The sequence below is a fragment of the Hyaena hyaena genome, unplaced genomic scaffold, assembly GCF_003009895.1.
Source record: "Hyaena hyaena isolate Hyena2069 unplaced genomic scaffold, ASM300989v1 scaffold_316, whole genome shotgun sequence".
NCBI classification, from domain to species: Eukaryota; Metazoa; Chordata; class Mammalia; order Carnivora; family Hyaenidae; genus Hyaena; species Hyaena hyaena.
The window spans coordinates 1,624,254-1,686,260 of NW_024080946.1; the positions used below are offsets into that span (position 1 = coordinate 1,624,254).

The 62,007-nt window shown below is 53.9% G+C and overlaps 2 protein-coding genes across 3 annotated transcripts; both read left to right on the plus strand.

The window, feature by feature from the left end:
• Positions 1 to 5,527: 5,527 nt before the first annotated feature.
• On the plus strand, positions 5,528 to 25,716 carry ISY1 (ISY1 splicing factor homolog). Of its 2 annotated transcripts, none has more exons than XM_039248606.1 (11): positions 5,528 to 5,610; positions 7,618 to 7,640; positions 8,455 to 8,506; positions 9,407 to 9,472; positions 10,513 to 10,555; positions 14,321 to 14,433; positions 19,437 to 19,554; positions 21,718 to 21,840; positions 22,643 to 22,764; positions 25,044 to 25,130; positions 25,278 to 25,716. In XM_039248606.1, the coding sequence occupies exons 1-11, from the start codon at positions 5,608 to 5,610 to the stop codon at positions 25,383 to 25,385; spliced, it is 858 nt and encodes a 285-aa protein (XP_039104537.1). In that variant the 5' UTR covers positions 5,528 to 5,607; the 3' UTR covers positions 25,386 to 25,716. The 2 variants fall into 2 exon arrangements, with proteins under 2 accessions (XP_039104537.1, XP_039104536.1); XM_039248605.1 differs by lacking the exon at positions 5,528 to 5,610 and adding an exon at positions 7,207 to 7,269.
• Positions 25,717 to 30,401: 4,685 nt separating this feature from the next.
• RAB43 (RAB43, member RAS oncogene family) lies at positions 30,402 to 60,667 on the plus strand. Its single transcript, XM_039248607.1, has 3 exons — positions 30,402 to 30,714; positions 56,744 to 56,927; positions 60,271 to 60,667. Exons 1-3 carry the CDS (start codon positions 30,511 to 30,513, stop codon positions 60,519 to 60,521), a joined length of 639 nt encoding a protein of 212 aa, XP_039104538.1. The 5' UTR covers positions 30,402 to 30,510; the 3' UTR covers positions 60,522 to 60,667.
• Positions 60,668 to 62,007: the final 1,340 nt, after the last annotated feature.

Here is a 62,007-nt window from a genome sequence, read left to right on the forward strand (position 1 = left end):
ATCTACCCTGGGGCAAAATTCCTCTCCATCTGTGGTTTTACAACGGGTTAAGTTATCTGCTCCTAAACGTCAGTGGTAAGATAGGTCTCGGACATCAGTGATAGACATGGTCCTTCAGAGTGGGAAGAAATGGAAGGGAAAACAGACTCACCGGTGTCTACCCGTTTATAAATCTAGCCGGGCAAACAGTGTCCAGTTTAGGGCCTGAGGGCGTTCTCTGGGCTCAAGCTGCCTTCCTGAGAGCCCCCCCTTCTTCTTCATGAAGGGAGGCCCTTCTTCATAGCGGAGTTTTGTCAGCTTGTTTCCCGCTCACAGAATTTGGGGAATTTCACAGGCTTCTCTAATTCTGTCCTTTGTCCCTCAGAGGCCAGGCTGGCAGAGATTCTGCTGGTATAAAACTCTCAACCTGGTGGATCATCTGTGGGTGTCGTGGGAATTCGCTCCATTAGACCAGAGGCGCCTCCACAGAACTTTCCTGGATAATCCCGTCTCTATTCCTGGGTTCTGCCAGATGGGGAGAGAATTCACGAGTCATACCCCTAACCTCCGACCGATCTGTGTGGACGAATATTATGGCTTTCTGATCATTCCGCGGCACTAGAAAAAGGCGGCTCAACCTCCCCTTGGGTTTTTCTCCAGAGCGCGCTTCCCAGTGAGTCGCCTAATGTCAGCGTCTTTCGCAGCGTGGCTAGGCTGAGACTTTCTCAAATCATCAGGTTCAGGCTCTGTTTTAACCGCCCTTCCCTAGATTGCTCTCTTTGCCCTTGTGTTGCATTTTACTACAAGCCTCAAAAGAAATGAGAAAATCCCTTCAGCTAAATACCCAAGTTTGCGGTATACGAGTTCTGCCTTCCACGGAGCTGTTGGCTACAACTCAGCTGTGCATCTACCCTATAAGGGTTCCCCTCTCTTCCGGTTTCCGACAACATTAGCCGGTTCCTTCTGAGCCCTCAGCAGCAGAGCTGTTAACATCGCGTTTGTCCTAACCGTCTGGAGAAAGCGCTCTGTCGTGCCCATAATCTTCCAGCCTCCGGCCGTTCTTCAGGTCCCCGACCACCTCTCCATTTCAAGGTGTTTGTCACGGGAGCACTCGGCTCCAGGTCCCGCCATCTGCCTGAGGCGCCTCTTGCCGTGGTCACGCATCACCACAAACGCAGTGGCTTAAAGCAGGACGAGGTATTACAGTTCGGGAAGGCAAGCGTTTGGACGGGGGTTTTACAGGACTAAAAGGAAAAAACAGGGCCGCTCTCCTTCCAGAAGCTGTAGGGAGAGCGCTTCCTTGCCTTTTCAAGCTTCCAGAGGTCGTCTGCTTTCCTTGGCTCGTGGCCGCTCACTCCAGCCCCTGCTTCCGTCGTCATGCCTCCCTGGGCTCTGATCCTTGGTCTCCTTATAAAGATCCTTGCGAAGACACGGGGGCTATCGGGGAATCCAGGATAACCTTCCCCTTCCCCGAGACCCTTCATTTAGTTACAGCTGCAATGTCCCATTTGCCACGGAGGGTTTTGGGACTGGAATGTGGGCATCGTGGGGGAGGGGCTGTCTTTTCGCCGGCCACGCATGCTCTCCAGTACAGTACTGAGGTCCTTAAGACAGGTGCCCGGGGACACATAGATGAGTGGTGCTAGGTAAAAGTACTGCCTCTGTTGCTTGTTGGGCCAGGAAGAACTAGAAAATGTCCTTTTAATGGGAAGAGGGTTTTCCCCCACCCAATCAGGTACTAACGTTAAATGTATTACACGCTCACAACATGGATTCCTCTAACATTAGGATGTCTCACTCGCACTGACCGTTACTGTGCACGCATGTGGGTTCAGTGTTGCCTCCTATCAGGATGTCCATGTGAGATTTTCCACTTCTTACAACACGATAGCGGGCAAAGCAACCCCGCGGGCCAAATTCAGCCTGCTGGCCAGTTTACAGCCGTTCTCTCACGGACTAGTGAGGTGACCCGATGATGGATCGCGATGGTGGACGCGTCCGTAGATGAGAGATATATGGCTGATCCCGGGATAGGAGTCTAGAGAGTCTGAGCCCACAGAAATGCTGTTCAAATTTCAGGGTGGCTAAGAAACAGCCGAAGTTGAGGCTGTTGGCATAAAAACAAGGCAGGGCAGTATAGGGCCATTTTCTTTGTTCCTTTACTCATGTAGCCATGATGTCTCCCAAGCCAGAACTATGGGGTGGAGATCAAACAAACAAACAAACAAACAAGCACAAAAAAAACCAAGATAGGATTCCAGTAGGAGAAGACCTATGAATCTTAGAGGCGAACAGAGCCGGGGTGCCCGGCTGGCTCAGTCAGAAGGGCATACGACTGTTGATCTCAGGATTGTGAGTTGGAGCCCCAGGTGGAGTGTAGAGATTAAATAAAATTAAAAAAAAAAATATATATATATATATATATATATGTATATATATATATATAAAACAAAGGCTAACAGGGCTCTTACAAAGGCTCTGAGCCTGGTCCAGCCATATACGGAGTTGGGTGAGGCCACATAATAGATTTCACTGCAGGTCATGGGGTTTTGGGTTTTGAAATCGCTACCGGGAACTTTACATAGATCTGTTCTGAGCACCTTACATGCTGTTGCCTCTTTTTAACAACAGCTCTGTAAGGCAAGTGGCCCAATTTCATGAATAGTGAAAAATGAGAACAGAAAGGTAAATACTGTTACGTCAGTTTCATGGAACAGAAATTAAACAGGTCGTGGAAGTCATCCAAGGCCACAGAACCACCCGGTGGGACTGGTAGAAATCCGGGGTGTGTACATTGTCTCAGATGATAAGTAGCATAAACATGGGGATAGTCGCAGGACGGAGGCAGGATCAGTCAGGACCCAGAGATCAGCAAGGACAGTAGTGGATGTGGCAAGATAAATCGTAGGGTCAGGATGCTCTTAGTTTTAAGTGCTGGTCCGCCTGACTCCTACTTGTTTCAACACTACAGAGAGTTTACTGGCCTGTATACTGCAGACTGAGCAGAGCGTCTGAGTGGCTGAAGCAGCTTCTGGTGATTACGTTGTTCTGCATCCAGCGGGATGTATTCTACCCAAAATTGCGAGCCAAGTCCTGAGGCTCTGGATCGGCTTGGGTTTTTGGTTTTGGTTTTGACAGAGAGAGCACGGGAGGGGCAGAGAGAGAGGGAGAGAGGATCCCAAGCAGGCTCCACCCTGTCAGTGCAGAGCCCGGTATGGGGCTCGATCTCACGGTTCTTGAGACCTGAGCTGAAATCAAGAGTCAGACGCTTAACCAACTGAGCCAGCCAGGCGCCCCCGAGGGTCGGCTTGGGTCTTCAGCCCACCAACCAATATTCATAGGGAGACGGCATGGATTGTTTGGCTTAACCTAGCTCTTTTATTCTGTTCCTAAGGCTGGACATGCAATCTCTTCCCCTGAACCGTCAGATTCCCGGGGCGCCTGGGTGGCTCAGTCAGTGAAGCATCCGCCTTCGGCTCAGGTCATGACCTCACGGTTCGTGGGTTCGAGCCCCACATCGGGCTCTATGCTGGCAGCTCAGAGCCTGGAGCGTATTTCAGTTTCTGTATCTCCCTCTCTCTCTGACCCTCCCCTGCTCATGCTGTCTCTCTCTCTCTCTCTCTCAAAAGTAAATAAAATATTAAAAAAAAAAAAAAAGATTCCCAAAGAGAACTCAGGAAAGTGGGTGGGGAGGATGGATGCTGGAAGGAGAATCGATACAGGTAATGCCCCTTGAATCCTGGCACAAGTGACCTCTGTATCCTAGAGTCAGGGACTTAACGGACAAAGATACAGAAATGTGAGAAACTTGTGTCTCAAAAAAAAACCTCACTGAGGAATGACCTTGCTTGTTTGGGAAAGGTGTCATTTATGGGAAAGGTTAACAAAGGCAACAAGAGACTCCCAAAAGCAGCAGCTTAAACAAGACTACGTTTATTTCTCGGGGCACCTGGGGGGCTCAGTCGGTTGAGTAGCCAATTCTTGATTTCGGCTCAGGTCATGATCTTGTGTCCGGCTCTGTGCTGACAGCGAGGAGCCTGCTTGGGATTCTCTCCTCCCCCCGCCTCCCCCATCAAAATAAACATTAAAAAAGAAAAAGTTTGAGAGGCGAAACTACTCCCCTCAATCTTTTCACTAGCAAAACAAAACGAAACAGACTTTGTTTACCTCTCTCATGTCACAGCTCTCGAGGTTCCAGAGCTGGGAGTGTGGCATCCTCACAAGTCAGTTCTCTTTCTGAGTTCGAGGTGGCTGTTCGCCTCTCAGCGGTGAAGGGAAAGGGGCAAGGAAGGGCACGTCCATACTTCCCGTGGCACTGCCCGCGTGGCATTCTTTCCACTCATTTCCCATGGGCTACTGCATGATCACACACCCACCGCCGGCTGTGGGAGACGTGGGGGATGGGAGTCTGGGTGGCCACGGGCCCACCTGAAACCTTGACGGAGGACTCGTCCGTACCGCGGTCGGGGCAGGCGACCCTGGTGTCTATTCTGAGCACACGCCTGTTGCGTCTGATCCTGAAGCACATGTCGGCTGGGCCTCCTGGCCGAGGCTGCTGCGCCCGCCACTGGCTGGTCCCCCGGTAGCGGAGGCCACCATGGCCGAAGCACCACGCCCGAAACGGGGCGGCTGCTGCAAGCGGCTTCGCTGGCTACTGTCCTTCCCCTCGCGTCCACACAACTCGACACCATACGGGAACAGCCTCCAGAACCGCCCCTATCAAGTGGCCTCTCCCGTGTCCCTGGGTCCCTGTCTAAGGGCCCCCTGAGCCCAGCGACGCGCCATCACCACACTCATGGCCGCCTCTCTCTGGGTAACGACGCATAACCACCTCTCGGACCAGGCTCCCCCTCCAGGTGAGGAGGCTTTGCTCCCTTGGCCTCAGATTTCTTATCTTAAAAGAGGGTGACTCCAAGCACTGCTCCAGCTCTGACAGACCCGGCGACTCCAGAAGAGCTCGGAAAGAGGAGGCCCCCACGACCAGACAGGGGAGCGCGGAGAACTCACGGAGCCCCGCCGGCTCGGACCGGCCCAGGGGCCGTTTCAGCGCCCGCTTCTGGGGCTGCGGTCGGCGCCCCCCGGCCGCTGTGAGGGCTCCGCTCGCTCGGAGGCATGACGACGAGCGAGCTCCTAAGGGCACGTCTGCTCTCACCGAAAGGACTAGAAAGGGGGCCGGCGGGATGCGATCCAGAACGGCAGCCGTGACCCCGAGCAGCTGACAGTCAGGGGCAGCTGGGCTCCTCCGCTTCCGCGGTGGCGAGAGTTAACGCAAGCTACGTGGCTCCCGTTATCGCGAGAGCAAAGCCAGCCGTCGCGAGCGGGCTGAGACGCTTCTCACTGCGCAGGCGCGTTTGGCCAACGCCCCCATTCTTCGCACGCGCGTCGCTGCGACGCCCGACGCCCGGGAAAGGCCGCCCTACGGGAGCGCGTCTGCGTTTCCTCTTCCTCCTCCAGTCCGGGCTCGTTTTCACTTCCGGCCTGCCACTTCCGGTCCATCGCGTTTGTCCTTCCGACGGAAGCATCGGCGGTGCGGTCGGCTAGAGTGTTTCAGTTCCCGCCGGGGTCGGCCTCGCCGGAGTCGGCGAAGCCTCGGGGGCTGGGCCCGCGGGCGGCGCCCTCGCTGCCACCATGGTGAGTTGGCGGGCGCGGGGTGGAGGGGCGAGCGGGCGCGCAGTGGTGCAGGGGCGCAGTTACTGCGGGCCGGCTTCAGGCTCCTTGGCCACCTGGAACTTGGGTTCCCCTCCTCCTCTCTGCAACTGTCACAGTTTGGGGCCAGAAATGGGAACCTCGCGGAGCGGAGTTACCGCCCCCGACAGCGTTTTCGTCTCGGAGAAGCGTCTCGGTTATCGGCCGGGGAAACTGAGGCACGGAGAGGCGCAAGGACCGGCCCCGAGTCACGGTGCCTGGCGCCGCCCCCTCGTTTGTCCCCAGGCCGCCTGCGGGCGATGAAGAGCGGCTGTGACCACAGTTTCTGGGCTGTTTGATTTTTGTCTCTTCTCATCTCCCCGCAAGACGTAAACTTCCCGGGGGTGGGGTCTTTTCCACATCGTTTTCTCAATGCCTTCCACGGGGTCTGGCGCGCTGCGGCGGCTCCGTCACTGTCGAATGGATGGCGGCGTGTCACCGCCTGAGGGTATGACCTGTGTCCGGAGTGGCTTGCTGGCTTCTCATTGGTTCGAGAAGCGCTCGCGACACGTGAACTTGAGCCTGTACGTAGCGCTGGTACACGGGAGACGCTCATACCTGTTAGTCCCCGTGATAGTTTCGTTAAGTGAAACCCGCCTAAGAAGCACAGGACACAGTAACAAGGTTATAGACGGTGTATTGCAAGCGCTTGTAGATTAATGAGCCCAAGATCCCAAGAAGGAAAGAAGCCTTCTTGGGGTAGAAGCAGCCCTTTCTGTGGGAGAATACACCCAAATTAACTGCTTCAGACTGCCCTGCTCAGCCCGGAGGCTCTGGTTTCTGAACTCTAACAAACATAGCGAGTCATTCTGTCCATTCCCTAGCAAGGGGAGAAGAATCCGTGGGCCTGGGTATTTTGGGGTACAGGAGTCGTTGGGTGTTTTACATCACTGTCACCGTCACACATTCATATTTGTGGGCTTACAGTACACTGGGTACCTGCCCACACCCCATTGGTTCATTGTTTGATGGGCAAGTTCCAACCAGCACCTAACGCGGTGTTTTAGGCATGGAGTAAGCATCGCGAAACACAAAAGTAAATCTCTAGAATTTAGTGAAGTAGGTAGGACACTGCCTCTGCCTCCAGGACGATGGCTTGCCCTGGGAGAGCTACTTTGTTTTATTCCTTAGTTGGTGATGTGTTCATGTACCCGCCAGGCTTTTGCCAAGTTCGTTGCTGCGTCCGTTGAGACAGAAGGCCAGACAGGAGACTTGCATTGAACTTACTTTTGCTGAGTATCTGAGAGCTGCCTACCGGATGTTTTTAAGTGTTTATGCCTCTCGAGGAGAGAAGAAGTATGATCCCCGATGTAAAGATGGGGAGCCTGAGCGACTACTTCTCAGGGATGGCAGGCGGAAGAGTTGAGAGTAAAGTTCAAGTCCCTGGCTTAGCAAGTGCTCTTTCTACTGAGGCTACAACCAAGAAAACATGTTCTGTGCTTGACGCTGCCTCAGGGACCGTTGACTTGACACTCATGTGACTAGAGTTACGTAAAATTCACGTTGGAAAAGCCAGTCCTTTCTTCCTCAAATTCTGCTGGCTGGAAACAGACAGTAGGGATGCTGAGCGGAAAGGACCATGGTCGTTATAAACCCAGACGAAAGGTAGCAGCCCAGTTGGGAAGAAGGGGCCACACATGACCTTTCTGGAATGGTGATGACACGGGTGATACATTTGGAAGGATGGATAGGAGTTAGCCAGACCCAGGGGTGGGGACAGTGCAGGAGTGAAGATTTTAGCTGGAGGGAGCAGCATAGGAAGAGTCACAGGATTTTGACATCTTTTGATTTTTTTTTCTTTTGGTTTTCTTTCCTTTTCTTTTTTTCTTTTGGTATATTAGTTCAACCTTTATGCTTGTGACTATCCTTGTGATACTTTTCTCTAAAACGCACATGGAAAAAAAAAGGGTATTTTAAACATGGGCATTTTTCTCCCCTTCTCTCTCCTTTTAGGCCCGAAATGCGGAAAAGGCCATGTAAGTATCAACTCGATTTTGTCTGTAAATTTGAAGCGGCTTCATTATCACCATGGATAATGGTGATAATTATCTGAAATTAGTGTTAAAATAGTATTCCTCTGTCTGATGTTTGTTTTCCCTAGGAGTGTTTTCTGACAACTCCCCAGAACTTACGCTGGATAAACTTGAGTCCCGTTGGGGGTGGGCCAGGGGCCAGGAGAGTGACCACGAGGCACCACGTGATACTAGTCTTTTAGCATCCGGATGCGTCGTTCACCAAGTGGTCTGATCAGTAGCGTTCCCCACAGTCCTTCCACACAGTATAAGTAAAATGGACACTTGGGTATTCACGGACACCAGGGGCTTTTTAAGCTCCACTTTGGGGACCCGGAAACCCATAACTTCTCTATGGTGCCTTAATCTCTTGGCGCATACTCACAGATGCTCTCTTTTTACAAAGAATAATTTTTTTTTTATTTTTATTTATTTTTTTAATTTCTAGGAGAGAGAGACAGCGTGAGCAGGGGAGGGTCAGAGAGAGAGGGAGTCACAGACTGAAACAGGCTCCGGGCTCTGAGCTGGCAGTCAGCACAGAGCCCGACGCGGGGCTCGAACCCACGAACCGCGAGATCATGACCTAAGCGAAAGTCGGACGCTTAACCGACTAAGCCACCCAGGCGCCCCAAAGAATAATTATTATAATCTGTACGTAAATGGTCTTCCCGAATGGCTGATGTTAAATACGGTCATGAGCAGATCTACCCCATCTAGGAACGTGGGTGGTGAGAACTCTGTGATCAGTATCTGATGGAGTCTTCTCTCTTCCTGACAGGACGGCCTTGGCCAGATTTCGCCAAGCTCAACTGGAAGAGGGAAAAGTGAAGGTTGGTGTAAATCCTCCTCGTGAATTGTAAAGTGTCAAGAACAAAGCGGCAAAGCTCTCTCCTGAGCAGACGAGACTTCCACTTTCTTGCCTATACCTGCCGGCGCTCCCACGAGTCCCTCCCCTGAATTCTAGGCGTATCTCTCCGTAGCTGGGGCGGTGTGATGAGCTGGCTGTTTCTGTCTCCTCTGTGTTATGATGATTGGCTTATTGCCCCTGCTCTGTCTACTAGTTGGGGGGGGGGGGGGCGGGGGGGGGGGGAACGTGCTGTGGAGACGAGCTCCAAGCCGAAACCAGCGTACGGTCTCAACTCATGGAGACTCACCCCGGTCGAGGATAACAGGTCCCATCTCAGTGGTTTTGTTTTCGTTTTATAAAAATTATACACACGTGCTCTCACACACACGTCTGTTCTAAATATTGTAGATATTATTTTTTTAAGTTTCTTTATTTTGGGAGAGAGAGAGCAAGTAGGGGAGGGACAGAGAGAGAATGAATCCCAAGCAGGCTGTGCACCATGAGCGCAGAGCCTGATGCGGGGCTCAAAAGCACGAACCATGAGATCATGACCTGAGCTGAAGTCGGACGCTTAACCGACTGAGCCACCCAGGTGCCCAATAGACATTATGTCTTAAGAATATGAATAGGGGCGCCTGGGTAGCTCAGTCGGTTAAGCATCTGACTTCAGCTCAGGTCATGATCTCATGGTTCGTGGGTTTGAGCCCTGTGTCGGGCTCTGTGCTGACAGCTAGCTACAGGGCTTGATGAAGATCATCTGGAACTGAAACGTCAAATGTATTTAGACCATTAGACCATTAGTCTTCAGGGCTGAATCCATTGTGAATACTGCATAAAGCTCGTAACTAGTCCAGTGGCAATATGTGTATTTTCTTCTTCATAGGAAAGAAGACCCTTCCTTGCCTCAGAATGTACTGAGCTGCCCAAAGCTGAGAAGTGGAGGCGACAAGTATGTTCTGGGTGAATCTGGTCTTAGTAGAAGTAACAAGTCTCTGATTGTTTCTTTTTCTATTGAAGCGTAGTTGACACAGAATGTTACATTAGTTTCAGGTGTCCAGCACGGTGAACCCGCAGTGTAGCTACCATCTGTTACGATAAATGCTGTTCTAAAACCATTGACTATATTTCCTATGCCGAGCTTTCCCCCGTGACTTATTCCCTAACTGGAAGCCTGTATCTCCCACACCCCTTCACCCATTATTAGGCCCATCCCCCACCTCCCTCCCCTTTGGCCGTCATCATTGTTTCAATCAGTTGTTTCATCATTGTTTGAACAATCAGTCATTGTTCTCTGTCTTTATGGGTCTGTTTCTGCTTTTTTGTTTGTTTATTGATTTGATTTGCTTTTTAGATTCCACATGTAAGTGAAATCACATGGTATTTGGCTTTCTCTGTCCAGCGTATTTCACTTAGCATAATACCCTCTAGGTCCATCCATGGTGTTGGAAATGGCAAGATCTCATTCTTTTTTATAGTTGAGTAGTGTTCCGTTGTATATAACACGTCTTTCTTATCCATTCAACTGTCCACGGACACTTGGGTTGCTGACATTTCTTGGGTATTGTGAATAATACTACAATTAGCATGTATCTTTCAAATTAGTGTTTTCATTTTCTTTGGGTAAATACCCAGGAGTGGAATTCCTGGATCATATAGTATTTCTATTTTTCTTTCTTTTTTTTTTTTGGAACCTCCATCCTGTTTTCCGTGGTGGCTGTGCCAAATTACCTGCCCACCTGCAGTGCACAAGCGGTCTCTTCCTTCCACATTCTCACCAACACTTATTTCTTGTCTTTTTAATTCTAGCCATTCTGACAGGTGTAAGGTGATACCTCATTGTGGTTTTGATTTATATTCGGGTTTTTCTTATTATCTAAGTGATTCTTTACCAGAATTCTAAGTATTTTTAATTACTAATTTTGAATTATATTTTTCTGTGCTTTCAGACATAATCAAACATCATGAGAATTTATTTTTTTTTTTTCACAGATCATTGGAGAGATTTCTAAAAAAGTGGCTCAGATTCAGAATGGTAAGCTAGCTTGTCTTTTACAGTTGTTGTTTTTTTTTTTAAGTTTTTTTTATTTTGAGAGAGAGTGCATGCATGCTCGAGTGGGTGAGGGGCCGAGAGAGAGAGAGAGTCCCCTGCAGGCTCCATGCTGACAGCATGGGAGTCAACCTCACCGGACCACGAGATCATGACCTGAGCCAAAGACAAGAGTCGGACCTTCAACCAGCTGAGCCCCCAGGCACCCCGCAGCGTTGGTTCTCAAATCCACAGAAAGACTTGGTGCCGTCAGCTTTTCTCTCTCAGAAATCAGTAGAACAAGTAGATAGAAAATCGGTAAGGACAATAGTGTTAACCCGCTTGACATTTACAGAACAAAAAAAAGAATACTTTTTTTTTAAGTTTTATTATTTTTATCTATCTATCTATCTATCTATCTATCTATTTACTTTGAGAAAGAGTGTGCCAGATGGGAGGAGCAGAGAGGGAGAGAGAATCCCAAGCAGGCTCTGCACCATCAGCCTGGAGCCCAACTCGGGGCTTAAACTTAACCAACCATGAGATCGTGACCTGAGCCAAAAGCACGAGTTGGACGCTTAACCAACTGAGCCTCCCAGGGGCCCCAGAATACTTCCTCTTTGTAAGAGCACCTAGAATACTTACGAAAGTAGAACATGTTCTGGGTTGTAAAACAGATGTTAGCACATCTAGAATAATTGAAATCTTACAAAATGTGTTCTCTGACAATAACAGAATTAATGTCGAAATCAGTAACGGAAACATGTCTAGAAAATTCCTAAATATTTGGAAATTAAGCAGCATGTATCTAAGCAGCCCACGTGTCTAAGAGGAAACTCCGAGGATGTTCAAAAATACTGTGAAGTAAATGCAAATGAAAACGTAGTTAAGGGACAGAAACAATCTTGGGGGCATGTATTAAATCAGTGCTTTTTTTTGTATTAAAATAATAGAAAATAAGAAAGGTCTCAAATCAGTGATCTAAACTTATACCCCAAGAAACTAGAAAAGAAGAGTAAATCAAACCCTAAGTAAGCAGAAGGAAGAAAACAGTAAAGAGAAGATAGCAATGAAACTGAAAATGGAAGATGAAGAGAGAAAAGCAATCAAAAGCTGATTCTTTAAAAAGATCAATAAGGGGTTCCTGGGGGGGCTCAGTTGGTTAAGTGTCTGACTCTTGGTTTCAGCTCAGGTCCTGACCTCACAGTTCGTGAGTTTGAGCCCCGTGTCGAACCGTCAGTGCGCACTATCAGTGCGGAGCCTGCTTGGGATCCTCTCCCGCCACCCCTTTGTCTGCCCCTCCCACACTTACTCTTTCTGACTCTTAAACAAACCTCAAAAAAAATTAAAAATAAAAAAATATTCATAAAAGGGTCAATAAAAATCAAGAAACTTCTAGTCAGACTGACTAAGAAAAAAAGAAGATACAAATTGGGAACATCTAGGAGCGCCTGGCTTGTTTAGTCAGTAGAGCATGTGACTCTTGAGCTCAGGGTCAGAAGTTTGAGTCCCACGTTGGGTATAGAGATTCCATAATCAACCAACCAACCAACCAACAAGCAAACTTAAAAAAACGACAAGCATGGGGAGTGATGTTGGGACTATTATTACAGACAAGAGAAGGTTAATAAGGGACTATTACAGTGCTCTGCCCATAATTCAACAACTTAGATGAAGCCGGCCACTCCCTGAAAGACAGAAACTTGAGAATTAGTTCTTAAGAAAATAAGATTTTTTTTTAAAATAAACTCTATGCCCAGTATGGAGCTCAAACACATGACCCCAAGATTGAGAGTCACATGCTCTACTGACTGAGCCAGTCAGATGCCCCTATATCTATTAAAGAAATTGAATACATAGTTAAAGCCTTCCAGCGAAGAAAACTCCAGGCCCAGATGGCCTCACGGGTCAGTTCTACCAAACATTTAAGGAAGAAATAATAACACTTCAACACAGTTTCTTCCAGAAAATTGAAGGGGAACGAACACTTCCTCATTCATTTTATAAATTTTACTATTAACTTTACCACGATACTAAAATCAGAAAAAGACATTGCACGAATAGAAAAAATTTGCCTGCCGGTATTCCTCATAGTGTAGGAACCCTCAACAGAATATTAGCAAACCAAATCCAGTAATTTCTAAAAAGGGTAATACATCACAACCAAGTGGGAGTTCTCGTTGGAATACATGTCTGATTCAGCATTCGAAAATGAATATCATTCACTGTATCATCATTCTAAAGTAGAGAAACCTCTCTAGATAATCTTTAGGAGAGACATCTCAGTAGATACCAGAACAGAAAAGTATTTGGCAAAATTTAACATCCACTCATGGTAAAAACTCTCTGCTAACTGGGAATGAGAGGTAGCTTTTTTCACCCCGATAAAACACTTCTACCAGAAAACCTATAGCCAGCATCGTACTTACTGTGCAAGGCTGAATGCTCTCCTCCTGAGAGCAAGGACCAGACAGAGATCCCTGTTCCTACCACTTGTATTCAAGGTCGCACTGGAATTCCTAGTCTTGTGCAGTAAAGCAAGGAAATGAAAGGTGCACAGGTGGGAAAGTAAGAAATATAATTCTCTTCCTCAAAACTACGTAAATTTCCACGTAGAAGGCCCCAAGAAATCTTCTGGGAAGCTTTCTAAAATGAAGGTTACAGAATAGAAAGTCAATACACAAAAATCAATTCTGTTGTTATAAACCAGCGCTGAAAAATTGGTAATGGAATTTATAGAAAGGGCGGTTTACAAAAGCACCAAAGCAGAAGAAAATATTTAGGTTTAAATCTAACAGAACATAGGTGCGATCTGTATGCTTCAAGCTCTGCAACCCTGATGAAGGAAATCAGAGAAGACCCAAGTAGATGGAGAGAAACAGTATTCGTGGATGGGGAGACTCGACCTAGTAATGACGTCAGTTCTTTCTCTTTTCAAATATTGTCACAATCAAAATCCCAGCGGGATTTACTTTAATAGGTTGCCAGATTTTTTCCACATTTTAAATGAAGAGTCAAAGGAGCTAGAATAGCCAGAATAATTTCAGAAAAGAACAAGACTGTAGCATTCATAACCACCTGACTTTAAGATTTAATGTAAAGCTACTGTATTCCAGATAACGCAGTAGTGGTGAAAGATGGGCCAATGGAAGACAATAAAAAACGGCCAGACATGCGGTCAGTTGACTTTTGACAGTGGTACAAAAGCCATTCAGTGGAGAAAGTTGGGGGGGGGGATGCTTCCTTGCAATAGCGAGGTGATTCTTTATTTCAGCGTATCAGGGTTCATTAGCCATTTCCCTTTGTGGTGGGGTGCCGCAAACCCCTTTGTGCCATTCCTTCAAATAAGTCCCTTAGGCTTTATTCTCACAAGACAGTCTTTGCCGAAGGATGTTCCCGTATAATAAAACTTTGCTTTGCTGAAAGGGAGAACCCAGCATAATTCTCCAGTCCCTGGTGCTTATGCCGGCCTCGCTGCACCTTTGCTGGGTCGGATGCTAGGTGCCCCCACCACTAAGGTATTTTTAGAGTTGTATAAATGGAACCGTAGGATTGCTTCCGTTTATATTTCTTCAGTCGCTAACGAGGACAGATTTCTTCCCCCGTGCTGGTGGGAACTCTGCTCATCATCCTTGCCTTTTCTTTCATGTGGGTGTGGATGGTTTTTCTTATAAATTTACACGAGTGTTTTCGTAGGTATTGACCTTTGTTTTGGAGGGGTAACCCCGAGTGCTGTCTTGAAGACACAATGTGAATGTTCTTGTTTTCCAGCTGGTTTAGGGGAATTCCGAATTCGGGACCTGAATGATGAGATTAACAAGCTGCTACGGGAGAAGGGACACTGGGAAGTCCGGATAAAGGAGCTGGGTGGTCCTGACTATGGAGTAAGTAAGGCGGGGTCTGTGGGTGTTGGGGGTAAGCTAGCGAGCGTTTCGGCAGCCTGGGTAGCTTTGCACCCCTGAAGCTCCCCGCCCATGCCGGCCGCGGAGCGGAGTGGGTACCTGCAGGGGGACGGGAAGCATGGAAAAGATGGGATAATTCTTCCAGCCCGTAGCACGGCCCTCCGAGCAGACAGGGCACCTGAGTTTACTGCCCAGGTGTGCTTGAGTAAGCCACTTAATCTCTCCGGGCCTCTTGTTTGTTTGTTTCTTTTTAAATGTTTATTAATTTGTTGAGAGCGAGAGAGAGTGAGAGTAGGGGAGGGGCAGAGAGAAAGGGAGACAGAGGATCCGAAGCAGGTTCTGTGCTGACAGCAGAGAGCCCGACATGGGGCTCGAACTCACAAACCGTGAGATCGTGACCTGAGTGGAAGTCTTAGGCTCAACCAACAGAGCCAGCCAAGTGCCCCTGGCCTCTTGTTTAAAATGACCATGGCCCTGGAGCACCTGGCTGCCTCAGTCGGAGGGGCGTGCAACTCTTGATCGTGGGGTCCCACAATGGGTGTATAGATTACTTAAAAGAATAAAAATACTTATAAAATGTTTATTATTTAGTTTGAGACAGCGATAGAGCAGGGGAGGGGGCAGAGAGAGAGGGATAGAGAGAATCCTAAGCAGGCTCTGCGCTGTCAGTGCAGAGCCTGATGTGGGTCTTGATCTCACGAACTGTGAGATCATGACCTGAGTCGAAATCAAGAGTCAGATGCTTGGGGCGCCTGGGTGGCTTAGTCGGTTAAGCGTCCGACTTTCGCTTAGGTCATGATCTCACGGTTCGTGGGTTCGAGCCCCGCATCGGGCTCTGTGCTGACTGCCAGCTCAGAGCCTGGAGCCTATTTCAGAGTCTATATCTCCCTCTCTCTCTGACCCTCCCCTGCTCACTCTGTCTCTCTCTCTCCTAGAAATAAAAAAAAAAAAAAAGAGTCAGATGCTTAACCAACTGAGCCACCCAGGCGCCCCAAGCTCATTCTTTTTCATGGCTGAGTATTCCATTTTACACACACGCGCGCGCGCACACACACATACACGAACACACACCTTCTTTATTCATCAATCAGTTCATGAACAGTTGGGTTGCTTCCATATCCTGGCTATTGTGAATAATGCTACGATATTAGGAGTGCGTATTATCTTTTTGACTCAGTGTTTTCATTTTTCTTTAGGCGGATTCCCAGTAGTGGAATTACTGGATCATAGGGTAGTTCTGTTTTTAAGTTTGAGGAACCTCCACACTGGTTTCCACAGCGGCTGCACCAGTTTGCATTCCCACCAGCCGTGCAAGAGGTTCCTTTTTCCCCACATCCTCGCCAGCACCTGTTGTCCCTTGTGTTTTTGACACTAGCCGTGCTGAGAGGTGCCCAGGGTGTATCATTGTAGGTCGGATTTGCAGATATATTCTCCCAATTAGTAGCTTGTCTTTTTGTTTTACTGTTTCCTTTGTTCTGCAGAGGCTTTTTATTTTGATGTAGTCACAATAGCTTATTTTTGCTTTTGTTTCCCTTGCCTCAGGACACATATCTAGGACAATGTTGCTGTGGCCGATGTCAGAGAATTCCGTGCCTGCGCCCTCTTCTAGGATATTTGTGGTGTCAGGTCTCACATTTAGGTCTTTCATCCATGTGGGGTGTATTTTCGTGTACGGTGTCAAAAAGTGGCCGTTTCGTTCCTCTGCATGTAGCTGTCCAATTTCCCCAACGCTGTTTATCGAGGAGGCTGTCTTCCCATTTTGCCTATTCCAGCCTCCTGTGTCATGCGTCAGCTGACCGTGGAAACCTAGGTTGGTTTGTGGGCTCTGTGTGTGTCCCGTTGACCTGTGTGTCTGTGTCTGTGCCACTGCCATTCTGTTTGGATTATTAAGTTTTGTTGGATATCTTGAAATCTGGAATTCAACTTTGTTTTTGTCAAGATCGCTTTGGCTATTCAGGGTCTTTGTTCTACACAAGTTGTAGCATTATTCGTCCTAGGTTTTCGAAAAGTGCTGCTGGTATTTCGGTAGGGATTGCATTAAATCTGCAGGCTGCACTGGGGCACATGGACATCTTCACAGCATTAATCCTTCCGGTACCTGAGCGTGGGATATCTTCCCGTTTCGTTTGTCGTCCTTAATTTTTTCCATCAGCGTTTTATAGTTTTCAGAGTCCAGGTCTTTCACTCCTTGGGCAAGTTTATTTTATAAATTTTTGGTGCAATTCAACATAAATGTTTTAACATATTTCTTTCTAGAGTTCTTTTTTTTAATGCTTAACAATTTTATTTCCATTCTCTATGTGTAAAAGTGATACATTTAGGCTTTTAGTTTCACAAGATGAGAAGAGTTCCGGAGATTTTTGGTGGTGAGGGTTACATGCTATTATTATGAATGTACTTAATATCACTGAACTTGTCCCTAAAAAGTATTAAGAGGGGTGGCGCCTGGGCGGCTCAGTTGGTTAAGTTAACTCTGGATTTTGCCTCGGGTCACGATCTCACCGTCTGTGGGTTCAAGCCCCGCCTCGGGCTCTGCGCTGGCGGTGCAGAACTGCTCGGGATCCTCTCTGTCTCCCTCTCTGTCTGCCCCTCCCCAACTTGTGCGCACGCGCAAAGTAAACAAACTTTAAAAAAAAGGTTAAGATGGTAAATTTTGTTACATGCATTTTGCCACGTTAAAAGCACACAGAAGAATAGTACATTTAACACTAAGTTCAGAAAAGTGTAAAGAACCATGACAGCACTCAGTCCCGATGCTGCCACTTGAGTAGCTGCTGCTGTTGTTTGTCCCATGAGTGCCACGACTGAGCTCACACTCCCTGCGTGTGCCGCTTTGGTTGTAGGATTTGCGTTTCTTAGATTGAATCTACACAGGATTGCCTGTGTAGATACTACAGAGTTTTATGCAAAAAAAAAAAAAAAAGGAAAGAAAAGAAAAAATAATAAAAATTGTAAAATACTTAAATATTTGTTATATTCTATGCATGATATAGAATATGTTGCATAGTTTTCTACTACACAGAAATCACTACGACTGACCTTCTCCATTTATCTTTCTAGCATTTCTTTTCTATGCACATATATGTTTATTTCTACAGAAAGTCTTTCTTATTCTCACTATATGCTTCGTTCACTTAACAGTATATCAGGAACATACTTTCATGTCAATAATCATTTACATCATCATTTTATTTTTATTTATTTTTAAGTTGGCTCTATGCCCAACGTGGGGCTTGAACTCACCACCCTGATCTCAAGGGTCACATGCTCCATTGACTCACCAGCCAGGCTCCCCCATCATCGTTTAAAAAACGTTTTTGGGGGCGCCTGGGTGGCTTAGTCGGTTAAGCGTCCGACTTTCGCTTAGGTCATGATCTCGCGGTTCGTGGGTTCGGGCCCCGCGTCGGGCTCTGTGCTGACTGCCAGCTCAGAGCCTGGAGCCTGCTTTAGTCTGTGACTCCCTCTTTCTCTGACCCTCCCCTGCTCACGCTGTCTCTCTCTCTCCTAGAAATAAATAAAAATATTTAAAAAAAAAAAATTTTTTTTGAAGGGCGCCTGGGTGGGTGGCTCAGTCGGCTTAGCGTCCAACTCTTGTACTCGGCTCAGGTCATGATCTCGCGATTTGTGGGTTCAAGCCCCGCATTAGGATTCTCTGTCTCCCTCTCTCTGCCCCTTTCCCATTCTCTCTCACTCTCAAAAGAGTGGATTCTCTGTCTCCCTCTCTCTGCCCCTTTCCCATTCTCTCTCACTCTCAAAAGAGTAAATAAACATTTTTTAAAAAAGGATTTTTGAGAAAGTTGTAAAATTAGTACAGAGAATTCTTATATACCCTTCATACATTTTCCAGATTTGGGCCTTTTTCCTGTATTTACTTTGTCATTTTCTGTGTGTACGTTGAGATTTAACACATCATCCTTCGTAACCCCTTATACTTAATATCTCTTGTATGTATTTGCTCTCTTTCTTGTTTTTATTTTTTTCTTATTAGAGCATGTGAGCAGGGGAAAGGGGGGAGAGAGAGAGAGAAAGAACCTCGAGCAGGCTCCATGCTCAGCATGCAGCCCAGTGCAGGGCTGGATCCCATGACCCTTCGGTTGTGACCTGAGCTGAAATCAAGAGAGAAACGCTCAGCTGACGGGCCCCTGGTGCCCCCTCTGTGCGTGTTTTCTAAGAGGAATGTTCTCTTCCGTAACCGTGATAGAGCTATCAAGTGTAAGGCAGCTAACTCTGATGCAGGTGTTTTGTGTGACCTACTTGGCTATTCCACAGATCTCCCCAGGAATATCCTTCTGTCGTCCTATAGCCCTAGGCCAGGGCCACCGTGCTTCATGCCCTTGTCGACATCGTCGTTTCTAATGGACAGAATTCCCTCTTCAGGACGAATTTCATTTGTCTTCTACTGTTCGTCAGTTAGCTTGTTGGCAATTGTGTTTGGAGTTGTTTTTTGGTTTTGGTTTTTTATTTTTTTTAATAGTTTTTATTTATTTTTGAGACAGAGAGAGACAGAGCATGAGCGGGGGAGAGGCAGAGTGAGAGGGAGACACAGAATCCGAAGCAGCTCCAGGCTCTGAGCTGCCAGCACAGAGCCCAATGCGGGGCTCAAACCCACGAACCGTGAGATCATGGCCTGAGCTGAAGCCAGACGCCTAACCAACTGAGCCGCTCAGGCGCCCCGTGTTTTGAGTTTTTGTCACTTACGTCCTATTATAAGTGTTTTCCCAGGGAGGTATAGGAGTTTATAAGAATGATCGGTTTTAAGTTATAGAATATATTCCATCTCTGACGATGCTGTAATTTACTTAAATCATTCTCTTGCTCTTAGGCATTTAGGTTGATTTTAATTTACACAAAAAAGTCCCTGAATCATTTTCTGTGTACATCAGTATCTCCCCACATTTAGTGTTATTTTCTGAAAATACATTTGCAAACATGGAAATGGTGGGTTAAAGGATCAGACCCATTTTCTCTTTTTCCTTCCCAATAAGAAAGTTGGCCCTAAGATGCTGGATCATGAAGGAAAAGAAGTCCCCGGGAATCGAGGGTACAAGTACTTCGGAGCGGCCAAAGATTTGCCCGGTGTCAGAGAGCTGTTTGAGAAAGAACGTAAGTACCGCCAGTGTTCGTGAGGGTCTTAGCCCTGACTGCCGGCTGGCCCGTCACAGCCCTGCGCTGCGTGCTCCGCTGTTGTGCACCGTGCTGCTGTCAGGGTCCTTGTTCCCGCGAGTTAAATGAGAAACTTTAAATCCCGGGAGTTGACTTCACAGCCCAAGGCACCCGGGCGGGGCTGGGCGACTACTCCAGAATTGATGGGTGCCGGAGGCTCGCGCCTTCGCCGTGTCCTCACGCCCCCAGGGCCCGCTCTGATGCTCGTGGACATGGGGTCCCGTCGCAGTTACGTACTAGTTGAAAAAGGCTCTGGCTGAGGAATGAGTAGAAGCCTGGGCCGCACCCCGGTAGGTACAGAGGGAGCCGCGCGGAGCTGCTCTGTGCGGCCTCGGGCCTGGTGCCGTCGCCTGGCCTGCCTTTTCCCTCCGTGGCCGTGGGGACAAGTAGTCGAAACGCTCTAGAAAAAAGTGTGAGACTGACCGTGTCCTCACCACTCCTGGTGCTCTGCGCGCTTCCCTTCCAGTCAGCCTCTGTTTGTTTAAAGCTCTAATTCTACCTGTATTCAGCCCTGCACTTTTTTTTTTTAAGTTTACTTATTAATTTTGAGACAGAGAACCAGCGAGAGAGGGACAGAGAGGGAGACAGAGGGTCTTCTCTGCGCCGTCAGCACAGAGCCTGACGCGGGGCTTGAACCCACAGACCATGAGATCATGACCTGAGCCGAAGTCGGTCATTTAACCGACTGAGCCACCCAGGCGCCCCAAGCCCCGCTTACTTTTAAACGAATTATGCCCAGACTGGTTTTGCCTGCGTTATTAACACCACTTAAAATTCATTCAAGGGGTACCTGGCTGGCTCGGTCGGTGGAGCGTGTGACTCTTGATCTTGAGGTTGAGTTCGAGCTCCACGTTGGGTATAGAGATTACTTAAATATAAAATCTTTACAAAAAGTCTTAAAAAAATATTTAAAAAATAATAACTCAAAATCTAAGTATCATACTGTTCGTTGTGAAAATAATACAGTTTTATTACAGAGATGCTGTAAAACACAGAAACTCAGAAAAACAACTGCCTATATTTTCCCATCTGTAGATGACAGTTGACCTATCGGGCCATATTTCCTTGTAGTTTTTAAAGGGAAAGGACAACCCAACAGGTTGGTCAAAGAATCAAAGCTGATCATTTAAGAAGAAAAAATTCATATGTATAGGGGGCGCCTATATATATATGAAATTGATCATTGAATTCAATCACTGAAATTTTTTATAATGTTTACTTATTTTGAGAGAGAGAGACAGACAGACAGACAGACAGTGCACGGGGAGGGGCAGAAAGAAAGGGAGATAGAGAAGTCCAAGCAGGCTCTGCACTGTTAGTGCAGAACCGGACATGGGGCTTGATCCCACGAACCGTGAGATCATGACCTGAGCCAAAATCAGGAGCGGGACCCTCGACAGACCGAGCCCCCCAGGCGTCCCGCTAATTGAAATTTTTATACATGTGAATTTTTTCTACTGAAATGATGAGCTTTTAGTCTTTCAGCTATCTGTTAGGTCGTCATTTCCCTTTTGATTTTTTTTAAGTTTTTTTTCTTTTTAAGTGATCTCTACACCCAATGTGGGGCTCAAACTCACCACCCCCAGATCAAGAGTTGCGTGCTCTGCCAGCTGAGCCAGCCAGACGCCCTCCGTTTTGATTTTCAAGAATTTCTTAAACATCCTGGATAGTAACCCTTATTCTGAAATTATTTTCCTTAGGGCTTTCTCATTTATCTTTTTTGTTTCCTTGTAGTTTCTCTTATCTATATACTGAACGTTTTCCTATCTTGTTTTTTTCATTTAACATGACATTTCCTATGTTATCAAAACGTCTTGTGGAATAGCAAGAGAGGGACCTTCAGGTTCTCAGTCTTACATCCTGCAGCGTACAGCCCTCCACTCTGTAAATAATGCGCATCTAAATAGACCCATTGGGTTAAAGTTTTCAAAACGGACTTTGGAAAGGGCTGTACCACTTAAGGTAATTCCATGGCCGGTCCAGAGAGGTGCCTACGTCGCGGTGTGGCACGCTCCGTGGCCACGTGGCCTTGTCCGGGATGAAGGCGCGGGCGTGGTGTGAGTGTGGAGGGCCACCGGGCTGAGCTCGTGTCGTTTCTCTTAGCCCTTCCCCCTCCAAGGAAGACACGCGCGGAGCTCATGAAAGCGATCGATTTTGAATACTACGGTTACCTCGATGAAGACGACGGTGTCATCGTGCCTTTGGAACAGGAATATGAGAAGAAATGTAGGTCTCCGAGCCTTTCGTTTCGCTCCAGACGGCCTCCGGCTTCTGGCCCGTCCTTTGAAAACGGGTGTTTCAGTAGTGCCGTGGCCGGAAATGGGTTGGTTTCATTGCCGAAAATTCCTTCAGAGGAAATGGTCCGCACATGGCCTAACCCCCAGTAACTGGGACGCAGTCGGGGCTGGGCTGGGCCAGAGCAGTGGGCGGGGGGAGCCCAGGGGTGACATCGGACCTGCCCCCTGTCACCCAGAATTCATCACCTAAATTCCTTCCCGCGTTGGCCTCTCTTGCAGTCAGGAAGCGATGCCTGTTTAAGTAGCTTTTAGATCTGCCGTGAGCACAGCCAGTAGGTCATCAGCGTTGAGCAAGGTGGGCGTCTCTTTCTGAGAGCCGCTTCCCTGCCACGCCCTGTGCCCGGCGTTTCGGGGCCAGTGTCCTGAAGCCCCGTGCCAGCCCCGTGAGGACGCAGTTAGCCCCGATCCCCCTGGCGTGTGGAGCTAGGGCTTTGGGCGCGGGTGGTCAGGAGCCTGAGCCCTTTCCAGCGCGCCGTTCCGCTCCGTCTTCTTTGTCACGGAGGCCTGTCGGGAAGTCACTCGGGTCCTTGAACTGGGGATGATCTGGGGACTTGCCCGGAGACGCCGCCTTGTGACTCGCAGCTGGGCCTGTGGCGTGACCAGACTCCCTGTCGTGCTGCACGCCTGCTGCCAGGGCGGGCGGAGGGTCCCCCTCTTCCGAGGGGACGCGTGGGCCTCCCGCCGCGTTGCGCAGAGAGCTGACTTAGGGGCCTGCTCTCCCGTGGCTCCAGTCAGGGCCGGCTTGGTGGAAAAGTGGAAAGCAGAGAGAGAGGCCCGGCTGGCCAGAGGAGAAAAGGAGGAGGAGGAGGAAGAGGAGGAAGAGATCAACATCTATGCTGTCGCCGAGGAGGAGGTACGGGGGGGGGGGGGGGGCCGCTGCTCGCTGCCGTCTGCTCGGAGCCACGAAGGCTGGGCCTTGGGAGAATCGGGGGCCTGGTAGGCAGGCTCAGTCCACTGGCGAGGGGTCAGGGCCAAAGCCCAGCTCTGCGAATTGAGCTTCCTCGGCTGGAAGATGGATGTGAGGATCGCCTCTCAGCATCCCAGGGAGGGTTCTAGAAGGCAGTGGCCGTCAGCACTTTGTAAACTGCTTTACACCGGCCTTACTGCCTGCGTCTTAGAGATAGGCCCTCCTGAGTGTACTGCTGTGGGACTTAGGGGCATATTTGATGCCAGACGAGTGATAGCCCGTGTCCCCGTCATTTCTGTTTCTTTAGTCACTTATTATTATCATCATGTTTTCAGGCTTAATTATGTATCTATCGTATTAGTTGCTTATACTTTACAAAGCATCACAGATTGTGTGGCTTAAACACCAGAGATGGATTTACTCGGAGTTCTAGAGGCTAGAAATCTAAGATCAAGGTGTCAGCAGGGTAGGCCTTATTTTTATTTTTGTTTTTATATTTATTTTTTAATTTTTTATTAAAATTTTTTTTGTAATGTTTATTTTTGAGAGAGTGCGAGGGCCACCTGGGTCGCTCAGTGGGTTGAGCGTCCGACTTCGGCTCAGGTCATGATCTCACGGTTCGTGGGTTCGAGCCCCACGTCGGGCTCTGTGCTGACAGCGCCCCCCAGGCACCCCGAGGGTGGTCTTTATACTCAGCACAGTGCCCTTGAGATCCATCCGGGTTGTGAATTCAAGAGTTCATTCCTTTGTATCTCGAGGTAGTAGTCTGTCTACATGGAGAAAAGTGCGCAGGTGGTAAGTGTGCGGGCAGCGAATCTTCATGTGGCGAGTGACCCCGCCTACCAAATACCAGCTGAAAAACCGAACATGACTGGGTGTCACTCTCCTGACCGCTAATAACCCTTACGCTCCTCCCTGTCTCTGAACTTTACGTGTAGCGGTGGAATCATGTGTACCCTTTGGTGTCTGATGGTTGCGGGTGTTTGTCGAGCACCCCGTCGGGGGCTATACCGGATAAGGCTGCCGTGGTCTTGTCCGTATGCGACCGTTTACACAGAGTGTACACTGAGGGGTGGAATTACCAGGTGGTAGGCGGGTGTGTGCTGGGCTTGGGAGAGTCCGCGAAACCACTTCTAGAAGTGCTTGGGCCACTCGCGCTCCGACCAGCAGCAGCCAAGAGGTTTTGCGCCGCAGGGTCCCAGCCGGCTCCCCCCGGCAGCTGGGGGGTCCAGAGGCTGGCGCAGGGCGTCCGGCGCCGAGCCCGGCAAACGGGACCCCGGGACCCCGCCATCTCACGGGAGCCCTCGCTCCTCAGATCTTCAAGGCCACGTTATTTCCTGAAGTCACCAGTGATCTCCTGACTCACGCGCAGAGTCGCGGTTGCTCTTTCTCTAGGCTGCGTACATTTGCTAATTGATACTTTCAAATTTTAACTTAAATAATAGGTAACACTCACAAGGCTCAAAACCCAGAAAATAGATGAAGATCAACGAAGAGTCTAGTTCTGTGGGTGCAGGGATGCAGCCAGTCCTCACGGCTGTCGCGAGTTTCTAGTCTCATTTTCTTTCCTCACTTGCGCAGCGTTGTGTTGCTTTTGTCAGTAGTTGATGGTGTGTCTTCACGGCTTTCTGCGTGAGCACCGAACTTCCCCGTTCCTTTTGTTTCTTCCTTGTGGTTGTTAAATGTTTACTTATCTTTTAAAATGACATTTTTTTTTTACTTTTTTAATGTTTTATTTATTTTTGAGAGAGAGAGACAGCGTGAGCGGGGAGGGTCAGAGAGAGAGGGAGGGAGACACAGAATCCGAAGCAGCTCCAGGCTCTGAGCTGTCAGCACAGAGCCGGACACAGGGCTCGAACCCACGAACCGTGAGATCATGACCTGAGCCAAAGTCGGATACTTAACCGCCTGAGCCACCAGGTGCCCCAAAATGTTTATTTTTGAGAGAGAAAGCGAGCAGAGGAGAAAGGGGGACAGAGGGGCCGAAGCAGGCTCTGTGCTGACAGCAGAGAGCCCGCTGCGGAGCTCAGGCTCCCGGACTGTGAGGTCATGACCTGAGCTGAAGCTGGAAGTGGGGCGCTTACCCAGCCAGCCGCCCAGTCACCCCCGATCACCCCCCGATCTTCGCTCGTCAGTAGCTGCGGAGCCGGCCGTTCACAGCGGCTCCGCCAGGTGGTCCGGTTACAGGCCTGCTCGCTCACGTCGGCCTGTCGTCTGTTCTGCAGTCGGACGAGGAAAGCAGCCAGGAGAAGGGGGGTGAGGACGGGCAGCAGAAGTTCATCGCCCACGTGCCGGTGCCCTCGCAGCAAGAGGTAGGACGGCCGAGCTGCCCGAGGGGGGCTGGGGGCGTGGAGTCCGAGGGGGCAGGGGGAGAGCGGGCTCCGGCAGGTGTCTGGGTCCGGGCACCCCCTCCGGGCCCCGCGCCCCTGAGCCCTCGCGTCCCGCCGCCCGGCCCGCAGATCGAGGAGGCGCTGGTGCGCAGGAAGAAGATGGAGCTGCTCCAGAGGTACGCCAGCGAGACCCTGCAGGCCCAGAGCGAGGACGCCCGGAGGCTGCTGGGCTACTAGCCCCCCCTCGTCCTGGACCGAGTCCTGGGCTCCCTCTCGCACCTTCTCCGACCCCCGGCCCCGCCAGGTGGGGCGCGGTTGGCTGTCGCAGGAAGCCGCTTACTCTCACCCTGAGCGAGTGCAGCGGGCTGCTCGCTGGCCGCCGCGGGCCTGTGCCGGGGACAGAGGTCATTTGTGACCGTTGGCAAGACGCAGGTTTCCGGAAAAGACCTCCCGCGCCCCGCTCTTGAAAGCGAGAGCACGTGGCGGCTCGGCGCCGTCGCCAGGGTTCTCCTGGCCTTCGTCACTCCTGCCTCCTGCCGCTTTCATTAAAGACTTTCATACGAAAGGGCCTCGGCGTCTGCGGCCTGTTCCCCGGGAAGCGGGCTGGGCGCGCCAGGGTGCGGGGGGCAGAGCCCGGGCGCACGGCGGGCGGGGTGCCGAGGCGGCGGCGCCCGGGGGTGTCCAGGCAGCGCGAGCTGGAGCCAAGCCTGTCATCTGGGTGCGTCCCTTCTTTCCGGGGGGCTGGGGGCGGCGACAGCAGAGACGAGGTGGGGACGGCAGTCTCGGAGCTGTGTGTGTGCAGGGCTCCGGGAGGGGAGTGAGCGGCAGGATCAGCCGGCGGCCTCTGGGTCCGGCCCGGCTGGGACCATCCGGGGAGCGCGGGTCTTCGGGTGGGTCAGGGGTCTGGCTGCCAGGAAAGGGCAGGGCCCCGTGTGGCCGCGGGCGGTCCTGGCAGGCCCCTGGGGGGCGGCTGCGGGCAGCAGGGAGCCGAGCGAGCCGGGCAAGGGGGCGACCCGGTCAGTGCGAGACCCGCTTCGGGAAGGTGTGTGGAGCTGGGGGTGGAGACGGGAGGCAGGGGCCCGGTCAGGCAGAGGCGGGGGCGGCCGTGCGGGGAAGGTGGCGGGATGGGGACCCGGGATGTACTGGGGTGAGGGCACCCCGCGTCCTGGCTTCCCCGAAGGAAGGGTGGCGCGGTCCCTCCTCGGCTGAGCCCCTGGGTGAGTGTGTGCAGGGAGCGGCGAGGGGTCGGGTGTTGGGACCCCCAGGGGAGGGGCAGGGCCGGACTCCGCTCTGGGACCCGGGCCCCCTCCCCAGCCTGGCCCGAGTCGGGGGCTCGGAGTCAGTCCCTCCAGGCCCCTGGCCTAGCCTGCCCTGTTTCAAAGCCCAAGACGTCGCCCCAGGCTCAGCAGTGCCTTGGTGCGGGCGGGAGAGACGCCCTCATCACGGCCCTGGGGGCCCTGTGGCGCCCGGCTCAGACCACCCGGTTAGGGGCCTGCCTTCCAAGGGGCCCAGGCAGGCTTGGGGCCGCCCTGCGTCCAAGGGCAGCAGGAAGGTCAAAGGAAAAGGTGACAGAGGAGCCTGGGTGTGGGCCCCGGGGCTCCGGGCCTTCCTTCATCAGTCAGTGGAAGTCACAGGCTTCTAACGTCGGAGGCGGAGTCAGCAGCTGGAGCCCCCGCTAGGGTCCCGCGGTTACAGAGCCCCTCCCGGCCGGGCCGGGGTCTCGGGGCGGCTTCCCCAGGGCGCAGGCAGGACCGGGATTAGTGTCCCACACCTGAGGCCGAGGCTGCATGGAGAAGCACCCAGCACAGTGTCCCACAGGTGTCCCGGCTGAGGTGGACCCAGACCCAGATTTCTTCCTATCCCGCAGGCCCTGGCTGCTTGCCTGCCGGGGTGAGGGGGGGTGGGGGCCAGGGGAAGGTGTCAGCACGGCCCCCAGTCGGGCCCGGAGCAGCAGAGCACTTGGCCGGGCATGTGTGACCACGGGGCTACCTGGTTCCCATGGCCCGTGCATCGATCAGACGCAAAGGAACCAGTCTCAGGAGCCGTGGTGTTGACAAAATCTGTTTTATGGCTTGGCTTTGGCTCTGCCCGAAGTTTCCAGAAAGGCGACTTCCCATGGATACGTTTCTGTCCCTGTGCTCAGCCCTGGTTTTCCTGTGAGTAAAATACCAATATTCCTGTTATTTTGCTTTAGGATTCGTCGCACCAGCCCCACCCAGGCCTCAGACAGCCCTCCTCCTCCCCCTCCGCCCCCCGACACCCGTGCTCCCGCACCCCCTCCTCCCCGCGCCCCTCCCCCGACACCCGTGCTCCCGCACCCCCTCCTCCCCGCGCCCCTCCCCCGACACCCGTACTCCCGCGCCCCCTCCTCCCCGAGCCCCAGGAGCCGATGGACTGGGGGTGTCCCCTCCCCTGCTCGCAGGAACTTGGGAGCGGGGGCAGCAGGAACCCGTCTGGGCCACCCGGCCCTCCCAGCTGGGCGGGCGCCGCGCAGCTCACGAGCCGAGTCGGGTCCCCGCAGACTGTGGCAGCGGCCCGCCCCTCAGGCCTGCCGTCTGCTCCTCTCCTGCCTCATTCTCCCTCCCTCCCCCCAAATAAAGATGTGGCGGGAAGCCTCCTGCAGGACTGAGGGGGGCAGAGTCCCCGCACGGGGTGCTTGTGGCCAACTTCCGAGCCTGGGTTTCGGCCTCCGCGCGGCGAGGAGTGGAGAGCGCAGGGCTGACCCCGTCAGTCCGCGCCCCCGGCAGACGGGGGCGGATTCTGCGGAAGGCAAGTTGGAGGGTCGGGGGAGGGGGGGGCTTCACGGCAGGGGCACAGCTGACGGTGGAGGTGGGGCCTTGAAGGTGTGGGTGTCCGGAGGTTGGAGAAGGGGGTAACCTTCCAAAGCCCTTCCAGCAAGCCCATTTGGTGGTAGTTGGGGGGGGGGCTGTGGAGACCAGAAGCTGCGGGGGAGGAAGCCAGGGCAGTCCTGGGGGGGGCCCTGCGGCGGGGGTGGGGGTAGCAGAGGGGGTGGGAGGCCAGCATGGAGTTGGCAGAGGTTGGAGTAGGGGTGCGGAGAGCCGGCTGATCCCTTATTTCCACGCAGAGCCTCAGGCGTGAAATGGGGACCGTCAGCACAGGCAGGGAGGGCTGGGGTTCGCTTCACCAGTGTTTACGACATTCCGGGGCTTGGGGAGCAGGGAGACAGTGGGATGGCTGGCATTTTTTTTGACCACCACGTGGGCGGAGGGCCGCCCCTGCGAGGGAGCCTTCCCAGTCCTCAGTAAAGAAAACTCAGATGGCACCGTTAGAAGCTGCATATTTTAACAGGTGGCGGTAGAGGGACAGAAAGATGACGAAAGGAAGGAGGAACTAAGGAAGGAGAAGAAAGATGGCATTTGTCGCTCTAACCACTGGAAGGAGCTCTGATCCAGTGTTGGGGTTACAGCGCACGCTTCAGTGTCTCAGCTGGGATGGCGCCCCCATGTGGCAGCAGCACAAACAGTTAAAGCTCATTTGAGATGTTCATTATTTACATTTGGGGCATTAAGTGAGACATTATAAACATTTCTGATTTTGAATGGTTTCAAATGCACATAATTCAGTTTCAGATAAAATGGCACTGTGCCTGCCACTCAGAAACTTCCCACCAAAAGAGAGGAAATGCGGGTATTTTTTTTTAACAGCTTTATTGAGGTACAATGTACACACCATCTTCTCCACCCATGGTAAGTGTACAGTTTAAGGACTTTAATAAATTTCCTGAGTCACGCAGCCCTCACCACGAGAGTCTAGTTTTAGAACCTTTCCATCACCCCACCAAGACCAATGGCGGCTGGGCTTTCAGGCGAGATCCACAGCCAGAGCAGCATGCCCTCGCCCCGCCCCAGACCAGTTCCAGGCAAGGCAACCGTAAAGGCCGGTTCAGTTAATCAGCCCCTTGTCCACACCACCCTGCAACTGTTGACAGTCTTCCTTCCTCTCCCCGGTGCTTCCAGAAGCTGAGCCTTGGCTCATTCCGGCTCCTGGGCTCCCCTTTCCCTTCCCTCTCCCCACCAGTGGCTGTGAGCGGCCACCCTGGGCTGGAGCAGCTGTTGTTTTCTTGGGTTCCAAGCTTCGACGCGCCCCACTTCGCCGGAGCCAACCCAGCACGTGGAAGCCCGCTGTCCCTCCGCCTCCCTGTGCCCCAGGATGGAGGCTATTTCCTGCCGCTCCAGGCTGATGGGAGCCGGGCTCCCAGAACTGCTTTTCCACGGCACTTTGGGGGTTCCTGTCTGGCACTGCTGGGTGTTTACCGTCGGATGAGAGTTCACACTGTTCCAGAACAGATCTTTCCTCCACCTTCTCCACGGGTCTGCCTTGGCAGGCTCTTCCCCGATAAAGCTTGGCCGGTAAAGCTGCTCAGCGACCCTGAAGCCACGGGTCTGGTGGACTTGCCCTCTGTGTCTCCTTAGGCCACGGGAAGCCCTCTCCTCTCATACTGGGGAGGGTATGGCTTTTTGTCTGCTTTGTTCGCGATGCGTTCCAAAGGCCTAGAACAGGACCCGACCGTGGGGGCAGTCACACGTACTGAACTAAGTAGAATCGGAGGGCAGGAGCGTTCCCAGTTCCCTGCCGTCCTGGTGGTCGGCAAGCCCTCTGGGGGGATAGATCCCATTTGATCTATTTTAAGCTTCTTGTAGACATTTGGGTCCCCTTTCTCCAAGGACCCCTGGTTTATGGGCCATCTTGACAGGAGCTGGTCTGCCCGTCCATAGAGCTCCCCGCAAACCTCCCCTGTTCCCCTGCTCAGGCCAGGCTTTGGTGTGTGTGGCCGGGTCAGGCCCAGAGGCCCTGCCGCGCCTGGAGCCTGCTCGGGACCGCGGCGCTGAGCGCGCCGGCCCGCGGGGCGGCGGGGGCGTGGCTGCGCGGGGGGCGTGGCCAGTGCCGGGGGCGGTGCTGGGGCGGGCTTAGGCTGGGGGCGGGCTTGGGGGCGGGGCCGGGCGGGGCCTGTCCACCGGCCGAGGGCCGCGCCGAGCGCGCAGTCGGGCTGGGGGCGGGGCCGAGAGCGGCGCTGGGGGCGGAGTCGGGCTGGGGGCGCGGCCAGGAACGGCGCTGCGGGCGGAGCCTGGCCGGGGGGTGTGGCCGAGGGAGGAGTCCGTCCCGCAAAGCGCTGAGGCTGGAGCGGGGAGCGGGGGAGGGGGCCCGATGGGCCGAGGGGGGCGGGGCCTGGCCGGGGGCGGGGCGGGGGGCCGGCCGGGGCGGGCCCGGGCCGGGGCGGGCAGTCGGCGGCGCCCCTGCTCCAGGTGCTGTGGCGGGTCCACGTCGCCCGGCGGTCCGCAGCTTCCGCGAGCCCGGGCCGCCCCCAGCGTCCGAGCGCCGGCCCTTCGGCTCCCGCGCGGCCATGGCGGGGCCGGGCCCGGGCCAGGGGGACCCGGACGAGCAGTACGATTTCCTGTTCAAGCTGGTGCTGGTGGGCGACGCGAGCGTGGGCAAGACGTGCGTGGTGCAGCGCTTCAAGACCGGCGCCTTCTCCGAGCGCCAGGGCAGCACCATCGGCGTCGACTTCACCATGAAGACGCTGGAGGTCCAGGGCAAGCGGGTCAAGGTGGGAGGCGCGGCCTGGGGTCGCCGCGGTGGGGGAGGGGGGCCTGGCCTTCCCTGGCCGCCGGGCGACGACGGGCACGGGGGGCGGCCCCGGCGCGGGTAGGGGCCGGTCCAGCCTCAGAGCGCAGCGAGCGCGCCGGATTGTTCTGAGGTTTCTGACAATCCCCTCCATTTCCCCTTTCCCTTCCTCCGGTCGGAGCAGGCCCGGGCCTTGGGGTCGGGGTCAGGTTGGCTGCTCAGGGCGCCGGCCTGGGGGTTGGGTGTGTGTGTGTCTGAGGGCGCCGTGCGGGAGGAGGCCCTGCCTGCCGAGCTCACACCCGGGGGGCACTTTGCTCGGAGATAACTCCCCCGGGGAAGGCAGCGCGGGCCTCGGAGCGCGGGGTGGAGAGGGGCCCCCGGCCGGCCTGCCCCTTCCCCACCGCGATCGAGGCCCCCGGCTCGGCCCGGGCGGGGAGCAGCCGGCCAGAACCCCCCCCCCCTCCCCCGCCTCCACGACTGGGAAGGATCAGGAAGTAGTTGCTTCTAGGACCCGAGGGCCAAAACTTTTGTCAGAATTTCCGGCCTGGCCACGCCTCCCTGCTTCTCTTTGTGGACCTGGCGGTGGAACTTTCCTCGACTCGGGCCGCGCCGGGTCCCCTCCCCCCGCGGGGGTTTGATAGAAACCGAAAAGTTCACAGATACCGGAAGGTGGGGGAGAGGACCGAGCTTTGGCAACGGCTCTGAATAGAAACGGCAGGATGTAGTTGCCACACTGTCCCGGCAGCGGCCTGATAAATAATATTTGTGATTAATGAATCAGAGTTTCTTAACCTGGGTGCCAGCCCTCCCTCATAGTTAGGGGGCCGTGGCCAGGCCGGAGCATGGTTTTTGCCCAGTTAACTCTGCTTAACTGAGCCGTGCAGAAATCTTTTCCATACTTCCATGGTTTTGGATTCACATGATCGCCAGGACCGCCCTGAGGAGCGCCGGGCAGGGGCGGCACAGGGCCGCTGCCCTCTCCTGTTATCTCTGTGTTTTCTAGAAGATGAGCCAGGGTGTTGAAGTCCCTTGAGGCCTGATGCTCTGGTGCCTTGCGTCCCTGGGCCGTTGCAGCCCTGCTCACGTTTGCCTTTTGCCAGGGTACTTCGCTCTTTGTTTCTGCAAACTTGGGATAATTTGTGGGTGTTGCCTACCTCCTGTCCCTCCGTGGAGAAAGAGTAAGCCGTGACCACAGCGCCCGAGAGTGGATGCGCCAGAGGAAGCAGAAACGCCCTGCCTGGAGGGTTTGCTTTTTTTTAAACAATCTTTTCAGTCTCTGTGTGTTTTTGGCTTCCTTCGGATAGACAAAAAAGGAGCCACGGGTGGCAGGCAGCTTTGAGTCTTATTTGGGACCACCCCTTCGGAGCAGGTGGAGAGGGACGGGGCCGGAGGCTGGGTGGAGCGTGTCTGTGGGTGCGTTCGTGCCCCGTGGTGCTGCCAGTGGCCACAGGCACAGTGGCGTCCCTAGTATCGAGCATCAAGAGCAGCGGTGTCTCTGCGAGCCGTCCGCCTGATCCTGCGCCCAGGTGTTTGTGGTGGCTGGGTGCTGACGGTGGGCAGGGAAGGGGCAGGGCGTTCCTGTTTACCCGGTGCGATAACGGCCTGTGCCCCAGCGGAGCCCAGGATGTACTGTGTACCCGAGCACGGGTTATGCAACACGGGGCAGGCGCTGGGTGATTCCTGTTCCTTACGGTCCCCTCCGCGTTGGCCTTGCGAGGCAGCGGGGCGGAAGGGGGGTCAGAACGGTGTAGGGAGGGCACAAAGCCCTTCTTGGGTGCCAGCTGTGGTACAGATGTGGTTTTGTTATGTCTGTTTGTTTTGAGACGGGGAGGGGACAGTGAGAGGACTCAAGCGCAGAGCCTGATGTGGGGCTCGATCTCACGACTGTGAGATCATGACCTGAGCCAGAATCAAGAGGCGGACGGCTTGACCCACTGCGCCACCCGGGCGCCCCTACGGATGTGTTCTTATTAACCCTGTCTGGCCTGCGACAGGCTTGTCCCCCAGGGCACACAGGTGGAAATGACAGCTGCGGGGATTTTTCTTCCCGCAGTTCTGTCTCCACCGCACTGAGGTTTCTTCCGTATGCCAGCCGGCTTCTTCGAATCTGGTTGTTCGGAGCAGGAAAGTCTTGGGCAGTTATTTACCTCTTCATTTGATACGCAGGGAAATCTGAGGCTCAGGATACTAAAGAGGCTTTGAATTAAAACCGAGCAGCAGTGGGTGGGGGACTTTTGGGCTCTACGACTCAGAAGAAGCAAGTCACTTTTGCTTTCTGAGTCTGTTTCCCCGTCCATAAAATACCTCAGAGGTGTCTTTTTTTTTTTTTTTTTTTTTTTTACCCACCAGGTTAATTAAGGTCTAATTTCTACTCCTTAAACATCGCCCATTTTAGGTGTCCCGTTCTGTGAATTTCGACAAAGGTATACAGCCCCGTAGTCGCCGCCACACGGCATAGAACATTCCCGCGACCCAGAAAGGTCCCTGTGTCCCTTTGTGTCAGTGCCCTCCCGTACCCCAGCCCCTGGCAGCCGCCGATCTGTTTTCTGTCCCTAAAGTTTCAGCGCTGTGATTTTAACCAGCACCTTTGGGGAGCCGGATTGCATGGTCATTGTTCCTGCAGAAAGCGTGTCCCCATCAGGGATCGAGTGTAAAACCTTCCCAGGGCCGGTCGGGGTGCCAACGGGCATCCGGCATGACCCCCCCAAACCTCCCTGTACTGCTGGCTGTTGTTAGAGCTCGAAGAACCCAGAGGTAGAGCGCCTGGGGTCTTTCCAGCTCCGCTGAGCTCCGGTGCTGGGGGGAGGGGGGGGCGGCTCTGCAGGGGTGAAGGGGGAAGGCCGAGGGACTACCTCCCGTTCCAGAAGAGCCTTAACTAGCTTCTCACCCGGCCAGAGCCATACTTCTTCCTTTTATCCACTTCTGTATCGAGACTCCACTTGTTCTTATTTGACTGAAAGGTTCAGCTGCTAAGAAATCATGTTTGAAACCTCACAGATCTCATGAAACGTCTTTATTTCTATAGGCACTTCCTGTTGCCACTAGAATAACATCCGGACCCCTTACCCGAGGAGGGGGGCCCCTGTCTACCTGGGGGGACTTCATGCCCCTCCCTCTGCCCCTCGCTTGCTGCTGTCTAGCTGTCTGGCCTCGCTAGCCCTTTCTGCCTCGGGCTCTTTGTATCTGTCCCCTGGCCGTCACACCGTGTCCCCACATCCCCCTGCCGCTTCGTTATTTGCCTCCCACTGCAAATGTCTCCTTTTAAGAGAGAGGCCTTCCCTGACCTTCTAGACCCTCTCCCCCATTTCAGGATACGTTCATAGCACTTTGCAGGACTTGATGCTGCTTCATCGGTTGGTCCCTCCTGTACGATGTGAAGCAGCCCCTTGGAAGCGCAGGGATCTAGTCTGCCTTGTGAGGCTCTGAGTCCCGGCACCGACCGCAGGGTTAGACACCTGATGTGCAGCACATGTTTGCGTGTTGATTTTTATTAAAGGGGGGGGGCGCCTGGGTGGCTCAGTCCGTTAAGCATCTGACTTCGGCTCAGGTCATGATCTCACGGTTCGTGGGTTCGAGCCTCGCGTCGGGCTCTGTGCTGACAGCTCAGAGCCTGGAACCTGCTTCGGACTCTGTGTCTCCCTCTCTCTCTGCCCCTCCCCCGCTCATGCTCTCTCTCTTTCTCTTCCAAAAATAAATAAAGAAATATTTTAAAAAATAAAAATAAAAAAGTAATAAAATTAATTATGTTAAGAAGAAATTAATAGAGGGGGAGCTGAGGCCAAAACAGATGAAGTGACCAGCCTGCCCGAGGCCACACACGAGTCAGCGGCAAAACCGGGACTTGAGCCCAGGGTCTGCCCCAGTCCTCAGTCCAGTGCTTGTCTTCATACTCGACACCCCCCTCCCCTCCCGTCTGAGTCCCTCTGTTCATAATGATGACCCTGAGCGTCCTCAGGTTCATGAATCTGGTCAAGAGGCGGTTGCAGCTGCTGCACTTCGAGACAAGCATGTGGACCTGGGCGTTTTATAGATAGTTCAGTGCTAAGGGGTGAAGCCTCCGTGAGTTTCAGGATGCGTGTCCGCCAGCGGAACGTCTAGCCAGCCTTGAACAGCCCACACAGCCCGCTGCGCTGGGTCGGAGGGCACCTTATGGGGTGATGGGTCCCTGTGCCTGGCCGTGGGGATTCCCGAGCCCCTAGCTCTGCGGGTTGAACACAAGGGCGAATCTGGGGGCCGCATCTTGCAAACCGCAGTGTCCGAAAGAGAACACTGGCTTAGGAGTCTGAAGGTCTGAGTCTCACGTCCAGCTGTCACAGCCGCGGCGAGTTCCTTTTCCCTTCTTGGAGCCCGCGGCTTCCTCATTTGTGAGTTGGGCCGAATGATCTTTGCTCTGGCTACTTCTTGGGGCCGTTGGAAAACTCTGGACATGCTTAAAGTAGCGTAAAAATTCCCCTTACATATTTTTGAATGGATAATCGATCCACGTGGTCCAGAATTTCAAAATTTCGAAGACCCAAAAGGGCATACAATTAAAAAAAAAAAATCCCTTTGTCCCCCAGCCCTGCAGTGTCCTCGGAGAGACCATCAGTGTTACTCATTTCTGGTCTGCCCTGAAGGTGCTGTTGTGGATGAAATCGAGGGATTGCCGGTAGGACTTGTATTATTATTGCTGCCGTTGCCGGTTTCCTCCTCAGATCAGGCAGATGATTTCCTAGCTTGCCCCTCCCCCCCGCCCCGCCCCCCTCACTGCCCCCCAGGAAATCTCAGCCGCTTCTAAGTCCTTAAAGCATGGGGCGCCTGGGTGGCTTAGTCGGTTGAGCGTCCGGCTTTCGCTTGGGTCATGATCTCGCGGTTCGTGGGTTCGAGCCCCGCGTCGGGCTCTGTGCTGACTGCCAGCTCGGAGCCTGGAGCCTGTTTCAGTCTGTGACTCCCTCTCTCTCTGACCCTCCCCTGCTCACGCGGTCTCTCTCTCTCTCCTGGAAATAAAAAAAAAAAAATTGTTTAAAAAAAAAAAAGCATTCTGATCGCTCCTCTACTCTCTCTTATCTGGGACAATACAAAGGCCTCTTATGTAAACTCGTTTTGCAGATCGGCGGGGACACTGGCCTCAAGTCCACACACACAGGTTAGCCGTGTCGAGTTGTACCCCCTTTATTCAGCTCCCTGTCGGGTTCACTCTCCCCTTGTTGGGGCGCTTGCCAGATCTCTCCTTCACGAGGTAAGGTTTATGCCCTTGGGCCTGGGCCTCCAGATTTCAGGACCTTGGCCCCTGGCTCTCCCCTCCCCGGGGCCCTACAAGTCATCTTTGTTTTTGTAGCCACTCCTGGCGCTTGCAAAAGAGAGGGCAGGGCGGGGGCGTCCTCAGTGCCTCCAGGCGGGGTGTTGCCGTTTGGATCTTGGATCGTTTGGATCGGCTGCTCTTCCTACTTGGATCCTATCGGTTTGACCTTTTCCGATGTTGATCAGAAAACAGCAAAAGGACTGTTCGATGAGAAAGCGCTTCTGGGTCATGCTGGTTGTCTGAGGAAGTCTGTTCTTGATGCCGATGACCGCTCTCCCCGTTGCGGAATGAACCGCGCCCCGGAGGCGAGCACGCGTGGCGGGAAGACCGCGGGAGGAGCGCCAGCCAGCGCGAGGCCCACGCGGTGCCACCTTAAAATCTAGGCTTTGCCACGTAGCGCTTTAGGCGTGTGATGGCTTTAGGCGTGTGATGTCACCGCCTCTTATCTGCTTCCCCTGCACACCCTTCGCTTTAGGGACCTGGCCCTTTGCAGATCGTATGGAAGTATGGAAATCACCCGGGAGAGCGGTGTGGCCAGTCAGGAAGCTTGGCTTCTCGGTTGACCTTGAGCAAGTCATTTCACGGATCGGTTGCCCTGCCAGTAAATGCAGAAAGCATCGGTGACTTGTCAACCCATAGAGGGTTTCCTCGGGCCACCCTGTGAGACCCTCATCGCAGGACACGAAGGCCTGCGTGTGGCAGATCTGAACAGAACTGAGCCTTCCGGGGGCGTTTGGGTGGCTCAGTCGGTGGAGAGACCGACTTCAGTCTCTAGGTCAAGATCCCGCGCTTCATGGGTTCGAGCCCCGCGTCGGGCTCTGTGCTGACAGCTCAGAGCCTGGAGCCTGCTTCAGATTCCGCGCCTCCCTCTCTCTCTCTCTGCCCCTCCCCCACTCTGTCTCTCTGTCCCCCCCCAAAATAAATAAAAACATTAAAAAAAGAGAGAACTGAGCCTTCTGGCCCCTGGTCTGGTGCTTTATCCTCACCCTTGGCCATGCCCTTCCTGCCCCTGTAGTACACGCACCAGCTCCGCACACGCACGGAAGGGTTCAGGACAAACGAGTTTAATATCTGGGCTGTCATCTGTCACTTTGCATTTTACATTTTGTGTGTGTTTCTGTTAGCAGCACTGAGTCAGCATCCTAAGGCCAGGTGCTTGTTAAACACACAAATCCTTATTCATTCAGATGAACTGGGTGGAGCGGTGCGCATGGCAGGTGCGAGCCAAGGAAAAAGCCCGTCTTCCAGAAACGCTGTGCTGTTGAACGTCTAGCGGCAGAACCCAAGCCCAAGCCGGGCGGCTGGAGGGTCTCCCCACCCGCTGTGATGGATTCATAGGAAGGGCCATTCCCGTTAGCAGCTCCTGTACCTTGACCCACACGGACCTCTCTGATCTTGCTTGTCGTGAGCCTCTGTTTCCTAGGTTGGAAAAAGGCGGATTTAATCCGAGATGCGGTGTGTGAGCGTCGTCAGTTCTTAGAGGTTTTCTCGCCTGTTCGTCAGTGTTTGAGGTGACACCGTTCCAAATTTGGAGTGTGACTAAGGAGCAATGTGACTGATTTGTAAAAAAAAATAGCAACCCTTTATTTTGAGAGAGAGCGCGTGCACATGAGTGGGAAGAGGCAGAGAGAGAGAGAATCCCAAGCAGCTCTGTGCTGTCAGCGCAGAGCCCGATGTGGGGCTCGATCCCACACACTGTGGGATCATGAGCCGAGTCAAAATCAAGAGTCCAGATGCTTAACCGACTGAGCCACCCGGGCGCCCCGGGGATGCCGTTGACCGTGATGTGAGAGGCTCCCCGCTGATGGTTAGTGGGTTAGGTTAGCTGATATTGAGGATGTTGGACCATTTCATCTCTGAAGGATTCCATCCATCACTGAAAACATTTTTTCTTACAATTTCAAGCCAGGTAATCCCCACTCCTGCCATTGTCATGCCTGACAAAGGTAAAAATCAGATATTTTTCAAAATTAAAAATATTCTGCTTACATTTTCCAATGAAAACCTTTGATTTTTTAAATTTAACTTGGATTTTTATTCTTGGGTATTAACTCTAAGGGAGTTTATACCTCTAAGAGATAAGGGATAGGGGAGTATATATCTCTAAGGGATACTCAAATAGATGATTTCGTGATGAAAAGGTGGATCACAGCTATCAGAATAAACTTCAGTTCACTAGCTCTGAATCGTTCCTATCTGCCGTGTTTACATGATAGATGAATTACATAGAGAAAGGTCAGTTTCATAAAATACATGAACCTTCTTTGAAATACATAGAAAAGGGGCACCTGGGTGGCTCAGTTGGTTAAGCATCAGACTTCGGCTCAGGTCATGATCTCACGGTTTGTGGGTTCGAGCTCCATGTCGGGCTCTGCTGACAGCTCAGAGCCTGGAGCTGCTTCGGATCCTGTGTCTCCCTCTCTCTCCGACCCTGCCCTGCTCACGCTGTCTCTCTCTGTCTCTCAGAAATAAATAAAACATTAAAAATAATTGGGGCGCCTGGGTGGCTTAGTCGGTTAAGCGTCCGACTTTCGCTTAGGTCATGATCTCGCGGTTCGTGGGTTCGGGCCCCGCGTCGGGCTCTGTGCTGACTGCCAGCTCAGAGCCTGGAGCCTGTTTCAGAGTCTGTGGCTCCCTCTCTCTCTGACCCTCCCCTGCTCACGCTGTCTCCCTCTCTCCTAGAAATAAATAAAACATTTAAAAAATAATAATAATAATTAAAAGAAAAAAGAAGAAACACATAGAAAAGAGTATTTTGTTACTGAAGCCACAAGGTAAGTTAGATACCTCTGTGTAAACTCTGGCTTTAGGGTTTTCTTGGGTTATTTTCCCCAGAATAAGCCCTTGGTAAATGTTGACTGGATGACGGAGCAAATACTGAGGTGGGAAGGGAAGAGAAAGAGGGAGAGAAGGGAGAGCCTTCTAACCAGGAAAGGGTGTCAGTGGGACTCTGGTTTGAAGAGTAGGGTTCACGCATGAGCTGAAGGGCTCCTGGCCAGGGAGGTGAGTTAAATGGCGGACGAGACCAAGGGGTCTTACAGGGAGCTCAGTGTTTTGTTTTGTTTTGCTTGATTTTATGACTTCTGAGAAGTAGTATCACCATGGCACAAGTTGATGGGGAAATTTTTATAGACTAGTTTGCTAAAAAGCCTGATCTCTTGGGACGCCTGAGTGGCTCAGGCAGTTAAGCGTCCGCCTTCAGCTCAGGTCATGATCTCACAGTTTCATGAGCTCAAGCCCCGCGTCAGGCTCTTTGCTGACAGTGCAGAGCCTGCTTGGGATTCTCTCTCTCCCTCCCTCCCTCCCTCTCTCTGCCCCTCCCCTGCTCACACTGTCTCTGTCTCTCTCAAAATAAATAAATAAACTTAAAAATTTTTTAAAAGATCTTTGTTGAGATATAATCTGTATCCCATAGAACTTCCGCCTTTCAAGTGTTCGGTTCAAGGTGGCGGTGTACTCACGGAGCTGTGTAACCGTCCCCGCACGCCGCTGTCAGATACTTTCATCGTCCCAAGAGAAACCTCCTACCTGTTAGCAGCCACCCTTGATCCTGCCTCCCCACGCCCCTGGAGCCACCTGTCCACTTTCTGTCTGGTCAGTCTGTCCGGTGCCTGCTCTGGACACTCCGTATGAGTGGGATCCTGCAATACTGTGGGTATTTCCTGTGTCTGGCTTCTTTCACCGAGCATAACGCTGTTGCGGTCTGAGTTCCTTTATATCCCTCGCTTGCCTTACTTGGTTTTTCCTTCCTAGCACTTACCACCACCCCACACCACCTCCCAGGCCCGGGAGGGAATGTGAGCTCTGCTGGTGCCCATTCCGAGCACACCGCACCCTTTCTGTTGCTGAATGACTGGATAAAGTCCTCCGCCCTCACTGTTCAATGACTGGCTTCTTTCACGTCACACAAAGTACGTCTTCACCTTTGATGGATGGATCGGATATTTGTCTCTCTCCCATGCTACCCTCTAGTAATTTGGAAATCCGTATATCCTATTTCTACTTATCTCGTTAAATGTTAAATCCATCTTCAAACTTAGATTTTTCTACTGTGGTCTAAAATCAGCATTTCTTTCTTTGACCCGAAGAGTTCAAGAACCCTGGCACACTTTTCTGTTTATCGCCTCCTCGTCCCCAAACTTCCACGTTGAAATCATCTCAAATTTGCATGCCGGATCATTGTCGATTTTCTTTTTTTTTTTTTTTTTTTTACATTATGCATCAACAGTTATTTAGACTTGAACTCCCAAGTGTTATTTCTTTATTTTTGATTTACCATTCTTACCTTTTTATTTTTTTGGCTCATTTCTGTTTTGCCTGAATTGTTCCTCAAGTGATTCTTTCAGAAAGAATCTGTAAGTGACTCTTGAAATCAAGGGACCCTTGATGTCTGATGTTCCGTAATTTCTTTTTTTTTAATGTTTATTTTTGAGAGAGGGACAGAGACAGAGCATGAGCGGGGGAGGGGCAGACAGAGAGGGAGACGCAGAATCTGAAACAGGCTCCAGGCTCCGAGCTGTCAGCACAGAGCCCGACGCGGGGCTCGAACCCACGAACCGCGAGATCATGACCTGAGCCGAAGCCGGACGCTTCAGCGACTGAGCCCCCCGGGCGCCCCTGGTGTTCTGAAATCTTATCCAAGTTGTCTAGGTTGTGGGATATTTTTTTCATTCATCCTGCTCTGAACTCTGTAGATAAGATCAGTGTGAATTTTTAAAAATGTCTTTCTTGTCGTTTTCCCTGTTCTCTCCTCCGGAGCTTACGCGGGGCAGGGGCTGGCACTTAACATCTGTCACCTTCTCCTGTTGTGCTGTGTGCTGGACAAACCCGGACTCCACCTCCGGCACACGGATTTCCCTTTGCGCCGTGTCTGTTCATTCTAAGGCTATTCTGAACACTCTTACTTTTTCTGACTTTTTAATATGAAAACCTTCAAGCATATAGAAAAGTTGAAAGAACACAGTAAACTGCGAACCTGCCCTCCGCCTAGATTCAGCAAGTGTTGGTATTTGGCTCTGTTTGCTTTATCTTTCTGTATAGGTAATATGGTTTTTTTTGTTTTGTTTTGTTTTGTTTTAGTTTATATATTTATTTGGAGAGGAAGAGAGCATGCACCAGCAGGGGGAGGGGCAGAGAGAGAGCGGGAGAGAGAGCGAATCCCAAACCGGCTCCACGCTGTCAGCACGGAGCCCAGTGTGAGGCTTGAATTGAACTCAGAAACTGTGAGATCATGACTTGAGTTGAAGTCGAGAGTCAGGCAGCTGAACCGACTGAGCCACCCAGACGCCCCTCTTCCTTATGACTTTCTTTTTTTGGTAGTTGTTTTATTTTTTATTTTTTTGAGACAGAGATTGAGTGGGGGAGGGGCAGAGAGAGAGGGAATCCCAGAATCCGAAGCAGCTCCAGGCTCCGAGCTGTCAGCGCAGAGCCCGACATGGGGTTCAAACTCACGGACCACGAGATCACGACCTGAGCCACAGTCTGCTGCCCAGATGACTGAGCTCCCTAGGCTCCCCCCTTATGACTTTCTTAATAACATTTCTTTCCTCTAGTTTTTTTTTTTATTGTAAGAATACAGTATATGGTACATATAACATACACAATATGTGCTACTTGACTGCTTATGTTACCTACAAGTCTTCTAGTCAACACTTAGGCTATTAGTTACGTTTGGGGAATGTCCAAAGTTACCCCCAGATTTTCTGGTGCCCGGGGGTTGGTGCTTCTAACCCCCACATTGTTCAAGGGCCAGTTGTATTTCTATAATAGCTTCTACTGTCTAGTTGATTTTTAAGTTTTTCCAACTTTCTCCCAAATGTCTTTTATAGTGTTTTCCTCTCTGAACCAGAGTCTAGTACAGGCTTAGTCCAGAGCGACACCTTGCTTTTTATTTTTTTATGACTTTTTTTTTTTTTAATGATACTGACTTTTTTCTTTAAGATTTGCTCCCCGGATTTGTCTTATGGTTCCCTTGTGGTGTCTCTTTTTTGTTTGTTTGTTTATTTTTTGAGACAGAGAGAGAGAGAGAGAGAGAGAGAGAGACAGCATGAGCAGGGGAGGGGCAGAGAGAGAGGGAGACACAGAAACAGGCTTCAGGCTCTGAACTGCCAGCACAGAGCCCGACGCGGGGCTCGAACCCACGAACCGTGAGATCGTGACCTGAGCTGTCGTCAGAGCTTAACTGACCGGGCGCCCCGGGCGCCCCCCCTTGTGGTGTCTTTGCACCTGTCCCTTTGTCCCCTGATTTCCTGTAGACTGCAGGTTGAGTTAGAGGCTCCACTCGGCCGGCTCAGGTGGGACCGTTTGGGCGAGAATGCATCGTAGGTAATGTCGTGTGCTGCCCATTGTACCACGGCAGGCGACACAAGATGCCAGGGGACCCCCGGGTACTGCTGCCTTGGTTTTGATCACTTGGTGAGGGGCGCGCCGACCAGATTTGTCCACGTTTACTGTTACAAGATCCCTTTCTGCTCTTAACACGTTTCTTGGGGTGTCGCTTACGCGCCGTGGCCTCGAGCCGGCCGTTTCTGCCTGGACGAGCAGCAAGAGGGGATGGGAGCCAGAGGGAAACACCTAAAGCTTAGAAGGCGCTCGGTCCAGTTTAATTACAGTCGTTGGTAGAAGCGACCGTCTACTCCCGAGAGGTCACCCGCGCGCTGATGGAGGCTCGCTCAGGGTTCACCCGTCCCCCGTCACTACCCTCTCCCCCAGGCACTGTTCTAAGTCTGAAGAGAAAAAAAGGGGGAAAGAGACACTCCCTGTTCTTTAGGAGCTCACATCCGGGGGGGGGGGGACAGACCCGTAAACAGGGTGCTGCCCCGTTTCTGAACCGAGAACTGGAGCCGTGGCCTCACAAGTACCTACGTACGTACGTGTGTTTATTGCGGCGACAAGACCGATCATTGAAACTCAGGCCCCGGGCGCCCGGGTGGCGCAGTCGATTGAGCATCCGACGTCAGCTCAGCTCATGATCTCGCGGTGCCTGAGTTCGAGCCCCACATCGGGCTCACTGCTGTCAGCCCGCTCCAGACCCTGTGTCCCCTCCCTGCCCCTCTCCTGCTGGCCTCTCGCCCCAAGTGAATAGATAGTGGAAGGGAGGGAGGGAGGCAGGGAGGGAGGCAGGGAGGGAGGAAGGAAGGAAGGAAAGAAAAGAAAATTGGCACTTTTCCTGCAAAGCGGGGCCTGGGGTTGCCACGGCTGCCCTAGGGGTGTCTGCTGGGGGCACAGAGGGGGCAGCCGCCCGCTCTCTCCAGGGTCGCGCAGGCAGTGAGTTTCGAGCTAGGCAAGCCCTGGAGGGTAAGTCCGTGTCCCGGGGAGGGAAGAGAGAAGGGGCTTTGCTCCCAAAGGCACATTTGCACAGAGCCATGCAGGGGTGGCAGGGGAGGGGACACGTGGCTGTTTGTGCACAGCCGAGTGGCTGGCGTGTGCGGGGTGGGGGTGACACTGGGGAGGGCTCAGGACCAGACTTCCGACCACAGACGGTGCGGCGCCCGCATCCTGAGGGCCGTGGGAAGCTTTGTCTGGAAGCCCAGCTGTTTGTCCCTGAGGGCTGATGCCAGCTGGGGGGGGGGGGAGCCCAGGGGTCAAGGCTGAGCCGCGCACTCTCCACGAACCCTAGCAGCGGGGGGGCGGGGGGGGCCCGAGGGACGCCCTGAGGGAAGGCAGAGCTTCTGTGGGCTGGGGCCCTGCTGCTGAGGCAGTTGGGGGAAGACAAGCAGGTGGGTTTGAGGGAATTACGGCGCCTGCGGCCGTGGCTTTGGGACAGCAGCTGCCGTTGGCTCGTTCTCGGCCTTTCCTGGAAGGCACGGAGGAGCCCGCAGGCCAGACTGTTAGTTGTGGGCTCTCCCTGGCCTGGCGGGGGACTGCCTGGTGGCGGCATCAGGTGCGGGGGCGCCTGGTGCGCTGCTCGCATCAGGTCCTTCCGTTTCCGGGCAGCACCTAAAGGGACCTGTGAGTGCAGTTTGGTGGCCGCAGGGAAGCGGAGGGGGAGGGCCTGGGCTGTGCTGGAGGGTCTCAGCTTCCCTGTGAGAGGAGGGGGGGCACCCCCGGGGAGCGAGTGGCCCTTTGCTAGCGACCGAGGCAGGACTCGTGGGTCAGGGGCTTCGGGCTTCTGCCCACGTCGTGCCTTGTCCGCACGCGGACTGTTCCGGAAGGGGCTTGCTGGCCTCCTGCGGGAGGCGTGCATCATCGGGGAGCTTTCTCGGAAGAAGGAAAACCAAAGCAAGGCAAACAAAGCATTTAAGTCTGGGGGGGAGGGGCGCACATAGCAAAGGTCACAGCGTGTTCGGGTCAGACGCCGCTCTTCTGCCACTGCTTGCCTGTGACCCTCTGACCCCTCATGTAGAAAGTCCTGAACCTTCCAGAGCTCACGCGAGGAGGGAATGGACTGGCAGACGTGACCGTGAACACGTGGGTTCTCGAAGCACGTTGGAAGCCCTCCTGCGCCCCCCCCCCCCCAGCCCTGCGGAGCGAGGCCGGTCTGCGCACCTCCCAACATCCTGGTGCAGAAATGCCGACTCCAGGGAGCTGCCGAACCGGCCCTTGACCCCCCGGCGGACGGAGCAGAACGGGAGCCCGAGAGTCCCGATTGCTCTTTCGCTTCGAACCGCGGGGAAGCTGCCCGGAGGCCTGCGTGGTGACAGGGGACCCAGAGAAGTCTGTGACGCGGGGGCCTTGAGCAGCCGCGTTCGGGGGGCAGGAGGAATTTGGACTCAGGAGTCCGTCCCCAGCCCTCACTGGCCCCCACAGAGGAGCATGTTCAGGGCCACGCTGTTTGCCCCTCCCTGCCTCCCCCTTCTCTCCCTCCCTCGGTGTCCGGCCACCCCCCTGCCTGGCCTCAGCGAGCATCCTGGACGTTCGGTAGCATCTCCCTGCCGCTCCCGACAGGCCGCCTGGGTCTCGGTGGCGGCTTGTTGGCGAGCCCCAGGCCACCCCCTTCCCCGAGGGCGCTGGGGCAGACGTGGCAGCAGCTGGCGGAGGAGTGGCCTGCATCCAAGTCACCGCATCCCAGGACGGGACGGAAAATAGCTCAGGGACTCGTATTTGGGTCGGGCTGACCAGCTCTCAGAGTTGCGTCCTGAGAACGAATCTTCCCAAGGCCCTTCCCTCCCCTGCAGGAGCAAGAACCTTCCGCCGTCTGTTCTGTCACGCGGGAGAATGACGGTTCACGTAGAACCTTCTCTTGCCACCGGGGGACCCCGTGCCCGACCAGGTTTTGGGAACTGAACCGCCAGCAGTGCTTTCAGCCTAAGGGGAATTGACTTTCCACCGGGGCACACGCGACCTCACTCCCTGGGGACAGCAGGCACGCATCCCTGGGAAGCAGCCTCAGGCCCCTGGGCCTGTCGCCGGCCTGACTGCCAGCGCCTGTCTGCAGGAGGCTTCCCTTGGCCCCGGGTCTGCGCCAGGTGCTGGTGGGACAGGGGAGTAAGCTGGCGCCTCCCCCGTCAAGAGACTGTTCGCTTTAAGTTTATTTATTTTGAGAGAGCGAGAGCGAGCAGGGGTGGGGCAGAGAGAGAGAGAGAGAGAGGCAGGGCTCGAACCCACAACCCACTGAGATCGTGACCTGAGCCGAAATCAAGAGTCGCCACCCAGGCGCCCCCAGGGCCCGTGCCTGACGGCAAGAGGCAGACTTACAAGCCAAGAGCCCCGGACCGACCGCCCTAGGCCAGTTCCCCCTGAGAAACCTGGTTTTCTGTGCCTACGGAACGGTGATTTGCTGGTTTGTGTTTTACTGGAATTGCTTTAGGCAAGGTATCCTTTTCTGTTGTCTTGCTGGATTCCTTGTTTTAAGCTTATTTGGAGAGGCGGAGACCACGAGTGGGGGAGGGGCAGAGAGGGAGGGAGACCGAGAATCCCGCGCAGGCTGTGTGCCGCGAGCGTGGAGCCCGACGCGGGGCTCGAACTCACGAAACCCTGAGATCAGGACCTGAGCCGAGATCAAGAGTGGGGCGCTTCACTGGCTCAGCCCCCGGGCACCCCGCCTTTCTGCACTTGATGTTCCTCGCCTGGCCCCCAGCGCACCTGAGCTTGGGACGTGGGAAGGAAACGCTGAACACAGTCTGCAGTGTGAGCTGTTACAGAGGCAAGAACAAGGACCCCTCGGAGCCAGGAAGGAGAGAATGAATTCGGCTCGGGGCTGGGGCCTGGGGCCGGTGGGTCAGGGAGAGCTCTGCCCATCCGGTGACTTGGTCTGGGGTCTCGAAGGCCAGGTGGGAGTTCTCCAAAAGGTCAAGACGAATGCAGTCTCTCCTAGGAAAGGAAGGTCAAGGTGCCGTCCCTCGTGACTCAGAGGGACCACGTAAGCGGGGAGTCGTCGGGTATGGAGCTTAGAAGAGAAAATAAGCCCCTCCCTCATCCTGAGACCCGGGTCCCCCACCCCTCCCGTCACCTGATGAAACCGAGGTCTCTTGCAGCCTTGAAATCCCTACCCCTTGCCTGTTTGAAACTTGCCCTTCGGACCCCTGCCGGTGGGAGGGGGCAGCCCCCTCTTCTGAGTGTACGTGCTTTGGGGGAGCCCTTCCTCCTAACTGGGCCGCACCCCTACCCGCCGTGCCCAGCAGATGCTTCTGAACTTCGCTCCACATGTCGGCAGCCCGGGAATCCCCCCTGAAGTCAGATGGAAGATGAGGAGGCCTGGCCGGGGAAGGTGGGCGAGGCTGGCAGCGTGCCCGGTGGGAGAGTGGGGGGCGCTGGGCCCGCACAGAGTCCCTGTCTGTCCAGTGAGCGTGCGTGCAGAGGACGTCTGGTGGGTGGAGGGGGGGGGGGTAGCGGTTCCAACTTGGCAGACATTCTCTGCGGTTGCAGGCTGATTACGGACTTGGACTTGCGGTAGGACAGCTCTCAGGGATTGGCGTTCCTGAGCCGGGGCCGGGAGCCCAGCGGAGCCGCGGCGGGGCCGGGCGACGAGGCTCTCGGGGCGGAAGGGTGCTCATCGGTCCAGCGTGTATTATCCGAGGGCCTCGCGCATGCCAGGCGCCGTGCTGGGCATAGTGCGGAAAGCCAGCCGGGCAGGCTCTGCCCTCAGACTCCTAGGAGGGAAGGACTGTAAACGCCTAGAGTGCCCGTGTGTGAGCGCTGCGTCTGGAGGAAGAGTCGGGGCGCCGGGGTGGCCCAGTCGCCTAAGAGTCTGACTCGGTTTCAGGTCGGGACACGATCTCAGGGGTCATGAGTTCGAGCCCCGCGTTGGGCTCTGCGCTGACGCCGTGGAGCCCGCTTGGGATTCTCTCCCTCTCTCTCTCTGCCCCTCTCCCTGTTTCTCTCTTTCTCTCTCACACAATAAATCAGCTTAAAAAAATAAATACGGGGCGCCCGGGTAGCTTAGTCGGTTAAGCGTCCGACTTTCGCTTAGGTCATGACCTCGCGGTTCGTGGGTTCGGGCCCCGCGTCGGGCTCTGTGCTGACTGCCAGCTCAGAGCCTGGAGCCTGTTTCAGTCTGTGACTCCCTCTCTCTCTGACCCTCCCCTGCTCACGCTGTCTCTCTCTCTCTCCTAGAAATAAATAAAACATTAAAAAAAAATTTTAGAAATAAATAAAAATATTAAAAAATAAATAAATAAATAAATACAAAGATCCGTGGAGGAAAAGTAAATCGGGGTGAGGGGACGGGGGCGGCTGGAAGTGAAGGGAGGCGGCCGACCTGCGCCAGGCTGGGGGAAGGGCTTGCAGGAAGGGGCGTATCAAGGGCCGGGGCTGGTGTAGAGACCTGGGAGCGCCCAGGGATCCGCCAGCAGCACGTACGGCCCAAGGGAGGTTCCGGGAAGGCGACTGAGGCCCCGGCTGCAGGCCTTTCCGGGGAGGAGAGCCGAGGAGCGACAAGCTCCCCCCCAACACCCGCTGGCGACCGTGTGGAGAACAGGCTGCGCTGCGGGAGGGACCTGGGGCAGGTTCAAGGCCATCGGCAGTGGCCCCGGGGTGAGGCTCCGTGACAGCGCGTGGAAGGGAGGGAGCAACAGAAGACCCCGCGCCCGGAGAGCCCGCCACCCAGGCCCCTGCTCAGGGTGGGGAGCAGGGAGGTAGGCGGACAGACAGACAGACCGACGGGCTTGGGCCCAGCATCATGCCCGGATGCTCTGGCCCATCACGGGGCCGCCGGAGCCTGGCGTTCTGCTCTGCGCACGGGGCAGGCGGCCTCTGTCTGCCGCGGGACCCCAGGGCGTCCACGCAGCGGGTCCTGCTGCGCCTCCTGAGAAACGGAGCCTGCGTCCTGCTCTCCGACGGACGGTTCCGGATGGCGCGGGTGCGCTTGCCTGGCCCGTCGCCTTCCCGCCCTTGCCCATCGCACTCATCGAATCTCCTCCCAGACCCCCTCGGGGCGCTGCCTCGTGGCCAACCCGGGGCTCCGGCAGAGAGGCTTTGCTGGGCTTCTGCCGCATCTTCTGGAACCCAGAGGGCGTTTGGGCCAAGAGATTGCGCCTCCTCGACCAGACCTTCTCTGCGACCCGACGGCAGCGCCACGGTCCACGCAACAACCCAGGTGTCCCCCACAGGCGTCCGTCAAGAGCGCTTCTCGGCTTAGCCGGGGGTCCCTGTGCCAAACGGCCCGAGACCAGGGCTTGCACGCGGCTCTCGTTTGTCTTGGCAGCCGGAGAGGGTGACACAGCCCGGGAAGGGCCAGTTACGAGGCTGCATCCTCAGGTCGGTCACTGCCACGGGCAAATAGGGCTTGGTCCGGCCGGCGTCCCTTGCTCCCCACAGCCGAGGGTTGATCCCTAGGGCGTAAGGCTCTGTCGCCTGCGCCTCACGAGTGCCCGGTCGTTTCCAACAGGCACCGCTGGCTAGAATCGGAGAGGCTCCGAGGTAGGCAGCGGGCCCACCTGGTGCGACGCGGGGTGAAAGGGATGCCTGATGCGCATCTCCTGCCGCAGACCACCTCCCGCGGCAGCAAAAATGAAGCCCGCACTGGACACTGGCCCGAAGGACCTTCATGTTCTGGCTTCACAGTCTGCGTCTGACCGCGCCTCTTCCACGTCCCCTTCCGCTGCCATCTGGCCACACTGCCCCCTCTGTGTCTCCCAACACGGCAGGCTTTGTCCTTCCGGACACTGTTGCCCTGTTCCCTCTGCCCGGACGCTGTCCCCACGATTGGCTTCTCGTCATCAGGCCTCAGCGCGAGCGTCCCCTTCTGTGACCGCCCTAGGCGACCCCTCTCCCCGCGTGTGTCTCCCATTACCTTTATTTTCTTCGGAGGGTCCGTTACCCTTCCCTGCAAGGATCCTACCTGCATTCTTGTCTGTCGCCTTTTGCTGGGACGCGGACTCTGTTTTGGTTTTGTTCCCTGTTCTCAGAACGGGGCCTGGCGCGCGGCAGGCGCTCAGCACACATTCGATGGACGAGGGGATGACCCACGGCCACAGCCCAGCGTAGTTTTCTTTGGGCATTTTATTTAGCCTGCCTCTCATTAAATCTCCTTTGTATAGATGAACAACACTAGCCAAAAATCATAATAGCTCCATAAATATGGTTAAATGGGGGCACCTGGGTGGCTCGGTCAGTTGAGCGTCTGACTTCCGTTCAGGTCATGATCCCGTGGTCCGTGGGTTCGAGCCCCGTGTCGGGCTCTGTGCTGACAGCTCAGAGCCTGGAGCCTGTTTCGGATTCTGCGTATCCCCCTCTTTCTGCCCTTTCCCTGCTCACACTCTCTCTGTCAAAGATAAACATTTAAAAAGTTTTAAAAAATATATGGATAAGTGGATGCATTCATCCAGCACCTTTTCCGTGTTAGGCACCGTGTACACAGAATCTGTCATTTGTCCCTTACAGGCCTTTTTTTTTTTTTTTACTTCTTTTTAATGTTTTTATTTATTTCAAGGAGAGAGAGAGAGACAGCGTGAGCAGGGGAGGGTCAGAGAGAGAGGGAGTCACAGACTGAAACAGGCTCCAGGCTCTGAGCTGGCAGTCAGCACAGAGCCCGACGCGGGGCTCGAACCCACGAACCGCGAGATCATGACCTGAGCGAAAGTCGGACGCTTAACCGACGAAGCCACCCAGGCGCCCCCTTTTTTTTTTTTTAAACGGATGAGAAACTGAATTTAAGTTGCAGCCCAGAGATATCACGCTAGAAAGTGATGGTGCTGGGTTTACCATCTCAGGCCTGTGGACCCCAGACCGTGACACTGCTCTTTCCCTTCCCTTCCTCTAATGTGGGAGAGGAGGAGGATCTCTCCAGTCATGGGAAGGACCTACTTTCCAGAAATATCTCCTCCATTGCTGCCCAAATTTCACCAATTGGTTGACCCAGATACCTTGATCTGTAGCGATTGTGTTGGTTTTTTACTTTGGTTTTTATTTTTATCAGAGTTATTACTTGTATATGGTTTAAAGAGTCATTGGGTTCAACAAGGTTTGTTTACGGAAAGGTCTCTTGTTACCCTCACCCCTAGCCTCTGGGCGTAACCACTTCTAGCTCAGTTCAGTTGATGGGATTTTTCTATTTATTCTGCTTATATTGCTACCTCCCTCCCTTCCTCCCGCTTGCACACACAGTCTATTGACTTCTGACTTCAGAAGGTGAGAGTTAACTGACTCAGTGCCGCCCCAGCCCCCAGCGCACACGTACACACTCCACGTACACACTCCACGTGCTCCCAATTGAGTCGCGTGGGGTGTTGATTAGATCAGGAACCTATTCTCTCCCTGCTCTCTTTTGATCTCTCCTCAGTGCAGCAGTCAGAGTGATCCTGTTAGAAAGGAAATCTGATTGGCTCTAAACTCCCACGGCTTCCCACCTTCACTCAGAGTGAAGTCCAAAAGCTCTCACCTACGGTGGTCTGGAAGGTACTGTGTGATCTGGTCCCCGCTCCCCGCCCTGGTCATCCCTTCTACTCTCTCCCTCTGCAGTCCCCTCCAAACACCCCGGTCCTCGTGCTTTGTCTCTGCTTCAGGGCCTTTGCACTTGCCCTTCTCTCTCCCTGGAATGCTTATCTCCCAGACGTCTGCACCGTCAGCCAGCTTTGTCCAGATCTTTACCAACAGCTGATCTTGAGGCCTTCTGTGGTCATCCTGTGTGAGTCTTCATTCCTCATAATCTCTCTCCCGGCTCGTTTTATCCCATCTGATCACCATCTAGCATACTTCTTATTTTTATTATTTACTTATGATTGATACTATTTACATTATACATACTTACGCATAAATGTATTTTATAATCATTATAAACCCTTATCACTTATGATCTTAATTGGCATTTGTCTCCTGCTTGTACGCTTGAGGACAGCAATTCATATCCGTTTGGTGGGCCCCCGTCTCTCGGTGTTCAGTAAGTTCTTGTTGAAATGGTTGAATGAATTGTTCAATTAATGGTTAGGATTAGTAAGAGTGGTTCTCCGCAAAGCCGTGTAGCGTACGTACTGCCATTATTTTTCGTTTGGCCTCGTCCACTAGTTCTTCTGGAAGCAATATCGTCTTGTTTTGTTTACGTGTCTGTGTTGTTACCATTAATTCATCTCTCCAGTTAAGGGAGGTCCTGGCTGGGAAAGCTTTCCTCCCTGTTTGTCCAGCATACCGTAAACCTCGTCTCAGTTCTGTCTTCTTGAAGAACTCGCTCTCAGAGCTTTCTTGACTTCTGCTTTAGGTTTTCTGTTTGTTTGTTTGTTTGGTCATTTGTTTTTGTGGCGAGAGTGCTACTCTCTCAGAATTCAATCTTTTGACGTTTCCTGAGGCCCAATTATGTATGTGGTTTTTCTTGGTGAAACGTTCTGGGTCCGCTTGGGAAAAAATGGGCAGTTCTGCTGTGCTGGGTGTGGTGTTCTGGAAATGTCGATTTGATCAGTAGTGTTGTTTAGACACTCTTTACCCACACTGTGTGGGGTTTTTTTCTCTCTGTAGTATTCTCTCAGTTCCTCAGAGAGGTGTCAAAATCTCCAACTACAGTTGTGGATTTGTTTCTCCCTTTAGTTACATCTGTTTTAACTTGGCGAGATTTAAAACTCTATAATTAGCTAGATACATATTTAGTATCATTATGTCCTGATAATTGCCTCTTGTATCATTATGAAATGTCTCTTTTTTTGAGAGAGAGTACACATATGTGCGTGAGTTGGGGAGGAAGGGAGAGGTGGAGAGAGATTTTTTTCTTTTTTTTAGGTTTATTTCTTTTGAGAGGGGGTAGGGAGTGAGTATGAGTGGGAAAGAGAGGGAGAGAGAGACTCCCAAGCAGGCTTCACACTCCATGCTGAGCCCAACATGGGGCTCGATCCCACAGCTGTGAGATCATGACCTGAGCCGATATCAAGAGATGCTTAACCAGTGGAGCCACCCGGGCGCCCCACATTTTCTCTTTATCTCTCGTAATTCTTTGTTTGGAAGCCTCTGATACCACTATAACCGTCATTCACATACTTTCTTCTGCTTACTTCTTAGATGTATTTTGTATATTTCATTGTTTTTACAGGCTACCGATTTGTGTCTTTGTACTTAAGGTGCTCTCCTTGGGCTCTATGCTGACAGCACAGAGCCTGCTTGGGATTCTCTCTCTCCCTCTCTCTCTGCCCCTCCCCTGCTTGCACACCTCTTTCTCTCTCTCAAAATAAAGAAAAACCAAAAAATAAAAATTAAAAAGGAAAGAATACCATTTAATTTCCTCTACTGACTTGCTGTTTCTCTTACCAGGGTCACCAGACACATCCTTCACTTATAAAGTCTCTTTACAGCTTTGGATCCCTTCATACGTGGCGACCGGCACTTAACACTTCACATCGCATCTGACACCTCGCAAGTGTCTTAAAAGAGCACAATTTCACGTGTCTGTCTGCCTTCCTTTCCTGTATGTGCTATTATTGTCCTACTTTTTGTTTCTTTCACAGTATAAATCCCACCTTGCGGTCATTATTTATCGTTTTCTGGTCAGTTGTCTTATAAGGAAAATACAAGAAACAATAATATTTTGTATATACCTACTACTTACCATTTCTGGTGCTCCTCATCCCTTTAGTAGATCAGCGTTTCCATTTAGTATCATTCCTGGAGGGCATCTTTTTTTTTTTTTAATGTTTTATTTATTTCTAGGAGAGAGAGAGACAGCATGAGCAGGGGAGGGTCAGAAACAGGCTCCAGGCTCTGAGCTGGCAGTCAGCACAGAGCCCGACGCGGGGCCCGAACCCACGAACCGCGAGATCATGACCTAAGCGAAAGTCGGACGCTTAACCGACTAAGCCACCCAGGCACCCCAACGTTTTATTTATTTCTGAGAGAGAGAGAGACAGTGTGAGCAGAGGAGGGTCAGAGAGAGAGGGAGACACAGAATCCAAAACAGGCTCCAGGGTCTGAGCTGTCAGCACAGACCCCAGTGCGGGGCTCGAACCCACGAACCGCGAGATCATGACCTAAGCGAAAGTCGGACGCTTAACCGACTAAGCCACCCAGGCACCCCAACGTTTTATTTATTTCTGAGAGAGAGAGAGACAGTGTGAGCAGGGGAGGGTCAGAGAGAGAGGGAGTCACAGACTGAGAGGGTCAGAAACAGGCTCCAGGCTCTGAGCTGGCAGTCAGCACAGAGCCCGACGCGGGGCCCGAACCCACGAACCGCGAGATCATGACCTAAGCGAAAGTCGGACGCTTAACCGACTAAGCCACCCAGGCACCCCAACGTTTTATTTATTTCTGAGAGAGAGAGAGACAGTGTGAGCAGGGGAGGGTCAGAGAGAGAGGGAGTGACTCTGAAACAGGCTCCAGGCTCTCAGCTGGCAGTCAGCACAGAGCCCGACGTGGGGCTCGAACCCACGAACCGCGAGATCATGACCTAAGCGAAAGTCGGACGCTTAACCGACTAAGCCACCCAGGCACCCCAACGTTTTATTTATTTCTGAGAGAGAGAGAGACAGTGTGAGCAGAGGAGGGTCAGAGAGAGAGGGAGACACAGAATCCGAAACAGGCTCCAGGCTCTGAGCTGGCAGTCAGCACAGAGCCTGACGCGGGGCTCGAACCCACGAACCGTGAGATCATGACCTGAGCCGACGTCGGACGCCGAGCCCACTAAGCCACCCAGGCGCCCCGAGAGAGAGAAGCTTGAGCAGGCTCCATGCTCAGCGTGGAGCCGGACGCGGGGATCGATCCCACAACCCCGGGATCATGACCTGAGCCACTCAGGCGCCGCACTCTTCTCTTGAGCATTGATTCGCGTCCTAAGAGTCAGTTCAGTTTGTTGGCCGATCGCTTTGAACCTGGGTAGGCCGGTTTTGTCAGGGCGGATACACGGCGTCCAGGGACGTTCCTCTAGCCTCTGGCTTGACGGAGGTCAGCCTCCGCCTCCGCACCTGAGACTCGGGTCGGCGCTTGGTTTTAGGCTCTGTCAGGGAAGGTGTGTGGGGGCCTTCGCCCGGTCACGGTCTTCACCCGTGGGGTCCGGCCCTTCTGATGTGGCAGCTTGCGGTAGGGGTCGCTCACAGGTGCTAGGGCCCCCCGCCGCGGCCCCCCAGAACGGCTCAGCCTCCGTCTCGGGTCTCTTCTCCCCGCTGTGGGAGCCACTCCCCGTAAGGTTCTGGGAGTCTCGGCCTGTGCGCGGGGCGCTCAGGAAACGACTCCCCAAGGACCCCGCCACCGCCCCTCGCAGCCTTGGGGCCTTCCCGCCCCCACGTCGCTCCAGGCTCTGACGTTCGCCTCCTTGGCCCTGTGGGACCGCATGCTCTGCTCGGATTCGAACCCGCCGTCCGGCAGTCGGGAAGCCGTCGCCGGGTGGCAGTCAGGATGGTCAGGAGGCGCGTTTTATGACTTCTGCTTCTCTCAGGACTCGGGTCTCACGCTCCTTGTTCTCCTCTTGAACGTGGCGGCCTCCCGTATTTCTCTCAGGCGAACGGTTGTTTACGGAGGGAGGGCTCGTCTGCCGGGGCCACAGGCTGTCCCCTGCCCGCCCCCGTTGGTGGCCGTCCAGGCTCGCCCGCCCGCCCGCTCTTGTCTGGGGGCCTCCCTCCACCTCCGCCCTGAAGTTCCCTTTGCCTTTCCCTCGAATTGAAGTCTCTGTTTCTGGGCCCCGCATTTTCTTATTTGGGATGGATTTCTTTAGGTAGAGGTACCGTCGGTAGCTTCCTGAGAAAGGGTGGCAGGGAGATAAATGTTTTGAGGCCTGTGTATCTGAAAATGTGTTTAACAAACCACCACACTTGACAGATGGTTAATAGTGTAGAGAATTCTGGGTGGGAAATTACTATCTGTCATAGTTTTAAGCATTAAAAAATCTTTTTTAATTTTATGTCTTTATTTTATTTTCAGAGACACAGACAGAGAGCGAGTGGGGGAGGGGCAGAGAGAGAGGGAGACACAGAACCTGAAGCAGCTCCAGGCTCCGAGCTGTCAGCACAGAGCCCGACGCGGGGCTCGAACTCGCGAACTGTGAGATCATGACCTGAGCCGAAGTCGGACGCTCAACCGACTGAGCCCCCCGGGCGCCCTGCTCTTCTTTTTCTTCTGAAACACTTTCTATCCTGATAGGAGACCCCTAGGCTGGCTCTACAATTGTTTCCCCTCTTACCCTTTTATCTCCTCTTTTCTCTTTGTGTTCCTTGATTTTGGAGACATTTCTTCAACTTTATCTTCCAACCCTTAGGTTGTATTTTTCATGGATATATTTTTCATTGTCAAAGGCTCTTTTTTTTTCCCCGAATACTCCCACAAACTTAAAGAAAAAGTATTCTATTACTGTTTTTTGTATCTCTTCCTATCTCTGAAAATACTGATGTTTGTTTTGATAAAGCAAAATTGGCCTCTGCATAGTTTTTGTTTCGCCCAAGTCACTGTTTTTCGGTGTTTGTTTGGCCTCTGTCTTTTGTGCGATGGGCTCTCTCTGGGGTAGGTGCTCATCTCCGGGGCTGGGTTTCTCGGTGAGCTGGCTTCCGGGTTTGTGTGTTGCCAGAGTTCAATGCCTTTCGCTTCACCCCACGCGGGGCTGGCAGAGACCTCGTTTCCTTGGAGCCCTTCGTAGCTGGGGAGGAAATAGGTCTCCAGACAGGAGGGTCTCCGGGGACACGTTGCGGCTGAGTTCGTTCACGCTTGGACCTCTCTCTGTGGGGCGAGGGGAGAGGTGCCCACGTCCATGGTGCCCGAGCTGGTGACCGCCACCCAGAGTGCGCAGCCTCCCGCCCAGGGCGCACTGAAGGTCCAAGGTCCCCCGCCCTATCTGTCATCGCCCCACAAGGGGACTCATCCCATCACCTCCCCAGGCCGTCGCTGCCGCAGCCCATCCCTCCGCACCAGGCATCTCGGAGGCAGAAGCAGAGATCCCTGATGCTGGCTGGGTGGACGGTGTGTTTTCGGGCCCAGAGAGGGGTAGGTGCGGGCGCTGCACACACAGCCAGCAGCACAGGGTACCAGAACCAGCTCGCTGGACTGGGTGGGAGCTGCTCGAGCTCTTCTGGTTCAGTGTCGCACAGCAGTGAGCCCAGGGTTTGGGGGAGCCCTGGGCCAAATGCACTTCCTGCCGCAGCACAGAATGTCCCCTGTCCACCTTTCCCTGGGGACTCTGGTAGAGCAGAGAGGAGGGCTCCCCACCTTCCCTCTGCACCCTCCCGCCCCCCCCCCCCCCGCCCCCAGAGCCGGGCCACGGAGTTGTTTGGCGTAAGGGCTCAGACGTTCTTCTCTCTCTGTCCACCTTCAGCCCCGCTGCCGTGATTCCCGCCAAGGTGCGGGCCGGCGTCCTGCCCAGGCGGACCAGCGCCTTGGGCGTGGGTCTGTGGGGCTGCCCTCCCTGTCCCCCGTGCCTGGCCCCACCACCGGGTTCACGGGGCCCCCCCTGTTTCTGTAGCTGCAGATCTGGGACACAGCTGGCCAGGAGCGATTCCGCACCATCACCCAGAGCTACTACCGCAGCGCCAACGGGGCCATCCTCGCGTACGACATCACCAAGAGGAGCTCCTTCCTGTCGGTGCCACACTGGATCGAGGACGTGAGGAAGTACGCGGGCTCCAACATTGTGCAGCTGCTGATCGGTGAGCGGAGGGGGCCGGGGCCGGGCCGCAGGGTCCCTCGGGGCCACGGGTCTAGCTGTCTTTTGGTTTTCTTTTTAACGTTTATTTATTTTTGAGAGAGAGACAGAATGCAAGTGGGGGAGGGCCAGAGAGAGAGTGAAACAGAATCCAAAACAGCTCCAGGCTCCTGACTGTCAGCACAGAGCCCGGCGCGGGGCTCGAACCCACGGACTGCGACATCATGACCTGCGCCGGAGTCAGACGCTTAACTGACTGAGCCCCCCAGGCGCCCCTCTTTCTCCTTGTTAAACAAAGGGCGGGTGGAGCGCAGAGAGAAGCTGAACTTGGCCAGGCAGGCCCAGAGCCAGAGCCCGAACGGTGATCTCGCAAATTCTGATCCCGCCAGTCGCTTACAGAGTTACATTCGAAACTGCAGTTGGAGGGAGGAAGAAAGGGGCTTTGTACGTCCCGTGTCCCCCCGGGGTCAACCCTGGTTAGATCTTCACGTGTGTCCCTGGATTCAGCGCCCGGAGCCCTGGCTATCGGCTCCTCTTGGTTTGTGAGGGCAGAGCCAAGGCTCAGAGAAGGGAAGTAATTTTTCCCAGTCCGCACAGCCTGTGAGCAGAGAAGCACGAAGCTGGGGCCCTGCTGGTGGGAGTTCAGGGCTGAACCGCCCCACCGCCCCGCAGAGCGGCGCCCCTCGAGCCTCTGCGTGCTCCCGGGTCAGTCCGAGGGCTTGTGGAAGTACGGATGCTAGGCTCCGTGTCCGGTTCCGGAGGGCCGGGCGGGGCCCGTGAGGGTGCCTTTCCTTACGGGTTCCCAGGTGACGGCGGTGGCGCCCATTCTGCGGCCCAGAGACCCCACTTTGAGAACCCCTGTTGCAAAGGGATGCCCTTACTAACATTTTCCCTTTCCCTCCCTGACCTGGGCTCAAAAGCTTCGGACCATTTCTGTGGTCTGGGGTCCTCATTCCAACAGTCTGGCAGATTCTTCTTCCTTTTTTTTCTTGAGAGAGAGAGTGTGCGGACATGTGTGCAAGCAGGGGAGGGGCAGAGGGGAGACAGATTTTTAATTTTTTAAGTTTATTTTGAGCGAGAGAGAGCATGCACACATGCACATTTGGGGAGGGGCAGAGAGAAAGGGAGAGAGAGAAAAATCGCAAGCAGGCTCCGCACTGTCAGCACAGAGCCCGAAGTGGGGCTCGAACCCACGAACTGTGAGATCATGACTTGAGCCGAAGTCAAGAGTTGGATGCTCAACTGCCTGAGCCACCCAGGCGCCCTGATTTTTTTTTTTTCTTTTTTTAGAGACAGACTCTTCTAAGATGAGGTTGTAGAGGTGGGGCCCGGACAGAGCTCCCGCTGGGGAAAGGCTGGTGCTTGGCTCCCTGCCTGGCCTGGGACGTGGGAGTGCTCAGTGGAGCGCGATGCCCCAGCCGGGAGCGCGGTTCTCCGTGCCCGGCCTCACATTTCCCGTGTGTCCAGAACATTTAAAATAAAACATTCTGTCATAGAGCACTTTATACCAATACAAACATAGGATAGTACAGTGAACCCAGATACCCATCACCCGGCTTCAGCAGTGGGCACCTCACGGCCAGTTTCCTCTCTACCCTCATCCCTTCCCCCCCTTGTCTTGCTTTGGGATAAATCCCAGCACCAAGCTATTTCATCTACAAATATTCCAGCATAAATTTATAAAAGACACAAACACTTCAAAAGTACATAACAATACCATTTTCACATCTACAATGTATTGATACTTTCTTCTTATTATTACTCAGTTTATTTTTTGAGAGAGAGAGCAGGGGAGAGGCAGAGAGAGGGAGAGAGAGAATCCCAAACTGGCTCTGCGCTGTCAGAGCCCAGTGCAGGATGAGAACTCACAAACCACAAGATCATGACCTGAGCCAAAAACGAGAGTCAGATAATCGACTGAGCCACCTAGGTACCCCCCATGTTGATATTTTCTTAATATAATCAAATGGCTAAAGAGTGTTCAGATTTATAATTGCTTATAAATATCACATGTACTTTTTTTTCACTTTGTTGAACTCAGGATCCAAACAAGTACCACATATTGAAATTAGTTGCTATACCATTTAAGGTTACCAAAGACAGCCTTGATCTTTATAGATGGTTATCTGTTTTTTATTTTTAAATTTTTTAATGTTCATTCGTTTTTAAGAGACAGCACGAGTGGGGGAGGGGCAGAGAAAGAGGAAGACAGAATCCGAAGCAGGATCCAAGCTCTGAGCTGTCAGCACAGAGCCCGACGTGGGGCTCGAACCCACAAACCTCCAGATCGTGACCTGAGCCAAAGTCAGGTGCCTGACGGTTATCTATTTTTTTGTGTCCTCCCTGTAATCATGTTAAAAAAGTCAACCACTTAGAGACTTAAAAAAAGTCTTCTAGGGGCGCCTGGGTGGCTCAGTTGGTTAAGCTTCCAGCTTCGGCTCAGGTCACGATCTCACAGTTCGTGGGTTCGAGCCCCGTGTCGGGCACTGTGCTGACAGCTCAGAGCCTGGAGTCTGTTTCAGATTCTGTATCTCCCTCTCTCTCTCTGACCCTCCCCTGCTCACACTGTCTCTCTCTCTCTCTCTCTCAGAAATAAATAAAACATTAAAAAAAAATCTTCTAGAAATTGGGTCAAGGAGCCGTTGACCAGATTATTGAGAACATAATGAAACACCTGCCACCTTACAGAAGAAACCAGAGGTGCGCTCTCAGGTCAGGTGAGAGGCTGTGCTCTTACTAGCAGAAAAGCAAAATAATCAAAAGTCACAATCTTACGGGGAGTAAAAGAATTCCAAAGGAAAATAGGAGAGAGTAAACTATAAGCATCAGCAAAGTGTAGCAAAGAAAACAGTTGGCCATGCCAGACCCTTTTGTTATGCCCCCTGGTGGCAAGTGTCCGCCAAGTGCCGGTTGTTGTCACGTTCGCTGTACCCTTTGATCCCTCCTGTTGTACTGAAGGTGGCATCACTGATGGGGAAGCTGAGACTCAGGGATGAAGTGACTTAGCCCAGGGTCACACGGCAAGCGAAAGGGAGCCCAGGTTTCCTGCAGCTCTCCAGTACCGCGTTCTTCTCACCAAAGTTTCCTGCTCTGATTTGTTAGAGTCAACGCAGAGACCGAAGCCGCTGGCAGAGATAAAAAAGAAAAACAAAATGAGGGCCGAAAGGCTCGAATAAGAGCTTTCAAACAAAAGGTCTTTTTTTTTTCCCCTCAAAAAAGACCGAGGGCCGCCCAAGAAGGGGCTCCTGGGTAGCTGGCAGCACGCGCTGGGCGGCCTGATGCTTGACCGTGCGGCCCCGCCGGGCGGGACCAGGCCTCACCGGGCTGCGCCGGGCCTTTCCCCGCAGGGAACAAGTCGGACCTGGGCGCGCTCCGGGAGGTCCCGCTGGCCGAGGCGCAGAGCCTGGCAGAGCGCTACGACATCCTGTGCGCCATCGAGACGTCGGCCAAGGACTCGAGCAACGTGGAGGAGGCCTTCGTGCGGGTGGCCACGGAGCTGGTCGTGCGGCACGGCGGCCCCCTGCTCAGCGACAAGGGCACCGACCACATCCAGCTGGACACCAAGGACGTCGGGGAGAGCTGGGGCTGCGGCTGCTGACCGGGGCGCAGGGCAGGCAGGCGGGGGCCTCCCCTCCTCTCTCTCTCTCTGTCTCTCTCTGTCTCTGTGTCTCTGGCCTGCCAGGCCCCCCCCTCCGGAGCTGGCCCCCCGTGGCGCCAGCAGCTGGATAAAGCCCTGGAACTCTCCATGCCGTGGCCCGGGCGCTTGATGGGAAAGCTACGCTCGAGGAAGACGCGGGATGCCTTCTAAAGGGGGCTCGTTGGCTGGCGGGGTGCAGAGCCCCTCCGGCCAGCCCGTGGCCGCCGCCGGTGTGGATCCCAGCAGGAGAGGGGCCGGGCCCCCCGCGGCCCCTCGCGGCCTGGTTCTGACCATTTCACACCTCGAGCCTTGCTGTAGCTGCGGCAGCAGGTTGCCGCCTTCCAGGGATGTGGATTCTTCCGGGTCACCCCAGGGCCTTTGTGTGTCGCCGGAGAGCGAGAGCAACCCGCCCAGCAGAGCCGGTTGCTGCGCTGGGTCCCAGGAAAGCCCCAGCCCCTTCCTGCCCTCACTGCCGGCCCGAAGCTCGTGGGAGGCTGGGGGCCGCCGCCCTCGCAGCCAAACCTCCCGAGCGTCTGGTTTTCCGTATCGCTTCTTGGTTCCATCGGCACAAGGACGGGGTCGTGGCCCACAGCCGAGCGGGGACTGCCTGCTGCCCGGGGGCCCGAAGGTCGGCCACTCAGGCTGCGAAACCAGCCGATTCCTTCAGCACCGACGCTCAGAGCTTGGGGGCTTGGGGGGATGAGGCCGAAGGGTGGACATTTGTGGGAAAAGTAAGGCTGGCCTCCCCGAGGCTGCGGTCCAAGAGGACCCTCAGGGCACCCGGCCTTGGCCATGGAGCAGCTCCCTCCTTCCAGTCCAGCTTCTGGTTTCTCCAACCAGAAAGGCGAGGCCCCGCAGCCCGGGTCCGGCTGTTTCATCCTTCTGGGCCACGTGCGCGGGTGCGTGGGGGGGGGGGGGGTCACTGGGGCCCTTGGAAGCACAGGCCGGGGGTAGCTCAGGGTCACAGGGATTGAGCTGGGGGTGGGGGGGATGGTCTTCCTCAACCCTGGGACCCTCCGTGTCGGCCCAGCCTGGCCCCTTGGTCCCCCCCAGTGCCGGGCCCCAGGAGATAAGCTGCTGTCCGAGCCACGGGCAAGGTCACGTCGGGGCGACGCAGCCCAGCGCCCTGCGGAGCCCAGGCGTGAGAGCACTGCCTGACCTCCCTCGCCTTCCGCTTCCTGTGCTTTGCTCTGCGCCCCCACCCGACCCCCTTCTCCAAGGCAGGCCCGACCCACAGCCTTCTGTGGGCCTGGCACGGAGGCTTCCGTGGCCGGGCCGAGCCCGGGGGGGCTGGTGAGTCCCTTTCAGCCGGGATGTCTGGGCCCGGTTCTGGAGGGGACGGAGGCTGGCCCGACGGGGACCCGTGTTGCGGGCAGTCACAGTCCACTGGTGGCCTGGGTTGGGGGGGAGCTGGGAGCAGGAAGACCTCTTGGTCCCCGGTGGTCTT

Coding starts and splice junctions, on each gene's coding strand:
- ISY1 (XM_039248605.1), top strand. CDS start 7,225: ATGCTGAGCGGAAAGGACCATGGTCGTTATAAACCCAGACGAAAG. Junction 8,507..9,406: donor TGGAAGAGGGAAAAGTGAAG/GTTGGTGTAAAT, acceptor TCTTCTTCATAG/GAAAGAAGACCCTTCCTTGC. Junction 14,434..19,436: donor TGGGTGGTCCTGACTATGGA/GTAAGTAAGGCG, acceptor CTTCCCAATAAG/AAAGTTGGCCCTAAGATGCT.
- RAB43 (XM_039248607.1), top strand. CDS start 30,511: ATGGCGGGGCCGGGCCCGGGCCAGGGGGACCCGGACGAGCAGTACGAT. Junction 30,715..56,743: donor TCCAGGGCAAGCGGGTCAAG/GTGGGAGGCGCG, acceptor CTGTTTCTGTAG/CTGCAGATCTGGGACACAGC. Junction 56,928..60,270: donor CATTGTGCAGCTGCTGATCG/GTGAGCGGAGGG, acceptor CTTTCCCCGCAG/GGAACAAGTCGGACCTGGGC.